Below are 72,089 nucleotides of genomic sequence, written 5' to 3' on the forward strand. Positions count from 1 at the left end.
GTCTCTGATGGTTGTAGGTCGACAACACGAGTCTTCCTTAAAGCAATTGCTTCGACAATATATTTGCGGGAGGCAGCATTGTGAAGGCTATCTCCTAGGCGTTGAAGCCTCATTTTAAGCGCGTGTGAATTTTTTGTCAAACAATGTTAAACATGTTGCTTAACACTTCACTAGGTCCTTGCATATCGAGGTTCACCTACAGAGCGTAGAGGCTGGGTAAGGTTTCAGGTTGTGTAATTGGAGGTGGAGCATGAGTCTTTATCGGAGTAACTTGAATAGATCTAGAAAAATGTGAAGCTCTAACCAGATCTAGATGCAATGAAACAACACTTTTAGGATCTACGATGTTTATGATGGAGGAAGGGGTGATTGATTGCTTGCTGCTAGAGCAACAACAACATCTTTGCGGGCATCGGAAGATCTGTTAGTCGTGAGTCCAGAGAACTGTTGGATGCACTTGCATTTGAGATTTCTTACGATCATTAGGATGATATTCTTCGTTTGTTGAAAAGATTCTGGAAAGAGTTGGACCCATCATGATGGTTGGATGGGGTCGATGTAGCTGGCCTAGAACAAATATATTTTTCACCATTAGTTTTTATTGAACATTCATTTTGTTCATAAATTTATTTTTATTTGTTTTAGCTTTTGTATATTCAAAATTTTTATGTGTGATGTATCTTCGTCAAAATGTTTTTTACATAAAACTATTTGTTGATAATATTTTTTACAAACAATTGTAACTCTTATTTATTTATTTATTATTTACTTTTTTTATGTTATCATCAACCTGAACAATACAAATCATTAGTTACCCCTTAAAATGGCCTATTATTACAAAATGTATGTTAAATATCATTCATACTCAACCATACGTGGAAATTTGAAGGGGAAGGGAGGAAAGAGTTTTGAAAAATATGAAGGATTGGATGGAAAAAATAGAAAGATTTTAGTTTGGAGGGTTTTGGAGGATTTTGTTTTCTTCATAACACCAAAAACCTCCTAGTTTGAGAAACTCAAAATTTATATTATATGAAGGTTTTGGAGGGGCTTAGACAAAATGTTCAAATATAATTTTTGTTGTTATAGTATTTCAAAAAGTAAAAATACATTAATGATAAATATTATTTTATCATTTGAAACAAAATTCTTTTTTTCAAAAAATATTTAAAAAAATTTTATATCTTTTTAAATAATCAATTTTCGAAGCTCTCCCTTCCCCTTCCTTTCAAACTCTCAAACATAACCTAAGTCAATTTAACCATTGAATAATTAAACTATTATATTTAAGTTTGGTGATAGAATAACTAATTATCAATATTTTTTTGGTTATAAGACCAATGAAAAAGAAATCCTAAATTCTTAAACAGAAGGCTCATTTTGTGTCACCTAGTAGGAAGCATCTAAGCTCTATAGATGGATAAGTGTGGACTAGGAGGTCCTCATTAGAAGAAGGTCACTGTGCCAAATTTGTCTTTTAGCAGCACCCCTACGAAAGCGCTTTTAGGAAAAAGCACTGGTATAGGTTTCGCTAAAAACAAAATTAAAAAACATGCAAAAAAAGCGCTCTTATAGGGGGTTACGAAAGCGCTTTCAAAAAGCGCTGGTAAAGGCATGGGTACGAAAGCGCTTCTCAAAAGCGCTCTTATAGGGGGGGTTATGAAAGCGCTTTCAAAAGCGCTGCTATAGGGGGTGGGGTACAAGAGCGCTTTTACCCTAAAAAGCGCTGGTATACGTCTGGTTACAAAAACGCTTTTGAAAAGCGCTCTCGTAGCTTATTTAAAATAAAAAAATTTAAAACAAAAGTAACAAAAACACGCGTTTTGCCTCTCATTCTTCCTTGTTCTTCTCTTCTCCCTCGCGCCGTCTCCGTTGTTCTTGCCCTCGCGGTCACCGTTCTTCTCCTCGCCGTCACTCCTCGCTGTTAACAACCATCTCCTCGTCGTCACTCCTCGCCGTCACCGTCACTGTTCTCCTCGCATCACGGTTGTCCTTGCCGTCGTTCTTCCTTCTTCCTTCGTCGTGTCTCCGGCCAGGTATCACTTCTTCTCTTCCATTTCTTCTATTTTAGGGTTTATTCTTGTAACACTGTGGAGAACATAACTTTGCTATGAAATGAGATTCCAGAAGTTGTTCACCTGATCTTGCTTAAGTTATGTTCGATTGTCTCTTAAATTTTGTTTATTTTCATATTCTTTTGATTTTGGTTTTCTTCCATTAGCTTAATTGATTTCATTTTGTTCTTTGAAGCTTGCTTTACTCAAGCTCGGTTAAAGATTTGTAGAATTTTTTCCAGCAGCTTAGTTTGGTGTTTCATTCCACTAACGCTTTTAAGGAATTGTAGAATTTCTTCAGGTATTCAATCTGTCTATATATTGTGTTGTTACCTTAGATATAATATTGTTAATATCTGAACAGTTAATCATGTTCTGGCCTTGTGGTTCAATCTGTATATATACTGTGGTTCAATGGTGCTCTTGTGTCTATCTTTGTGTTTCTTGAAAGCTTCTTATTCATGTTTATTAATGTTGGAGAATGAGATAGTTAAGTTAGGTTGGTTATAAGTAGAAGTAAGTAAGTACTAGAAAGAGGTAGTTAATGTATTGCTGTGAAATTTGATCTTTGTATATTCATCTAACATTCTTCATATCCCAGAGTGATTAAGGATTTTCTTCTTTCACTGGAACAAATATTTGACCATTTCGGTTTTGTAAATTCGAAAAGTCTAGAACATATGAACTACTTACTGCATTTTTCAAAAATCGAAAGTGTTTAACTAATTGACCAAAATTTATGTTTTTTACTTTATTGGTTAAAATGGTGTCTTAGTTTTTAGATGTTTGAAAGTGATTCTCTAGTTAAAAGAAGGATAATTAAACATTGTACCAATTTATGTTTGATGACAAATAAGTTATAAATAGTTATATTAGATGTATCTTTCTGGTCCCCTCATAAAATAATTCCAAGTCCCGCCACTGTGTACATGTCACATGATATTTTTCTGTTCTATAACTTTTGAAGTCAATTGAATGTGTAATGATATGAACCAAAACAACCGGAAAAAAGAATCAGAGTTTAAACAAATATTGAATCTAATATTGCAAATGAGTTGTAGTTGCGCCTGAAGCGTGATATTAAAGTCGTTTCCTATGTTAATCGTTAAGTGATGAACTTACTAACTTGGTGATAATACTTTGATTTGTGTTAATGGCTTATTTACTGTGTAAGGGAATGAAGTTTTGGCAAAGAATATTGATCTGCGCAAAAGGTTTAGATTCGGGTGTTTGTAGTTACTAGCTAATTGATAATTGATTTCATATCATTTTAAATAATTGAGTTCTAGATTGGGTTTTTTTGATATTGTGTTAGTAGTGGTGTATTTAACTGCATCGTATGTGTTTAATTTTACAGTTACTTTGAAGCCTCTGGTTTCTACTTGTACAACGCCGATTCAAACCTACCCGTCTCCCACATCAAGTCCAACTCAGGTTACTAGCCCTTTCTTATTGCTTATAGTTTGTTGTTTTCTGCTTATAGTTTATTGTTTATGGTTCTATTTAATTTCAATTTAGTGTCTCTCAATCAGTTTTTTGGTTTGTGGACTTATATTACCTTGAAACAAGGTACTGTCTTCTCTAAGAAATCTGGTGTAGGCTGAAATAAGGTACTGTCTTCTTTTAGAGACTCAAACAATCGAGACAACTGTAACTTTCTATCTTTAGCTAACTACCAACTTAACCAATATGAAAGATATAACTAATAGCAATATGACATAATGTAACCTTCCAGTTATAATCAAGGATGGCCAAGTCAGCCATAATAGTGTTTAAGTATGTTACATTTCTAGCTAATGACGTCTTGCTAGACAAGAAGTAATGAAATGAGACATTAACTTAAGTGTTGCTTATTCAAAGTAGTATATTTTTGTACTATAGTTGCATAACATTTTATTTCAAGACTTGAGTGGTTTGACAAGATTTATTTCTATTATTCACACTTTATAGGATCTCATTGAAGGATAGAAAAACACTTAGAAAGGGGGGGTTTGAATAAGTGTAGCTTTAAAAAACTTGACCGATAAAAATAAATTGCACAGTTATTTTTATCCTGGTTCGTTGTTAACTAAACTACTCCAGTCCACCCCCGCAGAGATGATTTACCTCAACTGAGGATTTAATCCACTAATCGCACGGATTACAATGGTTTTCCACTTAGTCAGCAACTAAGTCTTCCAGAGTCTTCTGATCACACACTGATCACTCCAGGAACAACTGCTTAGATACCCTCTAAGACTTTCTAGAGTATTCTGATCCACACGATCACTCTAGTTACAACCTGCTTAGATAACCTCTAAGACTTCCTAGAGTATTCTGATCCACACGATCACTCTAGTTCCTTACAACTTAATGTAATCAAATCTAAGAGTATTACAATTGCTTCTTAAAAGCTATAATCACAAACTGTGATATTTCTCTTATCGTTTAAGCTTATTCTCACTAATATATTACAACAACAATGTAGTGAGCTTTGATGAAGATGAAGATTCTGAGCTTTGAATAGAACAGAGTTTCAGCAAGTTAATATGAGTTATTTTTGTTCAGAATCGTTAACCTTGCTTCTCATCAGAACTTCATATTTATAGGCGTTGGAGAAGATGACCGTTGAGTGCATTTAATGCTTTGCGTGTTCCGTACAGCATCGCATTTAATGTTATACGCTTTTGTCAACTACCTCGAGCCTTGTTCACGCTGTGTCTACTGACGTTGCCTTTAATAGCTTCTAACGTTCCTTTTGTCAGTCAGCGTAGCCTGCCACATGTACTTCCTTCTGATCTGATGTCTGTGAATACAACGTTTGAATATCATCAGAGTCAAACAGCTTGGTGCAAAGCATCTTCTGATCTTCTGACCTTGAAGTGCTTCTGAGCGTGATACCATCAGAACTTCAGTGCTTCTGATCTCATGTTCTTCTGATGCTTCCATAGACCCATGTTCTGATTCTGCTTCGACCATCTTCTGATGTCTTGCCAGACCATGTTCTGATGTTGCATGCTGAACCCTTTGAGACAAAGCTTCTGAGCGCTGAATTATGCATACTCTTTATATATTTCCTGAAAAGGAAATTGCATTGGATTAGAGTACCATATTATCTTAAGCAAAATTCATATTATTGTTATCATCAAAACTAAGATAATTGATCAGAACAAATCTTGTTCTAACAATCTCCCCCTTTTTGATGATGACAAAAACATATATAAATGATATGAATTTGCGATCAGAAAGAGCAGACGGCAAAAGACAAATTACACAGCTATAGCATAAGCATGTGAATATGTCTCCCCCTGAGATTAACAATCTCCCCCTGAGATAAATAATCTCCCCCTGAAATAAATACTCGAAGAACTTTAATAAAAGACTTCCCTGATTATTTCGGTAGAGACGATCACATAAGCTTCTGTCTTCAGAGAATTCATAGCTTCTGACTTCTGCTTCCATTGGACAGCTTCAGAACTTGAATTTCTTTAGATCCCTAGAACACTCATAGCTTCTGATTCCTGCTTCCATTTAGGACAGCTTCAGAACTTGAATTTCTTTAATCTTCAGAACATTCACAGCTTCTGATTTCTGCTTCCATTTAGGACAGCTTCAGAACTTGAATTTCTTTGATCTTCAGAACATTCACAGCTTCTGATTTCTGCTTCCCTCGGATAGCTTCAGAGCTTTGAATTTCTACCAACATCACTTCATGCTAGATTTGTATCAGAACATTGTTGAATGTACCAGAGCATCATCAGAGCATCTCTACATCCTGAAATGTTACAGAACAAAAACTAAACGACAAAAGTCAGCATGAACGAGTCAGAACATAAAATGTATATTAGAACACATGATATGTATCAGAGCCATATAGGCTAAAATAATGTATCAGAGCAAATAGAATTTTGTCAGAGCAAATAGACAAATATGGATCAAATTCTATTATCAGTGCTTCTGATTCTGAAGCTTGACAGCACTCAGCTTGCTTCAGTTTCCATGAGCTTATTCTTTTTACAGAATAACGCTTCTTATGGTTTTGCTTCTTGTGTACTTTGAAGATTCTCTTCACTTCTTTATACCTGCAAAACACTTAAACCATATAGAACTTGCAGTTCTTGTTAGTGAAAGCAACTGATTAAATCAAATCATTTATCACATATTTCTCCCCCTTTTTGTCATATCATCAAAAAACAGAAAAGATTCAGAGACAAACAAAAAGAAACACACGGAGGAAGAAGATGATTTCATTGAAGTTCAAACATCAGGTACAGAAGTACATGAAGATAAGTAAGATCAGATGCACAAAAACAGATGCAACGAAAAGAAAGAAACCACACAGACTCAATCTAAGATGGCCCTAGCCTTGACAGGATCTTGGCCAGCATCTCTTGAACCTCATTGTTGTGTCCATCTTGCCTCACCATGAAAGCTCTAAACTCAGCATTGAGTGAGCTTTGCTCATCCTGTCTCTTCTGAATTCCTTCCAGAGTCCTTGCAAGACGAGAAGATTTATCAGAAGAAGCTTCACCGCTTTCAACCACAGGAATAGCAACTTGATCTGTAGCTTCCATGGATAGATCATTTGCAGGGATTTCCTCAACAGGATCTGATTCAGCAACATGATCTTCAACATCTTCTTCTTGCATAGAAGCATCTCCATATTCTGCAGCAAGAATTTCCGAGTCTCCATTCTCAAGTGCCTGAAGAATGGCAGCTATATTCCTGGGAGCAGAAGGACCTTCAACTTCTGGTGGGTCAACAACTTCTGGAATGACCAAGCTTGGGTCTTTCTCAGAAGGGTTTTCCCTCAGATAGTTAAAGAGAGTCTTGAAGTCTCCGAGCAGAACAGGATAATCAGGAATAAAGATAACAATATCCCTGCATGGATTTGCTTCCATTTCAGCAGCCAGTCTTAATTGTTCCATCTCATCCAAGAATGGCTTCTCTTCCAACAGATGTCTTCCTTTGAGACTAGCAAACCAGAAGTCTTCATAATTCCTCAGAATTCCACGAGGCCGTGGGGCAGCAGCTACACAGGCTTCCTGAAGTTCTAAAAACAGAGCATCTGATTCTCTGCGAAAGATCCTCCAGAAGTTCCGCATAGCAACATCATTCAATCCAGAACTTTCAGCAATTCTGAGAGTATCAAAGATACTTCTGAGATTCCTCTTTATTTTTTCAAAAACTACACCAATAGGGTATACAGGGCGGAATTTTATTTGGGTTTTTGAAAAGGCAGGGTTGGAAGTGAAGTACGGATGAGGTTCTCTATCCAACCTATAAGAAGATTCTGCTTCAGTATCAGAATCTAACACTACCACTTCAGCTTCAGGACGAGGCTTGGGAGTGTAGTTGCAATCACGGAGCAGCTGCTCATGTGATGCAGAGGTTGGAAGAGGAGAATCACAAAGGTTGTTTTGAGAGGTGGAGGGAGTATGTTCAAAGGTGGCACTGGGAGAAGGTTGAGATGGAAAGAGAGTTTGAAGGGGTGGTATATCCAGAACAGGATTGATGGTAGGTGGAGAGGAAGGAATGGTTATAGGAGAAGATGGAGGTGTAAGAACATGGACAAAAACAGGTGATTCTGATGTGGCTTTTTCTGGTTCAGGTGTAGGGACAACCTTTATTGGTGCAACTTCTGAACGAACAGCAGGAGCAGAATCAGGTTCAGAAATGCATATACCTTTGGAACCTCTCAGAAAAGCTTTGGCCACATCCTCAGTCTTCTTTTGCTTCTTACTCTTCGGCTCTTCAATAATCTTTGCTTTGCCGCTAGAGATTTCTTTCCTTCTGACATATGCCAGAACTTCTGATTGATTCTCAGCCTCTTGAGAGACATTTTCTTCATCAGACTCTTGAAGAATCATCTTCCTTTTTCTTGTTTTCTTCTTCTCAACAGCTTCTTTCCCTTTCTTCTCAAACTCATCAGAGACAGACTTAGCAACCTTTGCAATGACCTCTTTAGAAACATCTTGTTTCTTAGAGACAGCAGAAGGATAATCATGCTTTCTTTTAGTCCTTTCTTCCTTCTTCTTATTTATTTTCATTGGAGCACCCTTCTCTTGATTTTTGAGATATTTATTTTCTTCTTGTGATAACAGATACCTAGTTCTGACTACAGGTACCTCACAGTTGAAGAAAGTTTCAAACTCAGCAAGAACAGGTGCTCTTCTGATTCTTGTATCAGCAAGAGGTTGGGGAGTCTTACTGATAGCCTTAATTACTTTCATCTTCTTCAAAGTGAATGCATTCAGACAAGCCCCAGATGTGACAGCAAGGTCTTTCACAATACCTTCAGATTCCAAGCTTTCAACAATCTTTGAATGCACCAAAAGATTTGAAATAATCCTTCCAAAAGGAATGATTGTTCCACCTTTTTCTCTGAAAGCGTTTCTGGAATCCTTTACTGCTTTCCACAAATGGTTGAAGATGATGTAGATCGCATCAACCTTCTTCTTAGTGGCAATGCAATAAAGAATATACCTTTGCTCATTATTGATGAAATCCGAGGCATGTGTTCCTTTCCTGTGGTAGAAACACCCAAGAAGGATCTTTGTCCAGATTTTGTAGACATCTCTCAAATCCTTGACGCTTTTTGTTTTCTTGACATTTGGATAGAGAGTGGATAGAACATCTCCCCAATCTACCCTTTGATCAATCTCAAAAGCCCCTTCAGGGTTTTTCAGATCAAACATCACTCTTAGGATGTTTTCAGTAATAACAACAAACTTTCCATGGACGAAAGAAAGTATTGATTTTGGAGCAACCACAGCATGTGCCCAGAACTCCTTGACAAGATCCGGATAAACTGGGCCAACGAACTCAACAAACAACGAGGTCCATCCTTGAAAGATGATGTCTTCTTTAAGATGAAATTCATGTTCTTCAAGGTTGTCAAAATCAACAATAAGTTCACATAGAACTTCTAATTTGTCCTTGGGAATAGAGCATGCAACAACAGGAGTAAGTTGCAAAATTTCTTCTTGGAGATGGTGAGGAACAGATGTATCAACATTTTGGGATGAGAAGGTAGCCATGGATGCAGAATGAACAAAAGATGAACAAGAAAAGAAAACTGGGTTTTCGATTAGGGTTTTAGAAAACGGCTAAGAACTTTTCAAACGAGAGAATGCAAGAAGAAAGAGAGACAAGGGAGCGAAAAAGATATATGATATGATTTGAAAAGAATATAAGGAGACGAATGTAAAATAGAGAATGAAAAAAGAATAAATAAACAAAATGAATAGTTTCAGAATCAAAAGAAATCATTTTCATTAAATGACGAGTGACGTGAGGAGAGAGATCGTGGTAAAAGAAATGATTTAAAGCAGTTACCTAGGTCGGCGTCTTTTCAACTGCACGCTTCGTACACATCATACAGACACGTGTGCATCATCAGAGAGTAGCAGACCGCTGTAAATAGAATATACTTTACGCGTACAGATTTTGATTGCTGCTTCTGAGTTGATCAAATTTCTCTTCTGGAAACACTCCTTCTGAAGTATGCTGATGTAAATCTGAATGATCTTCTGATCCATTACTTCTGATATACACAGCTTCTGGAGATTTACTTCTTTGTTCTGCAGCTTTTGATAAGACAAAACTGTATCTGCAGAAATTCTTAAGCTGCTTTGTTTCATCAGAAACAAGTTTATCATCAAACCAGATATTTATTGATTCGTCCACAATCAATGTTTCAATATTGTATATTCTGTAGCATTTAGAGCATTCAGAATAATCAAGAACGAAACACCATTGCTTTAGAAACAAACAAAACAGATGGTTCCAAGACTAATAAACTTTCTTTTCTGATCTCCTACGAACATAGTTTCTTCAACAGATTTAAGTACCAGAACTTGGAAGACAGTCCTTCTTCCCTTCAAGTGTTGAGACCAACTTAAGTCCAGGTGACATGACATGTTGACTTTTATCTTCTTTGTCGCCAAGAGAATCTGCAAAAGAAATAGTCTTTTTCTTTGGTACCCACATCTTCTTGGGTCCTTTCTTGTTAGTTCTCCTCAAGTTCTGATTGAACTTAGGTTTAACATTGTAAGCAGAAGGAGGAACAGCATGATAATTCTTAATATGAGTTTCATGATATTTCCTAGGTTGTGTCACATGCTTTTTGGTGTGTGTTATGTGAAAACTTTGAGCATGTGAAGTGTGCCTAATATCATGGGAGTGGCCATACTTGAACTGATCATACAATGGCTTGTATGTGATTTTCATTTCATCAACAGGTTCAAGTTTGTATGGGGTTTCACCCTCAAAACCAATGCCGACTCTTTTGTTTCCAGACACAGCATATATCATAGAAGCTAGCTGACTTCTGCCAATACTTCTAGATAAGAACTTCCTGAAACTTAAATCATATTCTTTCAGAATATGGTTTAGACTAGGAGTGGATTTTTCTGAATCAGAAGGAGATCCAACATTATTGGATAATTTTAAAAGTTTTTCTTTTAATTCAGAATTCTCCAACTCAAGCTTCTTTGTTTCAAATTCAAATAGCTTTTTTAGCTTTTTGTATTTGAGACTAATCTGAGACTTGAATTCCAGAAGTTCTGTTAGACTGGAAACTAACTCACCTCTAGTAAGTTCAGAAAATACCTCTTCAGAATCTGATTCTGATGTAGATTCTGATCCGTCATCTTCTGTCGCCATCAGCGCACAGTTAGCCTGCTCATCTTCAGAGTCTGAATCATCTTCTGACTCATCCCAGGTTGCCATAAGACCTTTCTTCTTATGAAACTTCTTCTTGGGATTTTCCTTCTGAAGTTTTGGACATTCATTCTTGAAGTGTCCAGGCTCATTGCATTCATAGCACATGACCTTCTTCTTGTCAAATCTTCTGTCATCAGAAGATTCTCCACGTTCAAATTTCTTTGAACTTCTGACGCCTCTGAACTTCCTTTGCTTGTTCTTCCAGAGTTGATTTAGCCTTCTGGAGATCAAGGACAGTTCATCTTCTTCTTCAGATACTGATTCTTCAGGATCTTCTTCTCTAGCCTGAAAAGCGTTAGTGCATTTCTTGATATTGGATTTTAATGCAATAGACTTACCTTTCTTTTGAGGCTCGTTTGCATCCAGTTCAATTTCATGACTCCTCAGGGCACTGATCAGCTCTTCCAAAGAGACTTCATTTAGATTCTTCGCAATCTTAAATGCAGTCACCATAGGACCCCATCTTCTGGGTAAGCTTCTGATGATCTTCTTTACGTGATCAGCCTTGGTGTATCCCTTGTCAAGAACTCTCAATCCAGCAGTAAGAGTTTGAAATCTTGAAAACATCTTTTCAATGTCTTCATCATCCTCCATCTTGAAGGCTTCATATTTCTGGATTAGAGCAAGAGCTTTAGTCTCCTTGACTTGAGCATTTCCTTCATGAGTCATTTTCAAGGACTCATATATGTCATAGGCCGTTTCCCTGTTAGATATCTTCTCATACTCAGCATGAGAGATAGCATTCAGCAAAACAGTTCTGCATTTATGATGATTCCTGAAAAGCTTCTTCTGATCATCGCTCATTTCTTGCCTTGTCAGCTTTACGCCACTGGCATTTACCGGATGTTTGTAACCATCCATCAGAAGATCCCATAGATCACCATCTAGACCAAGAAAGTAACTTTCCAGTTTATCTTTCCAGTATTCAAAGTTTTCACCATCAAATACCGGCGGTCTAGTATAACCATTGTTACCGTTGTGTTGCTCAGCAGAGCCAGATGTAGATGTAGACTTTGCAGTTTCATCAGCCATCTTTTACTGAAGCGTTTTTCTCTTCCTGAATCTTTTCTAAACACGGTTAAGTGCTTGCACCTTAGAACCGGCGCTCTGATGCCAATTGAAGGATAGAAAAACACTTAGAAAGGGGGGGTTTGAATAAGTGTAGCTTTAAAAAACTTGACCGATAAAAATAAATTGCACAGTTATTTTTATCCTGGTTCGTTGTTAACTAAACTACTCCAGTCCACCCCCGCAGAGATGATTTACCTCAACTGAGGATTTAATCCACTAATCGCACGGATTACAATGGTTTTCCACTTAGTCAGCAACTAAGTCTTCCAGAGTCTTCTGATCACACACTGATCACTCCAGGAACAACTGCTTAGATACCCTCTAAGACTTTCTAGAGTATTCTGATCCATACGATCACTCTAGTTACAACCTGCTTAGATAACCTCTAAGACTTCCTAGAGTATTCTGATCCACACGATCACTCTAGTTCCTTACAACTTAATGTAATCAAATCTAAGAGTATTACAATTGCTTCTTAAAAGCTATAATCACAAACTGTGATATTTCTCTTATCGTTTAAGCTTATTCTCACTAATATATTACAACAGCAATGTAGTGAGCTTTGATGAAGATGAAGATTCTGAGCTTTGAATAGAACAGAGTTTCAGCAAGTTAATATGAGTTGTTTTTGTTCAGAATCGTTAACCTTGCTTCTCATCAGAACTTCATATTTATAGGCGTTGGAGAAGATGACCGTTGAGTGCATTTAATGCTTTGCGTGTTCCGTACAGCATCGCATTTAATGTTATACGCTTTTGTCAACTACCTCGAGCCTTGTTCACGCTGTGTCTACTGACGTTGCCTTTAATAGCTTCTAACGTTCCTTTTGTCAGTCAGCGTAGCCTGCCACATGTACTTCCTTCTGATCTGATGTCTGTGAATACAACGTTTGAATATCATCAGAGTCAAACAGCTTGGTGCAAAGCATCTTCTGATCTTCTGACCTTGAAGTGCTTCTGAGCGTGATACCATCAGAACTTCAGTGCTTCTGATCTCATGTTCTTCTGATGCTTCCATAGACCCATGTTCTGATTCTGCTTCGACCATCTTCTGATGTCTTGCCAGACCATGTTCTGATGTTGCATGCTGAACCCTTTGAGACAAAGCTTCTGAGCGCTGAATTATGCATACTCTTTATATATTTCCTGAAAAGGAAATTGCATTGGATTAGAGTACCATATTATCTTAAGCAAAATTCATATTATTGTTATCATCAAAACTAAGATAATTGATCAGAACAAATCTTGTTCTAACACTCATTAGGTATTCTGATCAAGACATAATGATGATAGTTATTTCTTATCTTGACAGAATTCCTTAGTACCTGATAGAGAAACCAAGAAGCAAAAGCATTTGTTTAGCTTAATTAAGACATGGATAAAACATAGATGAATTCAAACCGATTGCCAAAAGAGTACGAGAAAGGGGTATGGGAATTTGTTAAGTTTGCGGTTGCGCATGCCAAAGACCCGATTCGAATGGCGTGTCCTTGCATGGGTTGCTGTTATGGGGGTAAGGTTGACGGGAATCAGTTGGCATCGCATTTACTACAGTTTGGAATTGATAGAAGTTATACAGTTTGGAGTTTGCATGGTGAGAAAAGTAACGGGAATGTTGAGTCGAGGTGTAATACGAAGTATGCTTCAAACGACGATTGCACAGACACATATGATTGTGACCGAGTCGAAGAGATTGCAGAAGCGCTTGAAGAAGATCTTGAGGATTGTCCCAAAATGTTCGAGAGGTTGGTAAGCGATGCAGAGAAACCGTTGTATGATGGTTGTTCAAAATTCACAAGATTGTCTGTGGCGTTAAAGTTGTACAACTTAAAGGCGGACAATGGATGGTCGGATAAAAGTTTCACAGAGTTATTAGCCCTTATGAAAGATATTCTACCAGAGGATAATGTTCTTCCCAATCAAACGTATGAAGCCAAAAAGATGTTGTCCTCTATTGGCATGAGCTATGATAAGATACATGCATGTCCAAACGATTGCGTTTTGTTTCGAAACGAGTATGCAGCATTGAATGAGTGTCCTAAATGCGGTGCCCCTCGATATAAGAAAAACTTGTCTCCGGCCAAAGTCTTATGGTATTTTCCTATAATTCCGAGATTTAGACGCATGTATCGTAGTGAAACCGATTCAAGATACTTGACTTGGCATGCAGATGAAAGAATTATTGATGGAAAGTTGCGACATCCGGCAGACTCACCACAGTGGATGAAAGTTGATAGTGATTATCCTGAATTTGGAAAAGAAGCAAGAAACCTTCACTTGTCATTGTCTACTGATGGAATGAACCCGCATGGTATTCAAAGTATCTCGCATAGCACCTGGCCTGTGGTTCTTATGATTTATAACCTACCTCCGTGGCTATGTATGAAGCTTAAGTACATGATGTTATCTATGCTAATTTCTGGGCCTAAACAACCAAGGAATGACATAGACGTATACTTGGCACCCTTAATCGAAGATTTAAAGTTTTTGTGGGAGAACGGTGTGGAGGTTTATGATGGTTATAGGAAAGAAAGTTTCAACTTGAGGGCGATGTTGTTTGGAACAATTAATGATTTTCCAGCATACGGAAATCTATCCGGGTGCAGCAATAAAGGTCAAAAAGCGTGTCCTGTTTGTGAAGATGAAACCGATACGACACGATTGGATCTTTGTCAGAAGAATGTCTTTCTCGACCATCGTAGATTCTTAAATTCTAATCATCACTACCGTGGGTGGAGAAAAGCATTCAATGGAAAGGCCGATCAACGTACATCCCCGCGTATCCATACAAAAAAGGGCGTTTGGGATATGCACGCTTAGATGAAAAAATTGTAAGTAAATAGAAATGCGTTTTAATTAATTGTCTAAATGTGTTTTATTTGACGATTTTATCATTTGTGTCAATGCATAGTTAGAGGAGACGAAAAGTGAGGAAACCTCACTTACAGTACATGTGTTGTGGAAGGAAGCTCGTGTGGGCAAGAATCAAGCTGTTGATCCCGATGTTCAAAGAGTTTATGCTGAATGTGTAAGTATAACACTGTGTCTTTAATTAAATCAAATGTTTTTTAATATATAATTGATTTTTTATCTCCACTAATAATTATTGAAATGTAAATGAATTACAGGAGACCATGTCGCAATCGGTATCCACCGGTGAGGACCAGGAAGATAGGAGCGTACTTAGTAGAGCACTAGATGCTCCTGAGTATTCTGGTCGGGTGAGGGGTAAAGGTCATGGTGTGACTCCAACCTCTTTTTACAAGCATTCTAGGAGAAGAAATCCTCCCAATGAAGAAGTGTTGCAAAAATTGCAAGAATTACAAGCACAAGTCTCTGAATTGCAAAGAGATAAAGAGTTGTATATGAGAGAAAAGTGCAATACTTCATCGGTGAAAGAAACTAGTGATAAAGCTAGTATCAACTGTCAAAGAAAATTTCTTGAGGTAATTATAAAAAAAATTTCCTTACAAATTGTTCTATTTTATTAATGATAATGACTCTATATTTACTATTGGTTTAGGGCATTTCATCTTGCCAACTATACTTATCGTCACCGAATTATCGCCTAGTTGGCAAGGGAAAAGTGCACAACACTTTGGGAGATTTACTTCACCACAGACCGCTCCCGGATGGACACCTGAAAGTATCAGTTGATGTTGTATTAGATCATGATGCGGTGCTACCGGTACCTGACATGGTCTCAGAGACAACATTGCTGTGAGATGCAATAGGGTCATTTGTTGCATGGCCCTCGGAGCTCATTATCATTGGTGATAAGGTATATTGAAAACCATTATGAATCATTTAGTTTTCGAATGTCAATTCTGCACCGTTACGTTAATTATTTTTTACATTTTAATTTTAGACTGCTCCTACAAAACCCACAATTAAGGGTAAAGGGATTTTACAGGAGGAGGAGTTTGTTGCATCACTAAAAGAGGTACATTTAAAGTGTTAATATATAATCTGAATCTAAAACTGCATGATTTTATATTTTACCTAACTTATATGATTTTTAGGCATCTGCTCGGGGGTCACAACAAGTGACGCAGCAAGTTCGTAGCGTACCACCCAAGGGTCCTCCGAAGGCAGCGGCAAAAAAAGGTGGTGCTTTTGTGCCTCGATATCGGACGATGCTCGAAACACTTGTTGATACGTCCGATTTGAAGGATGGTGCTTTCCGTGAAATCAATATGGATGAAGGTATCTTTGGTATTGAATTCCTGTCAAATATTGCACTAGATGACTCGGAAGAGATTTTTACGCATGAACAACTGGGCGTCGGTAATATGCACTCATACATCCGGTAATATTCACTCATCCGATATATTATTTAATTAGTCGAACAATTTATTTACACGTTTCAATGAAAATAATCTAATGTTTATTATGTTTTTATTTAAGGTTGTTGTATGACAAAGTGTTACGCGGGACTGCATTGTCAAACAGATTCCGTTTCGTGTCTTCCGCCCATTGCAGCGGAATGACAATTGCTACGGAACCGGAATCAGTTAGACAGCGCTTAGTCGATAGATTCCTGTCCACCAGCAATACAGAAAGTCTGATTCTTTGGGCGTATAATACCCGACCAGTAGGGTTAGTTTCTCATTCTTGGTTCATCTAATCTTTGTTTCTTTTGTGTAGCAAAATTTTCATATAAACTATTGTTTTAATTTATAGAGCACACTGGTTGTTGCTTGCTATCAACCCTATAAGAGAAGTGGTATATTTTCTGAATTCGGTAGATGGTGAGTGGAGCAATTACCCGGCTATGAAGTCAATGATTGATACGTAAGTGGGATCATTCTAAATATTCGTGTATATTTATATATTTAATTATTTGTGAGATTGATCTAAACATATGCTTTTATATTTTTGTTAGATCAATACAAGTGTTCCGAAGTCAAAGAGACGCACAGGTATCCCGGACTAAATCAAACAACATTACTTGGATCAAAGTGGAGGTACATTAATTTTCACAATTTTGCTTATAATATTTATGCTACTTGATAAAACAAGACAACTATAAAATCTTATTTGTTTTTCTATGTAGTGTCCGATACAACGAAACAGTTCAGATTGCGGATATTATGTTTTGAGATTTATGAAAGAAATCATTCAAACGAATCAATTAGAGATTCCAATCACGGTATGGATTTATAACTTAAGATAATTTCTTATAATTTATTACATTTAACTAAATCATTCATATTATGTTTTTGTTATGTAGTACTTTGATGACTTCTATGCTGCTTCTTACACGAGACTTAAGTTGGAAGAAATCAAAGAGGAATTGTGTCAATTTTATATTCAGCAACTATTCATATAGGTATGAATACATTATTGGGTGAACAGTTTTATGAATACATTATTTTGATAATGACTTTGTGTTTGAGTTTCTTTGGTGGATGTTGGTTCATTTTTCTTAATATTAGTTTACGATGATGACGTTGTTATATGAATCATGTTTGTTTTTGTTGTTGTTAAGTGGTGCTGATAGTTTGATTTGAAACTGTATTGATGACACATTACATTGGTGGATTGATGACACATTGCAATATTGGTGGATTGATTTGAAACTGATAGTTTGTTTCATGTTTGTTTTTGTTATTGTTGAGCCTTTAATTGACCGTGTTGTTCTGTTCATACTTTGCAAGACCAGGCCGGGAAACGATCAAACTTTTGAAGTATAATATTATAGTACTCTAGGTGGTTACTAACTTTGTTCATACTGTTGCCAATATTTGAAGTATAATATTGTTGATGTTACTGATTTAGTTTGTTTGACATGAGTTAGTTACATGTGAATTGAACTATAATGATGTATATATATAATTTTGGATATTATAATGGTATATATATATATATATATATATATATATATATATATATATATATATATATATATATATATATATATATATATATATATATATTGTCCTACCTATGGTCGAAATTATATTACAGGTCGAAAATATATTACAGGTCGAAAATATTACAGGTTGAAAATAAATATAAATTACAGGTCGAACTCTGAGGCTTAAATTACAGGTTGCATTTTAAAATACCTCATTTAGCAACGACAGCGCTTTTAAAAAACGCTCTTAAAGGGCCACCTACTAAAGCGCTTTATTACTAAAAGCGCTTCCTAAGATTAAAAAATAAATAAAAAACAAAAAATAACGTAACCTACGAAAGCGCTTTTGGAAAAGCGCTCTTATAGGGGGCTACCAGAGCACTTTCCTGGAAAAAGCGCTCTTATAGGGGGGCTACCAGAACACTTTTCTGGAAAAGCGCTCTTATAGGGGGGCTACCAGAGCGCTTTTCTGGAAAAGCGCTGCTATAGGGGGGGATACGGGAGCGCTTTTCTGGAAAAAGCGCTCATATAGGGGGTGCTACGAGAGCGCTTTTGGAGTTTCAAAAGCGTTGTTGTTACCTACGGCAGCGCTGGCTTTGGCAGCGCTCTTAAAGCCCAAAATATGCGCTTTTAAAGCCCTTTTCCGTAATAGTGGGTGCAAGCTTGGCAAAAAATAAGTATATTGGCTACCTTCGCAGAAAATGTGAGTGGTTTTTCATTGATAATTCTCACATAACATATCTTTAATGTCTTGAATCAAAATAACTTATTTGTGATACTTGTTGGTGGGAGACTCGATAAGGTTGATATAATGGGATGAATTTGTGCAACAAACATACTAATTGAATTTCAAGTCCTCTAAAATGGAAAAGTCCTCATACTTCATGGAGCCATATATTTCTCATATATTAAGATAAAATGGACATGAGAGCCGAGAAAGCTAGTGTCAATCCTTCAGACTTATTAAAAGTTTATTTTACAAGAGGCTATACGAGTTTCCATTTTTTCAATAATGAAATTGAATTAATTTCTCTTGACTCCACCTTCTTATTGGTGCAACTTCTAAAGATCATTTGTTTTATGATAGAATTTAAAACTTACAACTTGTATCATGTTAATTATTAATAACAAATGATTTTTTTATTATATTTGTTTTTCAATGTAATAAAGTTATTAGAATAGTTAACTTTTTAATGGATTATTAAGTGTGACTTAATTATGAAACACTATTAAATTTAAAAATATGATTCTAAAGGTATTTGTAATTAAGTTTTACTGTCAAATAGGACAACAATACTGCGTAGATACTATTATGTGAGTAGATTGATGACTATATCTCATAGATCATGAATATGAGAATACATATAGATATTATGAGTAATATTTATAATTAGATTTATCCTCCATGATAATAATACTTAATGTATTATGTAAGTTTTATAAATTATTCTCACAATGATAGTGGTGTATGTCACCATTTGACATGAAACTGTTATGGTCCCTATATAAGGAGTTATCACTTTAGTATCGTGAAATATTATATGTAATCAAAAAAATTAGAAAGTCGGTTAACTTGGTACTCAATGAGTCGCGGGGAAGGACATGAATGACCTAGATTAGATTTCCCCCTTTAACCTATGAGGGAGTGATAAATTCGAGATCATTGAACAAGTATGACTGTAAAATGCACGATCATGCTAAAATAAGTCAATATGAGATATTGAATTCATTTATTGTTACTAAGTATATCAAATATCGTGGAATATACTATTGGACTATATAAGGGTGACACAAACTATATCTTGTATTAAATATATATATATATATATATATATATATAAGGGCAAAAGAGTAATTGTACATGTGATCATTATCGCATAAAGGTTATTGACATATCACATGACATTCTCGTAATTTGGACACCAGTGATGTGTTGCTAGACACCCGCTCTCTATTTGTAATATTAAATAAGTGATTTAATATTATTGTCAACGTTACTAGAACCTACAAGTCACACACATTAGAACACATAAATGAGATATTAGATAAATGAATAAGACAGACTTATGATTCGGTGGTGCATTCTTACGATGTACTAGGACGAATTAGAAAAATATGATACACTATAAGCTACGACACACATAAGTGATTCTATAAATATAACGTTTATTCTAAAGTAATAGTCATTCATTCACGTATTCTCAAAACCCTGACTGCATTAGGATTCTGAGTTCGTGAGCTCTCTAAACCTTTCCTTAGTTCACAACTAGCAATGTAGGAGGAAAACTTCCTCGTTACTAATTTTTGGTATGTGGACTAGGTAGAAGTGGCGTTGTTTGTGTTGTGTTCGCGATCAATCGGTTTTGAGGATTAAAGATTCGGCACTATAAGAGGTAATTAACTAATCTATGAATTGTGATGATTTACATAGATCCATCACAAGAGATTTTTATTTTATTTTATCTTATGTGTTTATCGTAATTTCCCTTCACTTCGAGAATAGAAAAACCCCAAATATTTATCTAGAGTGCATTTTATATGAATGCCTAAGATGTCTATGAGATAATGGATTTTGATCCACAAAATGATAGAGGAGAAAAATACACAAGAATTGGCAAGGTTGATATTTATATATGAGGCACAACTAAATTAATAAAAAATGTGGTGTACGTGTGTGTGGCCTTGTGGTGAAGCCTTGGGGCTTGAGAGTGCGCTCCTCTCAAGATTTCAAGTTCGAATCTTGCTAGGTATAAATTTCTTATAAAAAAATTGATCAAAAAGGTTGACAATATATTAGAATTTGGCCTTTTTGGTTTTGACAAACAAAAGGGCGTCATCTCCAAACATGAGACATGTGAGGCGAGGACTGTTTCTAGAGATGCATATAGGTTTCCAATAGGCACTTCGTTCAACATCTGATATGGTAATGGAGAGTTTTTACATCCAGATGATGAAAAGGTAGAGAGAATGGGTACCTTTTACGAAGGTCATGAGAAGACTTGGAAGATGTCTTTTTTTTTCTTCATATAATTAACAAGGATGAGAAAGTGAACGATGCATGATAAACTAGATAGTAATCAGGGAAATTCAAAGTTCGGAAGTCAGGATTTTAGGAGATCTTAATCAACATGATCAAATATCTTCTTCAAATCAAGTATGATATCAACATCTCTATTTTTCTTCATTAACTTCCGCATAAAATAGATAACTCATTGCAAAATAATAATATTATCAGATAAGCTAAAAAAACAACTTTAGTAAGGACCAATGAAAAAATCAACTAAAGGTAAAAGACAAATAACAAATACTTTCTTAATGATGAGAGATCAAACCTTGACGGTCAAAAGTAAAGACAATTAACAAATATACCAAAAATCGTTAAGGACCGAGGGACTCACCTTGATCAGAATAATCGATTTTAAACCTTGAAATTAAACTATTAAAATAAACAAAAATAAATATATTTAAGTAGATATAACTTTACTTTAAAAAAAATTAATTAAATTAAATTCATTTTGATAAAAAAATAAATAAAGGTGTGGGACATGTGTGTAAATTCCTGGACCTAGAGGGACATGTCTGAAGCGTAAGCTGTGAGTTAGTACAACAAACAGTCGTTGAATCGGAAGGGACTACACAAGAACACACAGACAGCACAGCACAATCATGGCATCCTCTGATCCCAACAAGTTGTTAACCAAAGCTGATAAACTGTATGTATATTCATTTCTCTATTTCATTATTATCCCCATCCAGATCGTGTTTCAACCTCAGATTTCACCCACCAATTCTAGTTACAGTATCGATTTTGATGTCATGTGATACAATTTCAATCTAACAATCAATTTTAGGAGTATATTATTTGATATCTTGTAATTTGATCTCAAATTTGTTGAACTGTTGTGTGTGGTTATGTTTTTTTATATATATAAAACCTTAAAAGTTGTGTTTTTTTTCTTCTTTTGTTTCTCTTTTCAGAACAAAACTCAGTCTCACTAGGTGGAGTGCTGATTGGAAGACTGCTACTGGTCTTTATGAGCAGGCTGGTAACTATTACTTTCTCCGTTTCTAAATGACTGTCATTTTATTAAATAAAATTTGTTTATGTAGAAATGATCGTAGAAATGATTGTTATTTTTTCAATCGTGTCATTTAATTATTGCTCTATATGCTACTTCCAACGCATTAGTAAGGTTAATTTAGGAAAAGCGTAATGTTTTATGATAATATTATTGCATTATTTAATTTGTGCGCGAAAATGTTATACGACAGTCATTTTAAAACAGGGGGAGTATTATTGAACCATTTCTATTCTTTGTGCAAGCATTCTTGTTGATTGCGGATCACGCGAAATAGCTGTTTGTTCCAATTCTGCTAAATTATAGCACTATTTGATAATTATAACATTGTGGAAAGCATGTCTAAGTTAACTTTTTTAAGGAGAATGTTGCGTGTTGATGATAAATCTAATGAACTCTTTTTGGTTTGGTGTAGCTATTGGGTTTAGAGCTTCCAAGAATCATGAGAAAGCCAAGTTGGCTTTTGAGAAAGCTTCACAAGGACAAGAGATGCTTTCTTCGTATCCTTATATTTTTCTTTTATTTTATTTATGTTGTTGTCTCCTTCATCTTCTTCCGTTATTAATGGTAAAACTTATCTTGGTCCTCTATGAGGTTATCAGATTCACTTTGGTAAACTGTTGCGTTTTGTTTGTCCTTGACGAGTTAACCAGACCTTGGGATGCAGCTAAGCTCATGGAATCTGCTGCTGCTCTGGCCAAGGAACTGAGCAACTGGAGAGAAGTTGGAGACTTCTATCAAAAGGCATCTCAGTTGTACATGGAGTGCGGTAGACCACAACCTGCATCGGACGCTCTTGCAAAGGGAGCTCGGTAATTGTAATGTTTACCCTCTCATTTTGCAGTTAAAAGTATGATAATTGTGATATGTTTGAAGTAGAGTAATCAACTAAACATTAGCATATACCAAAATACATAATGTGAATGCCCCAATAGGCTAGCATATGGTAACTCCATGACAATCAAGTTACATCTATTCTTTGGTAAATCTCTATCTTTTTTCATCGCCATTCATTTGTCATAGTGCTTTTCCCCCTATGCAGTGCTTTAGAAGATACCATGCCTGAAGAAGCTATTCAGTTATATACAGATGCTTGTACAATTCTAGAAGACGATGATAAGGATCAGATGGCGTTTGATCTATACCGTGCTGTAACTAGTGTTTATATAAAACTTGAGAAGTAAGTAATATAAAAGTCAAGACAGTGTACATTCTTATGGTTTGTAGATTATGAAGCATAACTTATCTTCGTGCACTGTATCTAACGCTAAAGGTAGCATTTGATAAATAGGTTAGAACGGATGAAACACATGTTCTGCTCTATATTTGGTGTTACTAAAAATTCAACGGAATGGAACATAAGTAATTGTATATTGATTGATATATTTGTCTTGGGCATGGTTTTGATACACAGATATACAGATGCCGCATCTTCCCTGTTGAGATTGGGCTTGGCAGCTGACAAATGCAATGCTACCAATAGTCAGTCCAAGGTTTGGAATAACATATAAACTTTTTATTCTGTATTCCGTAGGGCCGCCAAACATGTGAATACCACTAAAATCCATATTGTTTATACGCATTTTTCGTTTGTGCTTAACCTCTCCAAGACGGTCCTTTCACAAATCCAAGACTAAAGTTTGTGTTACCTATTATTCTTAACACACGCTACTCACTTATTTTATAAGCATTTTTCTATCGTGCCAAAGTACTAAAACTGTTTTTTTGATGAACTTTCTCTCGCGTATGTTATCATTTTTCTATCGTGCCAAAGTACTAAAACTATTTTTTTGATGAATGCAGGCTTATCTTAGTGCCATTATTGTCTACCTTTATGCTCACGACTTTCAGCAAGCAGAGAAATGCTATAATGACTGCTCTCAGTAAGTTTCTATCTCCTCTTTTTCTGCTGTCTTGTATCGTAACGAAGTGTAAACTCAACCAACATCAACACGTGATATATGAATCGTTATAAACACAACTCTGTAATTTATCATATGCTCCATGGTATCTGTTAATCAGATTGATTATTGATGATAAAATGTGTGAAAATTCCGTGGTGTCTGTAGGATTGAAGCTTTTCTCAAAAGTGACCACAATCGTTGTGCTAGCAAGTTTCTTGCTGCTTACACAGATGGAGACGTCGACGAAATCAAAAAAATTGCTCAGTCTAGCGCTGTTAACCATCTTGACCATGCAGTGAGTGATTTAGCATATATGTAGTTATTTAACTTTCACTTCTCACTGTTTTAAGTGTTATATATGTGTAGACTCAACTTTGTATGATATGGTGTAATTCATTTACAGATCATTCGGCTCGCGAGGAAACTTCCAACTGGCGATGTGAGTGCATTAAAGACTGCCACGGCCGAAGATGACGAGGAACCACTGGACGAAAATGACCTGACTTAAGTTCTAATAGTGTTCTATTTATACAGCATTGGTGCAGAACCTATTACTAGTTGATGAGTGAATTGAATTGTTGGTGTATATTGGTTTTTGTATAAAAATATACTGTTCTTTTTACTGGGTAGATATACATATTGAAATTGAAATGCAGGTAATAAGAGGAATTAGATTTTATGTATGTTGATCACTTGTTAGTTGCTAATTAGCTGATTGATATGTTTATGACTATTACACAAAGAGTGATATGTTGTAGAGTTTAAGCTTTTGCTGGTGATTAAAGAAAGCTTAAACTCAAGGCTCAATAAGCAATCGAACCAGCTCGAATTTGAATCGGTAATTGGTAATATCTTGTTCAGACATTGGAATGCTTAAGAGGACTCACTCTTCCGCTATTTTTCTGAACTCATCCTCCAACTCATATCATATTGAGAACACCAATGATAAATCCTTTAAAAAACTCTTTGGAATTGGCCTTAGGCCGTCTATGCGGGATCGCAAGTCAACTCGTTAACTCGTCCGATCCAACGTTCCAAATGCATGCTGGTGAACTCCGATTCAATTAAAATTGTATGCAGCAAACTCGGTGAATTCGTCCAAGTTTACTAATTTGAATTAATCTAGTTACAGTATATATATATTACAATGATGGTAGTTTTATTTACGGAGACAACAAAAAAGTTTGGACTCAAATCTTATTCTCACAACACATTCAATACAAATTATATAAAACCAAGAAACCCCCAACAAACTTCACTTTTCATCATTCTCTTCCATCCAAAACCAAGAAAACAAACCCAAGAACTCAAATCTCTCCCTCTTTCTCTCCCATCTCTCTGCCATGGAAAACACCAACCACTATCCTCATTTCCTCATCATCACACTCATCTTCTTCACAACCTTCACACCATGCACTAGCTCCACAACCACCAACAACAACACACCATCATCAACAACACCATCTCCACCAATGCCAACTCAAGAACTAAACAACATTCTTGACGCACTCATAGGCTCAGGAGACACAACCATAACCAAATGGCTAAGCATCTTATCAATGTCAAACCCATCACTAAGCCTAACACTCTTCATCCCTCAACAAACACTCTCACCATCCTCCACACTAGACCCCTTCACTTTCCCATACCATATCGTCCCACAACGTCTCTCCTTTGCCGACCTCCTCCTCCTCCCTCGCTACTCCCGTCTCCCCACTCTCCTCCCCGGTAAAAGCATCGCCATCACCGATAACTCCATCGGTAACTTCACCATCGACGATGTCCTCCTCACTCATCCTGATCTTTATAACACTTCTTCGCTCGCTGTTCATGGCATTGAGAGGCTTCTTGATTACTCTATCTTTGGTGATGATGCATCCATGATGCCTAATTCGCCTAACTTTTTGCCCGTCGGAGAAACATGGAAGTCGGACGCGTTCTCGGCCTCCGTTAGTATCTTCTTGTTGGTTATATGTTTTGTTCTTCAGCAACTCATCTTCTTTGTGTAACACATTGATCAGTGCAGGTACACCATGTGATACATGTTGAGTTTTTTTTTCCTTTTTTTGCATATGATTTTGTAGTGTATAATATTCAAGAATGTGATTGAAATTTTATTAGAATTTTACTAATGTTTTCATATTTAGTGTATATATGTTTAGTTCCAAATTTCAATTTTGAAGCAGAATTCATGACATGTTTTGATGTTTTGAATGTTAATGATTTTGTATCTGAAATTGATTTTAGTTTAATGGTAGAGTTTTGAGTTTTTATGTTTAGAATTTGATTTAGTTTTGAAGTTATTGTTTAATCTATTTTTCATAATTGTGTTTAAATACAAAACTTAGCATTCGAGTTACTTTTTTAAATTGAAACAATTTTATAAACTTTGGTAGGGAATAATCAAAATTATTTGGAAGAAAGATTTAATTATAAAGGTTGGTCTTTTATCATTACAGCACTTGCTCACGTTTGAAAGCTTTGCAATAAGAGTAGTTTGAGATTTAGTAAAACAATTTTAGGAAAAAAAAAACATATAATTAGAAATACGATGAATGCGAGTTGGGTTGGATTGAGTTTCTCCGAACTGCTATTCAATCCATTTAGATGTTAATAGATTGAGATTCATGGTCAACCGGCAATTTCACTCTCAAAATCAATCCGATCCAACATGATTATTTATGGGTTAGGTTAGATTTTCAGGTCATATATAAAATAAAAGTAAAAAAATTTATTAATTTTTTTCCATTCAAAAGAAAATTTGTGACATTATTTAATACAATTACACATTTTCAAATTTTAAATTAGACGACGAATATCATATAATGTCTAATAAATTTATCCATATACCATAACATTTAATAATAATAGCTCTACAAAAATATATAATTATTATTAAATTGATTCGGTTTAGATCGACGCATTTGCAAATAGACTTGCATCTATGAACACTTCTGATTAGAGAAACGATATTTTAAAAAAAGAAGTGACTGATTAAGCATAATAATGAATACAGAAAGAAAAAAAAATAATATAAGTCAACTTTCAGACAAAACCTAAAGACTGAATTGGAGAAATTAACAAGTAAGACTATGTACAATGGTTACATTATTCAACACCCTACTTTTTCACTTTTTATCTTCCACATCATCTTCTCTCTCTTCCACCTAATAATTCAACACATATTCAATTTTTTTTCACTACAATGGTTTTGTTTAATAAAATTCAACACCCTACCCCACATCATATTCTTATTTTCTTTTAAAGTTTTGTTTTTATGATTATATATTAATATCTATTATCAATTAAAAGTGAATTTTTTTTTATGAGTCCAAATCAAATGAACCAAGTCTCTATTTATAGAGGAAAAAAAATAATGAATTTTGATAAAAATAAAAATAAATAAAAAATTTATTTACTATGAAATAATTAATTTTAAATGATTAAAAGAAAATAAAATCTAAATAATCACAACAACCAATAAAATTGTGTAAAGTGTTGCATGTGGCCCCACTTTTTTCTCATTCAACATGTTGAATCTTTTCAACACCAATTAATCCACATCACATTAAACACCTCATTCAACAAACCATTGTAGACATTCAACTATTGAATAATTTTTTCAACACCCCCATTGTAAATGGTCTAACATGAATCGATTACGTGGCTTATGCAATTTATAAAATTGAAACACTATTAATCACTATTAATATAAGACATGTTAAATAAAATAATAAAAACTTTTATATGTCTTATATCATGGGTGTTTCAATTCTACAATCAAGTCATAATTTTGATTGATCTAAAATCTACAAAGTTGATAACTCATTATGATAGAAAAAATTTAAAAAAAAAACCTCTTTTTTAGTTCTTTTCACAAAATTCGAAGACTCGTCAACCAAATGACTTGGAAGTCTTTGCTAATCTCTTTATCATATATAAGACCACAAAACATAGATGAACAATTGTTAATGATTCTATGACGATTTAAGTTGTCTTTGCTTATCTCTTTTCATTGACTTTCGTTAATGATTCCACACCAATCCAAGTTGGTTTTTTATTGAGAGCCTATTTTAGAAAAGCCTTCATGTGAGCATGAACAATTGAAATAGAAAGAAATTATTCCAAACAAAGTCAATAGGAACTCTTGAATCATCCTTTAAATCATGGGTAAGGAAGAAATAAACATGTTTGACAAGATACTTGTCATTAGAATTAGGGCAAGTTTGTTTCAACTTTAAAAAAATAGATTTTTTCTTTGTATTTTTGAAAATAGATTTTTTAAAACTGTTTTTTAAAATATTACAAGGTTTTTTATATTCGTTTTTTCTAAAATGAAACACTTAATTTGACATCCTATAACATAAACGTACATAATTGAAGACCAAAACTTAGTCAAAATCATAATTTTTTCAAAAATTGTATTTCAAAAATGATTTTTATGAAAATCTATTTGAAATAGCTTCAAAATTAAGTGATTTTTTGAAATTTTGATATCCAAATTTTTTTTTTCCATAAATAGATGAAATACCTAAAATTACATTTTAAGAATAACTATTCAAACAAAATTTTCATTTGAAGCTTTTATAAAAAGTTTCTTTGTAAAAAATTTTTTCACAAAATTTGGTAACACTATAAAAATCATTTTTAAAAAAAGCCAAAACAAACGTGTCCTTAAGCTTCCATAACCATTTATATGCATTGATATCTTAAAAAATGTTCTCCAACATAGTTCATCGATCTAAAAGTAAATCCTTCTCTAATGCAAATATATGGTGTCTCCATCTCCTCCCACACCCATCATTCACCTTCCACCCTCATTTACGTATATCTGCCATTAACGCCTCTTTAATTAAAGAAAGTTCATATATGTTTAATTTATCTTCAACAATCCTCCATCTAACCAAAGGTTATACCATAAAGATGTATTTTTCCACTCTTCACATCTTAAAAAAAAAACTATTCAAACCACTTATCCATAGACAAACTCACCTCCTCCACAATATAAGTCAATTTTTTTTTTTTTTAAGTTTCTCATCCAACCCCATAAGTCTATTATACACCACGCAAGTTTCGTAGATGCATACACGGGAGATTTTTCTCAATTAATTGAGAATTTAGAATTTTCTCAATTAATTTGTAATTTAATTAGAGATTTTCTCAATTAATTAAGAAAAACTCAAATTAATTAAGTTGGATTACATCTACGTAATCGTTAAAACATAGTGGAATTTGGGATTTTCTCAATTAATTGAGAAAATCCCAAATTAAGTTACAAATTAATTGGGAAAATCTCAAATTAATTAAGTTAACATTTTTCATAGATGAAATTTGAGATTTTCCCAATTAATTAAGAAAATCTCAAATTAAGTTACAAATTAAATGGAAAAATCTCAAATTAGTTAAGTTAACATTTTTCATAGATATAACTACGGAAGATTTTTCCCAATTAATTGAGAATTCGAGATTTTCTCAATTAATTTGTAATTTAATTGTAGATTTTCTCAATTAATTGGGAAAATCTGAAATTAATTAAGTTTGATTAACATAGTGGAATTTGGGATTTTTCCAATTAATTAAATTCCCAATTAACACGAGGGCAGTTCTGTCAATTCGGTGGTGCGTGAGAGATGCATGAGATAGGTTAAGAAATTCTCATCTTTTTACTACCCGACGCCTTTTTCTCACCATTTGCACCCCCTCCTCTCTCACTCCCATGCTTATGAACCAACTCTTAAACTATAAGCCTCCTGATATGATTTAAGCCTCCAACACTATTTGACTACCCGAGAAATATTGAACTCCAGTATCCTTCTCATCCCAATCCCCCATAGTCTTGACCAAGATAGACTTTACCAGTGCATCTTGTGAAGTTTCCTAGGTTCCTCATTTTTCCCTAAAGAAAATATATAAAAAGAAATTCAATTTTAGAAATATTTATAGGATTGATCACTTTGTCACATTACTTGAAGACTTTAAATATTTCAATTATATATGGATAGTTTATGTATCATGAAGTTTGAAGTGGTTGAGTCAAATATGAAAAGGAGAAAAAAGTTTAATAAGAGACAAGAAGCATCTTTTGAAGTCCTCTACTTTCAAGATCAACGTAAAATGAAGATGAAGATAGTTCATATAAATCTCCTTTGAAAGAAAAAATATTGATAAAAATATAAAAAACTATAAGCTTTGAGTGGGCTAAATCGCGGTCAACGTTGATCCTTCTATTTGAGTTAGTTAAAGCCTTAGTTTAAGCAATGAAGTAGCTAATCAATGTTTTAATAGCAAGACTTAAGCAACGATGTTCTAAATGTATGCCTATTCCATTTTATTAGTATCTAGTTAAGGAGAGTTTAAGAATTTCTATCAAGACAAGTTTATCTTATTGGAAGATCCTCAAGACGAGAAAAAGAAGACGTATCCAATCATATTTTGAGCTTATTATAATTTTTCTATATAAGATTCATTGTTTACTAACTTTACTTGTGTAGCAAGTTAGATCCTAGATCATCGTAATCGACATAATCATTCCTCTTTCCACCCTTAATTTTCTTGTAGTATACCTAATTCATTGTAATTATTTATAGGGGATAGTGTATTTAAAGGAGTTCCCTGATCCCTATGGTTTTCTTGGAAAATCTCTCTGACCACCTAGTCAAAAGGTGGACAATTGAATCCCTATTTCTAAGGGAATCGTGGGTCGGTAACGACTGTGACTTTTCTTTATCCAAAGCACATCTTACCCATGTTTCTTATCTCTAGGAGCAAGGAAAACATAGGGGAGAGGCAATACCTCCCTTCATGCAACCTTGCGTCGTTGCCCTTTTCTAGGGTGGTCCCAAACGGTCGCCCTAGAGAAGGTTATCAGCATATATAATGTAACGCCCGTTTTTTAGTTTGCGTGTTTTACTTAATTATGTCGTGTTATGATATGTGTTTTGTTTTACTAAATTATGTGTTAATTGAGTGCTTGTGCGATATTGGCGTTATTTGTGGGGTTTTATCGTAAATAATATAAGTTAATAAATTAGGAGAGTTATTGGGCTTAAGGTAGCATTAGTAAGTGTAAGGTGTGATTTAAGGCCCATTAGTAATGAGAAAGATAGTAAGTTAAACAAAACAAGGGTTTTAAGGGTTTTAGACTTAGAAGCTCATTTTGACAAAGTTGTGAAAGAAGAGAAGAGAAGAGTGAAGAGAAAGAGGGGAATCTCAATATTGAAGCTAGAGTTGTCTTCAATCCAAACCTAAGGTAAGGGTGGGATTCTTTCATGCTAAAGGGATGTATGATGATGTTTTGGGTGAGATTTTGATTGTATGTTTGTATCCATGGAAGTTGTGTGTAGAGATGTTAGGGTTTATGAACAAATGCATGAATTTATGATTTGAAATGTGTTTTAATTGATGTTTGATGATGTTATGATGTTAGAAGATCCATAATATGTGTTATATTTGTGGTTATAACATGTATTCTATTGTTGTTCGTGATGTTTGGTGTTTTTTTCAACTTGATTGAGTTGAGTTTAGGGGATTTGGGATGGAATCCGTATGCTGTTTTCTGTGATTTGGGATTTCTGAAAATCGCCAGTTCGCGCCGCGAACTTTGTTGGCGCCGCGAACGGCTTGGCAGAAAATTAGGAAGATTTGGTTCACTCAGTTTGCGCCGCAAACTTTATTGGCGCCGCGAACTGCTTGGAAGAAACTCAGGAATATTTGATTCACTCAGTTCGCGCCGCAAACATTGTTGGCGCCGCGAACCCTGTTTTACAGAACTTTTTCCAAACTTTGAAATGACGTAACTTTTGAACCGTAACACCTTTTCAAGTGCCGTTTGGACCTACGTGAAGCCCTAATTGATGTTTTTCCATTGAATATGCTTGGTATAACTTTGAAAACTCTTGGAATCTTTCTTGAATTGGATTTTGTTGGCATTGGAGATCCAGAATTGATTATGTCGTTTAAGTTGATCATGTCGTTTACGTAGAATATGTTGTTCGAGTCGATTATGTCGTTAAGTGTGATTGTGAATGTGCATCATTGAGTCACATTCATTGCATTGTTTAAGACGGCCCTTGTGGCAAATGTTTGAGACGGCCCTTGTGGCGGATGTTTGAGACGGCCCAATGGCAAATGTTTGAGACGGGAGTTTTACTCCAATGGTACCACATGCATTTGCATTGTTCGAGTTGCATAAGTAAAGTCGTATGACGAGTCATAGTTGAATATTTGTGTGTGCATAACATGAATGTTATCTTGTCTCGATTTGATGGTTGTTTCGTTGATCATATGTGATAATTGGCTAGGTATGCCTTAATTGAGATTGATATTATTGTTGTCGGTAAGATGTTCAATGATGTGAATAGTAGTAAGTGATATACGTTGAGAAGTGGTGACCAATGTATGATTATTTCTCCACTTTGAATATTATCATACACTTATTTATAATGAATGATATCTCACCCCTTCTGTTTGAATGTTACCCTTCATTGGTAACGTGCAGGTAATGACGCGGAGTATTCGTGTACCTATAGCTCGAGTCGGTGTGTGTCGATGCTCTGATACGTAGCACCCGGGGAACGTTGGATTACTTGTTTACGTTTTGTTTCTTGTGTTTATCCTTGTTAAACTTTATCCTTATGATATGCTGAGACTTGTTAGATGTATTGTGCCGTGTTTTGCCATGATATTATGAGTTGTATTGTTGTTGACATATGATTTCCGCTGCGATGCAAGTATTTGATTGGCTGACAATGATTAATGATTTCGATATTGTTCTCCTACATGTGTGTTATGTATCTAAGTAATTGAGCATGATATACGTATGTGATTTTGTGGTTTAAAAATGTGACGCTCCGAATCGTTATGTTATATTCGCTTGAAATTTTGTACTCTGATATTCCTGTTGATTGCGGGGTAGATTTGGGGTGTTACATATAACACTACACTTGCTAATAATTATTTCACAATACTTTTACGATACACTTATTGATATTTTATTTAAATTATTTTCAAGCATAGATCCTCCATCATTTTCCAAGTATCGCGGACTAGAACGTGTTGACGACTACACTGAGGATTTGCCTCGTGTGTGACTAAGTCTTACAATTTTATTGACCATATCCTAAAAAGATGATATATATTTCACAATGTACGGTGAGCACCGTCAAACGCGGTTGTTGGAAGCGATATTCTGGTACTCTTGATGGTTGTCTTATGGGTCTCGACTTATGTACCTACATCTAATTGAGCGAGTAATTAAACAGTTTTGATATTTGCATGGTATGCCTAGGGACTCCATAATTTTTTCTCCATGTCCTCCATAGAAAAGTCGATGCAATATTTGCATACTACAATGAACATCTGGTGTCAGATGATGTGTGCAGTGTGTTAGTTCCTCGTCTATGGAGTACGATATACACTTACATTCGATGATTTTATAAAGTGTCTCGTCCTTACATGACACAAGGGTTAAAAGGAGATCCCCTAGGGCAGCTTAATTAGGAGTTACTATAAAAGGATTAGGCAAGGACGGGCCATGTCATGGATGTACTGCCGATATGTCACCATATTATTTCTATTGAGAGAGAGGTCATAGCTAGATGAGAGTTTTAAGAAGACACTCATGAGAAGACAATCTTAGCTGAGGCATGACATGTATTGCAAGTATAGAAGGTAGAGGAGGAACAACAGTACTAGATATACACAGTAGTAGTTAGTAGTAGTTGTATTTTTATTTATATTATATAAACAATTTAAAAATTTGTATGGTTAATTATTTTTTATGAATAACAGATGTATAATTTTTGAATGAGTTTATGAAATTTTGATTTTAGTTATGTCTTATTTAAGTGTATGGTCTATAGTGTGAATAATGAATGAACTTATGTCTTACGTAAGTGTATGGTCTATTGTGCGAATAATGAAAGCACTATTAAATGGTATGAAAATTTCTTCCTAAATACTGTCTAAAAGGTTCATAATTCTATCCAAGATGTGTTCAAATTTTGAAATCCAGATGCACCCTATTGTTCTAAATAAATACTCAAACCAAGCGTAAAATTATGCACCCGATTGTTCTAAATAAATACTGAAATCATACGTAAAATTATGTCCAATGGTGTGTCTAAAAGCAAAACACATACAATATTACTTTAGGAGTGAAACAGGAGATTAAAATCCAGAAAATTAAAATCCAGACTAATATTTTTGCCTGGATGAGTGTCTTTCTGAAGAATAGAATTCTTGTATAATTGGTGTGTCCAAATTATAAAATCTAAATAGTGGGAAGGGCATACTTGAGATTTCATAGGGTTAGTGATCCTTACATAGAGTGTAGTGCACACAACACTCAAATTTTCCATCACATTTGAAGGCAGATAGAATTGGGTCAAAATGATAATCTCAAGTGACTAGAGGACTATTTTATATAAATTTTAAAATTTTGTATAAGTAAAATAAATAGAGAAATACTTATTAAAATAAAATTATCATACACAGGTATATTCAAGTAAAATATATTGAATTGTGAGTAAGCAAATAGTATTCATTAAATATTACATCTGGAAAAAAAAATGTATTGAGTAGGAGTTCTTTTATTGTAACAGTTGCATTTTGTTTATGTGTATATACATAATTTAAAGAGAAAGGAAACAAAATGTAAAACCTAAATCCACTAAAAGCTTCAAGACTTGACCTTTAAAAGTCAAATCCAAAAGGAAAATTTAACAGGGTCAATGGCAAAATGCATCTGTAATTGGGTCAATGATAATTGTAAGCAAGTACCAAAATTTTATCCAGGCTTTCACCCAGAAACTTCACCGGTTCAATTTATCGCTAAAAGAATGAACCTAACTTGTGACTAAATTGAAAGTCAGAAAGAATTGAGATCTTATTCTTGTTCTATCTACAAACTTTTCTGGATCTCATCCATCAGTGACATCAATGTCGTTTTCCACTCAGAGCACTGTGAGTCCGAGATAAGTAACTTGCGCAACAAGTTTAGCTCGTCAAGACTTGCCTTTTGTAGAATTGATTTTGTCTCTTCAAGAGAATGACAACTTCCTCCTATGTTGTTGTCCTTTGAATGATCAATCAAATTGATACCGAAAACTTTGATGTTGACGTTATTATCTAAAGGGCTACTTGAACAACATAGGATGTTACAGTTATCGATGACACTGCCTGGAGATGTGGGGAAAACCTTGTGATTCCAATACTCTGCACACTGATGACCGGGATCTTGACCTTCAATGGCCTGAAAATGTTTGTTGGAACATAAGTGAGCATATTCAAGAAGCTGCGCAAAAACATTAATAAGATTCATGTGTTTACATTACCTGAATAATGGACGGCGAAAGGAAGCCGAACATTCTAAGACCGTTAATGCTGTTCAGAAGCTCTAAGGAAGGAAGTTCACGTTCACCTCGATTCCTTCGCTCAATAATTTCATTATGAAGTCGTTTTAGAACTGATTCCCAACACTTATCTGCTGAGGTGTCTGTAAAAGTGTCGCTCGGACATTCTTCCATTGTAACCTGAAACATTTAATGGAAGTAAGAAAGAAATATACTTGAACTTGAAATAGGGTGCGTTCAAAAATAGCGCTACTTTAATTTATTTTCACTTTATAAGACTCCTAATCCAAAACAAATAGGGAAACAAGGTCAACAAGTATGATACCTTGAAAAGAGGGCCAAGAAGTCCAGCATCAATGACTTCAGAAACATAGCTACATATTCTTGTTGGATGGAGTATATTAAAGAAATTAACTCGACTCTTGAATCCTTCAAAAGTAAAACAATTTGAAGTTAAACTTCCATGTATCTAATCAATGGTAAAATCTAAGATCGGAAAAAGATCTTACTACAGCATACCTTTTGGATATATTGCATTCTTACTCGACCATGGCTTTCCATGAACAACAGATCCTAAACTTATAGGCTTGACAGAAGCACCAAAAATTTGCATTAGGCAGCTCTCTTGCGTCAAAGATATACTCATATTTTCACACGCAATTTTGGGTTTCTTTCTTGATTCTGAATCAATTTGCAGATCCATCTCATACTTTCCACCATCAGATGTACAAGAATTGTGAATATCCCTTGAACATGATGAAACTTCTGTCTTCACAACAGAAAATGAACGTGATAGGTCACCGATACCAACAAGTTCCATGTCGTTTTGTTCCTTTTTGCTCTCTAAACAGCTTACTTTTTCCTCTGCTGAATCACCCTTGTCGTGATAGTTCTCGGTAATATGCAGCAAATGCTTTTCATTTCCACCAGATATAAGATCAAGGTTCAAATCTAGAGAAGCTGCGTGGTCCACCGAATCTTTGTCTACAATAATTTTATTGTCATTATCACTATCTATACTTTCATTTGGTGCACTAAGAGATACAGGGTGAGATTCACACTGCATTGGCTCTGAAGAAACATGACGACTATTTGAACTATCCTTGGTTTCTCCGAGACCTTTTTCTACCTCCACCTCATTGGCCTCAGCAGAAACCATTCCGAAGTTTCTATTTTCCCATAATTCTAGAGCACATGAATCTCCTTCTAGTGCTTCAAGCAATTTGTTTAGCTCATTCATATTATGCCGAAGTAGAACAAATCTCTTGTCCATTTCGCATGAGCAGAGCGAACTTGCGTGCTTAAGACAGGAATATCTATCAGGAGAGCACTCACATCCTACAGCTGATAGGTATAAGTCATAGAAACAAGAGAAGCATTCTTTTTCTGTATGCAAATCAAAGTCATTGGCCATCTTCCGCAAATTAATATGAGTTGGAAGACAGGCTAGCCTCTCTTCTTCCATCTTTATCCTTGCCTGTCACAAAATTGGGTAACCGTAAATAAGAAATCCGATTTCTGCGAAGTATCTAAAACAATTATTCTAAAAAATAAATAGAAACTAAATCATTCTAAAAACACTACCTTAAATGCATTAGTAAGAACTCCATCTTTCCCACATACGCTTTTCCATTTCAAATTTTTTGCACTTTCCTTTCCGTGAAGAGTTAACTCTGCAAGGGCTCGTATAGCTTCTAATGATGATCCAAATAACAGCTTATCGTGTGACAATGAAGTCTTACGACGTTGTAAACTGTAAAGCTCCACAGCATTCAGGCCATGCATTAACCAATCAACAGGAGCTACATTCACTGCTTCTGCACAGTTGAAACCACAATTGAACCCAGAGTGGTACCCCCTTGGAAAGGTAATGACAAACTCCCCAGAATGCTGAACAGTGCGATAAACAGGAACTCCCTCAGATTGAAGAATTGATGGCGATAACTGAGTAACCTGTGCAAAGATGAAAATCAAAATTTTGTTAAAACAAACTTTACCGATAAAATATACATTTTACACATGGAACCAATAAAGTTTCGCTAAAGCACCCAACAACTAAAAGTACTAGCCAATAACTGAAACGATAATGATTAAGGAAAGTACAAGTCATAGCATTATACCAGATCATTGAGTAGATTAGGTTGTTCTTCAAACAAATCAGGCAAGTGCTTCTTCATTGCATCTTCAAAAGGAGAAGCATGGCTTCCAGGTACTCCATACCATATTTTGGGGTCACCCCAGTGTAGATAATTAAGCGAATAGAGGTGATGATCCTCAACATGCTGTTAGAAGCAGGATATGAAGACAATGTGTTATCTTTCTAGGAAACTATTTAGGTTAGAAACTAAAGAAATGTAAAGTTCATAAAGACACGCTATTTTCTATTTTGAATGGCAAAGACACGCTATTATAAAGGTAAATAAAATATGATAATATTCCATGCCGTGTCTTACCCAGCAAAATGATGAAAAACACATGCCAACATACAGCCATGGAACTAGTACTCCTGAGATGTCACTTCCTTCAAAACTTAGTACAGAACCTGGTAGTCGTGGGAAGTTATTTAAATTCCAACCAGAAAGAGCATACTGATCCGGATAACCCTTAGTTAAGGATGATGATGCCTTAGGAAAACCACTTCCAAATACTCCAGTTTCCAAGTCGGCTCCATAAAACACCTACAATATAAGAGTGTGTCATTTATTTTGTTTGCTCAATTACGAAACAACAAAGAATGAAAAGAAATAATACCTCAACTTCATCAGTTGGTTGCTCAACTATCCGCCAGTATTCACCTTCAATTTCCTCCTCGGAGGGCTCCGGTCTCTTTTGGCGGTTACTATCACTGAGTTTGTCGCCATCGTTGGCATCTTTCAACCCAAAGTAGCATTCCTTAAAGTAACTAGCATATTGCTGAAAGTCTTTAAACGTGAAGTCCGACCCTGATTGGAATCCGTATTTCTCTTCAGCTTCACAAGCTTTATTAGCCTCGGAAGCAGAATTGGAAACTCTCCTACATGTTCCTGTTTTGGAGTTCTTTCTACGTTTTCGTTTCCTTCCCCTACTTTTTTTCCTCATAGGTTCTCTATTTTGAAGTAAATCAATTTGCTGAATTCGGGTCGAAAATTCAGCATTTTCCCATATATGTTTCTCCTTAAGAAGACAAGGTGGAACCCAGCAAGCCGGAGGGACAATCCTACATATCCCATAAGGTTCAGCTAAGGGGCGTATCTTCGCAATATAACTCAGAGTATCTTCAAACTCCTACATAAAAAAGAGTAAATATAAGAAACCATAGTCATTACATAAAGCACAATAGTACTGCCATATAAACAATATGAAGATGGCTAAAAAAATCAAAAAAAAAGTACTTCGATAGTCGGATGAAACACAGGTGCTTCGTCTATTATTGGCCGACATGGTTCTGCTGGATCCCATCTAGCAGATATCTGCAACACAACAACAATAATCCAACATAAGAATAGCGAGAAAAATACAAACTTTTGTTGTTCACGCGTGCTCAACATATTAGACCTAACAACGTACCTTTTTATTTCTCAGATTTTCAGAAGCCTCGAGTGCATTGTTCTTTTTCGGCTTATGCCGAAGAGGACCATCCTGAAAAATATGTAAAAACTCTAAATTAACGGTTGCTAATTGCTATGCTACTCAAATCACTTTGCATAAGATCCCAACTCCATTAAAAGAAATAGCTATGGATGCCAATCAAACACAACAAAATAACGATTTCGATTAAAAAACAACAAAGAGATGACCAAATGATTAAGAGACACCAATATCACACATATATAGGTTATTCCAAAAAGCTAATCAAGGGCATTACATGAAAAATATCTAAAATTTTCAAACCCTATGAGAGAAAAAAAACTCATATGCCTATAGAAAAAGATAAGGGTTTAGGAAGAGGCTCATCAATTAAACAAGAAACATAGATACAATGTTATAAACAGAACAAAACAAAACAAAACAAAAAACAACATAAAATTTTCCAAATACCCTAAACAAGTATAACAAGATCATCAACAATTGTGATCCACAAAATCAAGGATAAGAGATTCATTATAACATAGAATCTATAGATATATACAAATTCAAAACAGATCATACATTATTAGGGTTTGAAAATCAAACCTCTTTAGCATCAGAATTTGCATCCAATTTCAACTGTTCCATTCAATGAAAGATTTTGATAAAAAAGAACCAAATTGAATATAAATTATCTATCCCTGCAACAACAAAAAAATCCAATACCCTTTAAAAAACAATCATCATCATAATCATCAAAGTTTCACAAATGATCAAAAAAACAAAACCCAGAAACGGTTTTCAACTTCTCTTATGGCAAAATAACTGTCCACAGAAAAACTTTCAAGGAAAAAAACAAAAAGATTAAATTTTTACAAAAAAAGAAAAAAAATGAAGAAATTATGATACGCACCCAATGTAGCAAAAGAGAGTTTTGGGTTACTTGGAGGTTGTGATTTGCGTATAAATTGAATAAAGGGAAAATTTTCATGAGGGAAATTAACAGAGTGAAGAAAACCTAAATGCAAATTGAATTTGCATGTGTGTGGAAATTTGTGTGAGAAGTTCTAACAAATTACCTAAAAATTGGCAATAAAATACTATAAAGTATGAAAAATATATCTTATGAGTTTTGGAATCTAATGCTCATATATTGTACCTGAAAATTAAAACTGAAAATTAGAAATAGGAATTGACTAAGTAAAAGAATTTTATTTATTTTAAATTTTAATAGGTGATAAAGGAAATACATTAAAGTTGTTAAATAGAAAATATGGAATATATAATTTGTAGGGTGGAGAATAGGATAGTTTATAAAAAAATTAAAAATACAGAACCTAACCATATTAAATAACTTAAATATTTTTCTTTGTTTTTAAATTGAATTAATGTTTTTTAAATATTTAAAATCAAATCAAATTGTAATTAATCGAACTAAAGTTGAAATACTTGAATCAAAGTTAATTAATCAAAAGAGAAAATTTACCTACAATTTTAGTTGTAATTTTTACTATTTTTAAGTGTATAATTTCTTCAAACACATATGCAATTTTCTTCTATTTTTATTTTATAAGCGATATTTAAATATACTTGTCATATTTTTATTGAAAAATAGTAAAAAAAAATACATTTAAAAAATTGTATCTAAATTTTCTCCTTAATCAAATATACATATTCATGGTTCTAACAAGAAACCGAATTGCATTGAATTAAATCATACTAACAATTTAATTAAAAAAAATATACGTAGATATTGAGGTGTTAAGAAGAGGGCGTCAACTGAAGGAATCTAATAAAGACAACTTGATCATGCCTGTAACTGAGAAATAAGTTTGGAATGCTCTCAATAGCATTGGTGACACAAAGGCTCCAGGTTTAGATGGGTTTAATTCCAAATTCTTTAAGGTCGCTTGGAACATCATCAAAGTGAATTTGATGGCAGCTATCCAAGAGTTCTTTGTGCACAAACAACTCTATGCAACTGTGAATTATGTTATTGTCACACTCATCCCCCAAAACCCCATAGGCAAAGAGTATGAAATGTTAAGACCTATTGCATGTTGTACGACTATTTACAAAATCATTTCTAAGGTGCTGACAACTAGGCTCGGCAGAGTGATTAATGAGATTGTGGGTAATAATCACTCAGCATTTCTTCTTGGAAGAGTAATTCACGTCAACATCTTAATGGCACATGAGCTGTTGAGAGGATACAACCGAAAGTACATATCCCCTAGATGTCCCATTCAAATGGACACCCATAAAGCGTATGAAACGGTGGAATGGCCTGCATTGGAAATCCAAAGGTGTCTGAATACTTTGAAGAAAAAGCCTGACTTCAATTTCCACCCAAGATGTGAAAAGTTCCACATCACTAATATCAGTTTCCTAGACGATCTCATCCTGTTCAATAGAGGATACATCACTTCTATCAACATCTTATTGGGTGAGTTCAAGAAATTTTCACAAGCCACTGGTTTGGTAGCCCACCCTACAAAATGTAAGTTGTACTTTGGTGGAGTTCAGGTTAAGGACAAACAAGATATTATGCTAGTTATAAGATTTCTGGAAGGCGATTACCTTTCAAATACTTGGGAGTTCCCCTCTCAAGCAGGAAACTCACCATACAAAAATGTCGACCATTGATTGAGAGAATAGTTTCTAAAATAAAGCACTGGTCAGCAAAGCTTCTAAGCTAAGCAGGTCGTTGCCAACTGATTAAAAGCGTGCTTTTTGCTATAATAACCTATTGGATGCAGATCTTTCCACTTCCACAAAAAGTGATCAAACAAATTGAAGCGACTTGTCGTAGCTATCTTTGGAGTGGAACAGACGAGATCAGTAGGAAATCAACCATTTCATGGGAAAAAGCGTGCGAACCGAAAATTGTTGGAGGCTTAAACGTCACCTCTTTGCAATGTTGGAACAAGGCAACAATAGAAAAATTACTATGGAATATTCATATTAAGTCTGACAAGCTGTGGATTCGCGGCTCGATACGTACTACCTTAAGGGTTGCGATATCTTGCAATGTCAGGTAACCTCTAACTGCTCATGGATACTGAAAAAAATTGTCAAAAGTAGAGATTACTTGGTTAGTACTGGTTATTGGTCTGATGCTGTTGAAAAGAAAAAATATAAAACAGGTCTAATGTAGAAAGCTTTGTGTGTTGTGTATGAACAAGTTGCATGGAAAAGAGATCTTGTTCAACAATCATGCAAGACCAGGAGCCATATTCACTTTGTGGATGGCGCTTATGGAACGATTACCAACAAAATAGAGATTGGCAAAGTTTGGAATCATCACGGATCGCAAATGTTGCTAATGTGATCATGATGAGACCATGAACCATATTTTTTTTAATGCAATGAGACTAACACAATCTAGAGAGCTATTCTACATTGGCTGCAAATCAATAGACAACCAAAGGTATGGACACAGGAGATTAAGTGGATCATTAAGGAAACAAAGAAGAAAGGTGTTCATAGACAACTTCTAAAGATTGCATTGGCAGAAACAATTTATGAGGTATGGCATAGAAGGAACAATAGTATTTTTGCACAAAATGACTTGGAACCGAAAGTTACAGATAGAATTATACACAACATTAGAGTGAGATGTAGTATGTATAGAAAATTAAGCATACTTTTTAATCTATATGCTTAATTAGGTTTTATTAGAATCCTGGATCCAATTAGATCGGTATGTACTTCATTGTTTTTTGGTTAATAAGAATTAATGCTTTGATTCGGAAAAAAAACTACTAACAATTCAATACATTTTAGTTAGAAGTAACTAAACTATTTTGGTTTATTTTTTTAAAATTTTTGTTAGGATTTAATTCAGTTTGATATGATTTGTTTGTCTTAATTATACTATGAACCACACTAGTTGAGAAATTATTCTCACCTCAATTCTTGAAAATAAGGGTGAAAATCTTATTTTGTATTAATAATTATTTTTGTTAGATCTTAAAAATTAATGAGACAAAAATTAATAAAAATCAAATTTATTTACACATATGTTTATGCTTGTTCACACTTTATACAAAGAGAATGTTAGTACTGATTGACTTGTTAAATTAGAAGTTTTACTTATTCAAAAACTGAGTGTTTTTTATTTGTCTCTCTCCTTTGTTTAATATATGTTTAGTAGACTCTACAGAATTCAATTCTCAAAAACTGTTTGGCCATTTGAGATTTTTTTTTTTAAATAATCATATTTTTCAACAAAATTTTTCAAATAACCATCTTTTTTCATTAATTATGAAAATACTCATTTTTCAACAAAAACAAAATATTACAACGTAGAGCACTAGTCAATTCAATTGACAATTGCATGAACAAATCAGAGTCCTAATCAATTGAATTGACGACTGCACTATGCCTAAATAATTTGATCGGCGACTATGTATAAGTCTTAAGAACAGTCGTCAATTTAACTAGCTCTTATGTGTTGCATTTTTTTTAATTTAATTAATTAATAAAAAATTTAATAAAAATTAATAATATTTAATTTAAATTGGATTATATACGAGAATATTTTTTACACAAACAACAACAACCTTCTTGATCATACATGACACCAATTCCACACCTCTATGTACCCTTTCTCATACCAGTTTATGTTGATTCATCTCAGGTGTTCAATACAAGGTCCCTGGAACATCATCATCACTAGATTTTCTAATAAATTCTTATAATTCTACGTAGTCTTGTGTATGTATTGATGTGTTGCTGTAAGTGAGTTCATTGTCCATGTCATTATAGTTGGGTTGTGCTATTTGGATTGATGGAGTTATTGGTGAGCAGCTTGGTCGATTGAATGACGATATTGACGTGAATGCTTCGTTGGGAGAAAGGAAAAATGGTTGTTGTGGTGTTTTGTTATAAAAGTCTTAAAAATTAAAAAACTCATTTGGTGTCTAATTTTTATAAAATTATTTTTACAAATTATTAATTTAATAGTTTTAAAAATTAAAAAAGATTTAAGAAATTTTGGTTTTTAATTTTGAAAATTAAAAAGAAAAAAAAAACAAAATAAAATGGTACTTTTTTTATTAATGGCAAATTTAAATTATTGTTCAACTTTAAAATAGTTTTTAAAAGTAAGAATTAAAAACTAAAACTCATTCAAATAAATTCTTAATTTTTCAATTTTTTTTTTCATTAATAAAAAAATAATTATAGTATAACTAGAACAAAAAGTGACTTCCTCCTCAAATCCTTACTTTGCATTCATCAAATTTAATTATTTAAATTTAAAAAATTAAATTTGTATCTACTCATATTTAATATTATGAGATATATATTTATGAAGTCATTAAGAAACTAACCTAAAAATATGTATAATAATATGTACGTGATTCAATTTTAAAAAAATTTACACCGGAATCATTCACAAATTTAAAATGTAGAAATATCTTTTTAAAATAATTATATGGAGATTAAAAAAATAAATTGTGAATCTTTGCTATGGCAGATTTCAACGTTAAAAGATGTGTAAATATTCTGCTTGAACTTTTTTTAGGACTAAAATATGTTGAACTTTTCTCTTATATTGTTGTAATTGATTTTTCTATTATTTTGAAACCATAATGTTACGGCATTCGAATTAAATTATTTTATTTCATATTATTTTATTATGGATCAAATCTTTTTCAACAGAATAAGATAGGTCAAATCAATGTTAACATATGCTAAATAAAGTAATCATTAAAAGAAATATTAAAAAGATAAGAAGAAAATAAAAAAGAAAGGTCGGATGTAACCCAAAAAAGAGAAAGAGAGTAACCCGCTTTAACGCACGCAGTATTAATGGAAAAGTGGTGATACAAACAAAACCAACCAACCAACCAAAGTTGAATCATCATGTAGCTTCAATACATAAGCACCCTAAAAGATAATCCCATGATGTTTGTTGATCAAATTTTCATCTTATGTTCGATTAAAAAATAAGGGAATTGCTTCTCTCACACTCACTAATAGAAAAGTTCGAAAATGTCTTTATAAATTTAGAAGTGTCTTTTTAAACGCATTTTACATTAAATATATGCTAAATAAGTCGCATCTCTTTTTTTTATATGAAAATAGTTTGGAGACGCACTTTCGTATTCATCTTATATATAACTCATGCTTTTATAATTGAGACACTCATTTTGTCAAAAATTGATCGGGAGATGCATCTATGTAGCAGATTACGAATATACACTTATGTATTCACTCTAGACAATAAAATTTGACTTTTTTAGAAAGACGCTGATGTAATAGACCATGTGATATAACTATACTATCATAATAAAAAATTTATAAATAAAATCATACACTTAATGCACAAGATGAAAATGCCATGCATGAATGAATCAAATCCATAATACACTAAAAATAACAAAGTAACAAACGATAATAATATCCATAATCCCTAATACAAATACTATATTAATGCGTATGCTGGACCTCTTGTTCCTTCGCTGCATCTTGTATTGCAGTGTCGTTTGTGCCCGAGTAATAATGACATCTACAATGTTCCTCCCAGGAAAGCCTTCAAAAAAGTCTCCTTTGTTTATCCCCGCTTGCGCAAGATTCATAATAAGATGACATGAACACAACACATCAGTGACATGATCTGAACTATCATGTTCCTCCTCTAATATCTCGTGATGAGATAGACTAGGAGGATCACCAAGAGCACATGGTATCATATAAGGATGTGACACTATGTAATACCACTGAACATAGGCGTATGCATAACTTCATTTGTTAGGCACTATGATACCCCGTGATTCGCCTGGTACTATATGATTAAAGATTTAATCATACATGACATCTACATCTCTGCGGGCCACAATGAGAGGAGCAAAATCAGAAAGGTCTCTTGGAATAAATTGCATATACCCGAATTGGTGCATGATTCAATCAAGCAGATTTGGATACATTAGTCGTAACATACAAGCCAACCATCTAGATTCTAAGGCTATGTCATCCAAGGGACACATTTTACAGTGATCGTGGTACGGCTATAAGTGTATATCATCTGCTATTGTGCGGTCAAGATACACTTTGAAGGGCTCGGTCGCCTGATTCCCTTTGAGTGAGACTAATGCACAAGCATATGGCATATCCTCAGTGTAGGTTACATATGACCATCCAGATATGTGTGGAAAATGCTAGAGGATCCATACCTGAAAAATGGTACATATGAATTATTAGTAATGGCATAGCACAATTGTTATAAAAATAGAGCATAAATATTAAAGGATGCAAACATATTACCGTCAATAGTGTGTAACTAGCTATCATTTGTTTGGTCTTCCACATATAACCTTCAGCTAACTCAGAGTACAAGTAGACCTAACAAGCGGCCCCCAGTTGTACTCATGAATCCACTCCAAGTAAGTGAAGTATTTGGGGTAAACCACGTCCATGTAATATGCACTCTTGTCCACAAATATGAACATGCCAACAAAGTAAAACACGCACGCTCTCAATGAATATGCTTTATGTTGTATAATATACTCATCATCACCATCTGAATGTTCTTCCACGGTCACCTGTTGTGCATACAGCCTCTCCAAGAATCCAAATCTAGCATGACCCCCTCGGGTGTTTTCTATCTCCTTCAAAGCATCCCCTGGGTCAGCTTTCAAATAGGTCACCATCATCTCTAGTGCCTTGTCTCTAATAATCCTCGAGTGGTCCCTTGATCGGAAGATGGAGTAGGCATGACACATCGTCTAGTGTGCCAAACATCTCACCGCATGGAAGATGAAAACACGAAATCTCAAATCTCCATCTCTCAACAAACGCTGACAGCATACCATGGTTAATAATATAATAACCGGTCTTGCATAAGTCTTGTAATGCCCCAAACTGTTTCAGGATTACCAAATGACCCCACAAACCAATAAGGGTCTTTTATTTATTTATTTAGTTTAGTAGGCGATTAATAATATTATATAGGAAATACATTGAAGTTGTTAAATTGAAAATATGGAATATATAATTTGTAGGGTTGAAAATAGGATAGTTTATAAAAAAATTATAAAAAAAAGAACCTAACCATATTAAATAACTTAACTATTTTTCTTTGTTTTTTAAATTGAATTAATGTTTTTTAAATATTTAAAATCATTGTAATTAATGGAACTAAAATTGAAATATTTGTACCCAAGTTAATTAATCAAAGGAGAAAACATATATATAATTTTTTAAATGAAATTTTTATTATTTTTCAATTAAAATATAACAAATGTATAATTTTCTACTACACATATATAATTTTTTTTACTCTCTAAATGCTATTGATATATACTTGTCATATTTTAATTAAAAAATTAAAAACCACAATTAAAAAAAATTATCTAAATTTTTTCTTTAATCATATATAGATATATATTCATAATATGGTTCTAACAAGAAACCGAATTGCGTTAGAATTAAACCATGACAACAATTTAATTAAAGAAATGCTACTAACAAATCAATTTGTTTTAGCTAGAAGTAACTAAAATAGTTCGGTTTAACTTTTTAGTTAGAATTTAATTAAGTTCGATTTGATTTGTTTGTCTTAATCATATTATGAACCACTCTAGTTGAGAAATTATTCTCACCTTAATTCTTGAAAATAAGACTTAAATCTTATTTTGTATTAATAATTGTTTTTGTTAAATTTTAAAAAATTAATAATAAAAAATATAAATCAACAATAAATTATTTTACAAATAAGTTTGTGCTTGTTCACACTTTATACTTTATGCGATGAAAATGTTAGTTGAGATTGACTTAAATGGGAAGTCTTGCTTGTTTAAAAATCGAGAGTGTTTTTTTATTTGTCTCTCTTTAGTTTAGTATTTGTTTAGTATACTTTATAAGAATTCAATTCCCTAGAACTTATGAACCATTTGAGATTTTTTTTTCAAAATAACCATGTTTTCCAACAAAATTTTCTAATAACCATTTTTTTATTAATTTCTAAAGTACTCATGTTTTAAACAAATGTTTTTTCAACATAGTGCACTAGTCAACCCAATTGACGTTTGTGTTGAACAAATAAGAACCCTAGTCAATTGAATTGACGACTGTACTATGCCTGACCAATTGAATTGACGCGGCTATGTACATGTCTTAAGAACAATCGTCAATTTAACTAGCTCCTATGTATTGCATTTTTTATCCAATTAATTAATAACAAATCGATTAAAAACTAATAATATTTCATTTAAATTAAATTACATACAAAAATATTTTTTACACACACGACGATGACCTGCTTGATCATACGTGTCATTGATTCCACATTCCTAGGTACCCTTTCTCGTACCGGTTTTTGTTGATTCATCCCACGTGGTCGATACAAGGTCCCTGAAATATGACCATCACTAAATTCTCTGATAAATTCTTATAATCCTACGTAGTCTTGTGTATGCATTAACGCAAAAAAAAAAAAGGTTTTTGAGGTGTTTTGTTATAAAAGTGTTTTTTAGTTTTTAAAATTTGAAAATTAAAAAACTTATTTGGTGTCTAGCTTTACAAAATTATGTTTAAAAATTATTTTCTATTTAATAGTTTTAAAAACTATAAAACTAAAATAGATTTTTGAGGTTTTAGTTTTTAGTTTTTATTTTTAAAAATTAAAAAGAGGAAAAGATAAAGTGGTATGCATTTTATTAATGACAATTTTATAATAATGTTTAACTTTAAAATAATTTTTAAAAGTAAGATTATTAAATATTTTATTTCCAAAATTATTTTATAAAATAATTTTAAGGGTTAAGTATGTTTTTAGTACTTATAAATATCTCAAAATTCATTTTTAGTCTATATTTAAAAAATAATATATTTTGGTCCTTTCGAAATTTGTATGTATACAATTTTAGCCCCTACTATTTTATAAAACTTTTAAAATTTCATTCGTATTTAAAATACTATAGAATATTTCTTTATCAAATTATAGAATTTTTTAAACCAAGAAGAATTAAATATAAATTTTTAAAATTTTAAACGTTAATGATAAAAGTAATGCAAATCCCGACTTAGAAATCAAATTTTGAGTTTTTTTTAGATGAATTTTTATAATATTTTAAACATATTTGTAAAATATTCATTCAAAAATACACACCGGTTTAACAGTAAGGACTAAAACTGCGTGCATAATAATTTCGTGCGTACCAAAATATATATTTTTTAATAGAAACTAAAAATAAAATTTGATAATTTTATAGGAACCAAAAGTATATTTAACCCTAATTTTAAAAACTAAAACTAAAACTCATTTTAACAAATCTTTAATTTTTTATTTTTTTCATGAATACAAAATAGTTATAATATAACTAGTACAAGAGGTGACTTCCTCCTAAATCCTTACTTTCATTCATTAAGTTTAATTATTTAAATTTAAAGAATTTAATTTGTATCTAATCATATTTACTCGTACTATGGGATATATATTTATAAAGTCATTAAGAAACTAACCTAAAAATATATATGTGATCCAATTTTAAAAAATTTACACCAGAATCATTCACAAATTTAAAATGTATAAACATTATCTTAAAATAATAAAAAATAATATAATTATATGGAGATTAAAAAACAGAAATTGTGCATCTTTTGTTGTGGCAGATTTCTACGTTAAAAGACGTGTGAATGTGCTGCTTGAACTTTTTTTTAGGACTAAAATATGTTGAACTCTTCTCTTATATATTTGTAATTGATTTTTCTATTATTTTGTTATGGGGTCAAATATTTTTCAGCGGAATAAGATAGGTCAAATCAATATTAACAAATGCTCAATAAAGAAATCAACAAAAAAAATATTAAAAAGATAAGAAGAAAATAAAAAGGAAAGGTTGGATGTAACCCAAAAAAAAGAGAGAGAGTAATCCGCTTTAACGCACGCATATTAATGGAAAAGTGGTGAAACTACCAAAACTAACAAACCAACCAAACAAACTTGAACCATCATGTAGCTTCACAACATAAGCACACTAAAAGGCAATCACACTCAGTAATAGAAAGGCACAAAAATGTCTTTACGAATTTAGAAGTGTCTTTTTATAAGCCGCATTAATTTCACACTAAATATATGCGTAAATATGTCACATCTCTTTTTTTACATGAAAATAATTTAGATATGTACTTCCGTAATATGCACCTCATGCATTTATAATTGAGGCACACTCATTTTGTTACAATTGATCGGGAGATGCATCTTCGTAGTAGATTACGGATATGCACTTATGTATTAACTCTAAACAATAAAGTTTGACTTTTTTTTAGAAATACACTGATGAAATGTATTCACTCTAGACAATAAAGTTTGTATTTTTTTAGAAATACACTGATGAAATAGACCGTGTATCATAACTATACTATCATGATAAATTTTTTATAGATAAAATCATACACTTAATACACAAGATGAAAATGTCATGTATCAATGAATCAAGTTCATAATACAGACAAAATAACAAAGTAACAAACGAGAATAATATCCATAAATCGCCTAATACAAATAATATACTACTGCATATGTTGGACCCCCTTGTTCCTTCGTTGCTTCTTGTACTGCGGTGTCGTTTGTGCCTCAGTAAGAATGACATATACAATGTTCCTTCTAGGAAAGCCTTCCAAAAAGACTCCTTTGTCTATCCCCACTCACGCAAGATTCATAATACGACGACATGCACACAACACATTAGTAACATGATATAAACTATCACGTTCCTCCTCTAATATCTCGTGATGAGCTGGCCTAGGAGGATCACCAAGAGCATATGGTGTCATATTCGAATGTAACACTATGTAATACCACTGAACGTAGGCATATGCATAACTACATCTCTGCGGGCCACAACGAGAAGAGAAGAATCAGAAAGGTCTCTTGGAACAAACTGCATATACCCAAATTTGTGCATGACTCACTCAGGCAAATGTGATACATCAGACGTAACCCACAAGTCAGCCATCTACAGTAATGTCAACCAAGGGGCGCATTTTACGGTGATCGTGGTACGGCTAGAAGTGTATATCATCTACTATTGTACGATCAAGATACACTTTGAAGGGCTCGGTCGCCTGATTCCCTTTGAGTGAAACAAATGCATAGGCATGTGGCATATCCTTAGTGTAGATATTAACATATGACCATCCATATATGCGACGAAAATGCTAGAGGATTCATACCTGAAAATGATACATATGAACTATTAGTAATGGCGTAGCACAGTTGTTATGAAAATGGAGCATAAATAGTAAAGGATGCAAATATATTACCGTCAACAGTGTGTAAATAGCTATCATTTGTTCGGTCTTCCACATACAATCTTCAGCTAACTCAGAGTACAAGTAGACCAACCAAGTGTCTTCCATTTGTACTCATGAATCCACTCCAAGTCAATGAAGTATTTGCGGTAAACCACATTCATGTAATATGCACTCTTGTCCACAAATATGAACGTCCCAACCAAGTAAAACATGTATGATCTCATTGAAATTGCTTTAGTTGTATAATCTACTCATCATCACCATCTGCATGCTCTTCCACGGTTACCTGTTGTGCATACAACCTTTCTAGGAATCCAAATCTAGCATGACCCCATAGAGTGTCTTCTATCTCCTTCAAGGCATCCCCTGAGCCAACTTCTAAATAGGTCATCATCATCTCTAGTGCCTCGTCTTTGATAATCTTAGAGTTGTCTAATAGTTTTCCCTTGATCGAAAGATGGAGCAGGCATGACACATCATCTAGTGTGACAAACATCTCACCGCGTGGAAGATGAAAAAATGGCGTCTCAAATCGCCATATCTCAACGAACACTGACAGTATACCATGGTTAATAATATAAAAATTGGTCTTGTATAGGTCTTGTAACACCCTAGACTACATTCAGGATTACTGACTAACCCCACAAACTAACATAAATATTTTCAACATGTTTTGTCCTCACTCACATGCATTCCAAGAAACTTCCCAGAAGGTGTTTACAGTGATTTCCGGTAAACAACCGCCAGTCTTCCAAATTCTTATGTATATTTTGTTAACTTACATGATCGACTAGATTGATCCTAGGACATGTGCCTAAGTGATTCTGTCTTAATGATTAAATTCATCTTCTTGACTCTATTCTAAAAAGGATACTCGAATTCATAATTGGTGTAAAGACAATGGAATATGTAACAACGAAATTTAAAGAAAGACTTAAAGGATTTCGACTGTAAATATAAAAGACATAACTTGGCAAAAAGTATGTAAATAACTTGCACTAATAAAACGAAGAACAATATTAGAATGGCAATGGTGTTGCACGTACATTCTCAGCAAACTCTTTCTCTCACACTTGATACTTGAGTAATTTTGATTAACTTTGTACAAAATGAACACCCCTTTTAACATAAAAAACTCCTATTTATACTAATTCGACCCTAACGGTCTTTTTCTAACGAAATGCCACGTTGCTTCCACGCGCCCTTTCGGCTAAACGAATTACTTCGAAATTCAAATATTCCCGCTCGAAACCTTCAAAACTCTATCCACATGACTTATTTAAAATGTGTATACTCTTCGAAATATCTTGCAAATATCTTCAATCCTCGCTTAAAACATTTAGAAGACTTTCCAGTAAAAAACTCCAACTCAATACAAAGAAGAAGCTCTTCATTCAAAGGAGCTCTAAGCAAAATCTTTGCTGACTCTTTCTTATTTTCTCTTCGAACACATACAGTCTAACAACTTTGTTTTGGTCGTTGAAATCTCCAGCTAACAAATTGTCCCCAATGAATGTCTATTTCGAATGAGATGCAGAAATAGGCATTTCTTGCCACTATAGATTTCGATTGTTTTAACCTTTGATCTTCTGAAACTTAATGGCGTCATTATAATTATGACGTTTCTTTTCAAACGTCTCTTAAAGACGTGCACCATCAAGGTAATCATTACTCCTAATAAGTAGGAGTGAGCCTACAAACTGCACAACCGCCTAGACAATCAATCAGCATCGAACGCGTGTCCCACTAACTCTAAACCATAAATTTTCATAATTGTAAGGGGTTAACTTCCGTCCCTATAAATAGTGATCCTTGTCACTTTCAAAACCTTTCTTCTTGCTCTTTCCATAAAAAATGCTAATAACTTCTCTTTTGAAAATCTATTCAAAGTCTTCAAATCTTCTTCAACAAAACTCAGCTTCAATGGCTCCTGTTAACCAAAAACTCAAACAAACACAAACTGAAGATGCTTCTCAACCAATTCTAAATATCTCAAAGCCATTGCAAGTGAGAAATCAGGAATACGTTCCAGAACCTCCCTATCTTGAAGAAAAACGCAGAATCTATGTGTAATACGGTGAACTGACTTTTTATAATCGAAAAATGTCGCGGTAAGCAAGAGTCGCCACCGACTTTTATTTTCTCCAAATATTGGAAAGGCTAAAAGAACAGGAAAAACCTTTTAAATAAAATAGGGTTCGAGGGGTAATTATGCAAAGGGAAGGTGTAAGGCACCCTTTGCATCCATGGTTTTCCATGGGCTCTTAATTGCTTTGCTCTTTTTTCGTTCAGAAATGTAGAAAAAGTGAATATGGACTTTAGCTCGTAAATGAGCGTAGCCTTATTGAAGGTTTATGAGAAAGAATATATGAAAAAAGTTTTAGAGCCAGGAAAAGCAATTAGGGGCAATTACCTTATAGTTTGAAAAAGAAGTTCTTTTAGCCTTTCAGGGTGAAAGGGTCTTTCCATGCCATGAGAGGGCAGGAAGCCTTTCATTTTGAGGTTGAAGGGTCATCGAGAGTTCGTTCGCCATAAGACTGTCCCATGCCATAGAGAGGCAGGTAGTCTAAGGGAAGAACCAGAATAGCCTTTTCGTAGGCAGCCAGAGGATACCTCAGCCTTTTCGTAGGCAACTTCCGAGGGTCGAGATCATGTTTAGTGTATCGAAGGCAGCATCATTAGGGACCCATGATCTTAATCGAGGCAACATGGCTGAGGTATCCTCGTATTCGAGGGACTGACTATTCTGCAAAAAACACAAGGCAACAAGGCAACAAGGCAACAGGCAAGAGGCAACAGAGAGGTTACCCCAAAAGTGTGCGTGTGTGCAACAATCACGTGATTATATTCGGTTATATTATCTTGTAAATTAGTGATTCTAAGTTAATTACAATCTTGCACTCCCTACAATTACTAACCACAATAATCAATATTAACAATAATAATAGGGGAAGGGAAATTGTAACCAACGGAGGAGAGGGGAATTGAAACCAGCGGGATAATAAGTTTGACATAAATAATAATTTAGAGCCAAGTTTTAGGGTTACCGATATTCGAAGCTTTGACAATTGGCAAACCCTGAAAAGGTGGGAAAAATGGCAAACAAAAATAGGGTGAGTGCATTATCGGTTCGGAGGCGAACATTGCTAACCCTAAAAATAAAAGATAAAGAAATTTAAAATAAATAAACAATAAGTACTTAGCTTTGAATTTGATCTGACATGGTTGGCGGTCGGAGCGTATTTGAAGAGTCAACCCTGAAAAGGCATAGAAACAGAAATATTCAGTGTATGGACTGATCTTTGTAAACCCTGATTAGGGTACGAATTAAATAAGAAAACACGAACGATTTAATTAATTATTGGTCTCACGACCTAATTAATTAAATCAGGATAAGAAAATTAAATCGAGTGTAAAAATAATTTTTAGGAATTTTTTGGAGTTAAAATGCAATAAATATTGATTTTTAAAGATATATACATAATTAAATATAATTTAAATGAGAAAAAGAAAATAAATATATGGAATAAATATTAAATATATAAATAAATAATTAAGAAAATAAAATTATTATAAATAAAATATAATAAATATAATAAAAAAACATATATGAAATTAATAAATAAAGTGAATAAATAAATATTTATTATGAAAAGAAAAAAGTTTTTAAAAATAAAATATATTATAGTTTTATTTAATAAAGAAAAATAATAAAAAAAAACAATTAAGAATAATATCTATTAATATATAATAATATAGTTAATAAAAATAAAATAAAACTATACTTAGCTTAGGATTGTATGTGGCGCAGCGCTGAGGGAGTATGATGGTCACACAGGCTCATATGCGTTGGATCGTGAACATGTGAGATCTGATGGGAGAGCGTTGAGGGTGCACGGTATCTGGGTGAGTCATGATGCGCTGAATCACTCTGGCCTTCAAACCAAAACGCGCGCGCGTTTTTGAATTGGGCCAATAGCTGGCCGCCACGCAATCGTCTTCCTCCCAGAAATTCTGCAACTCAGCCTTTTACACCGCTTGTTACAAAACGCGCTGTAAAAGTGCTTCTTTTCATACCTGTAAAATAACGAATAGGATCTAGAGGGAAGATAAATTTTTCGCGATACCATGGTCAAATTCGTCTTGACCTCGCGAATCTATCCATGGTAACCACATGTCCCAATTTTACCTTGAGCATAAACCCCCAAATCGAAGGTATGAACCCTAACATGGTGGTATGTGCATAACACCATTATAATGCACCAAATTATCCAGAAACAATAATCACATGATAATAAGCATGAATATATGAACAAAACTCATTAATGATGCATGAATTATTGCAATCGAAGAGGATTAGAAAGACACCAACCGAGAGCGTTTTGAGATGATTCTGGAGGTGTTTCTTGCGTGCACCAATTGGAAAAGCTTCAGTGAGCTTCAAGGAATGTATTGAGAGCAATGGAAAATTTGAATCGGCCTGCCACCAAGAATTGGTATTTGAAATTTTCTTGAGTTTTTGTGCTCGGATTTTGTTCTCTTGAGGCTGCAAAAACGTGAACCCTAACCTCTGGCTCTGTTTATGTACTTATAGAGGTTGTATTAGGTCAATAATCTTGAAGAAAATCTCTTTGGATCTTTGATTGCCAATTAAGAAAATTTGATTGGAAATTTGTAGTTTTAAGTTTCTAAATTTGTCCAATTATGATCCAATTCCTCTCAATTAGTATTTGCACGAAATTTGATTGACTTGGAGGAATATATTGATTGATTTCTTGGCTTAAAATCAAAGCAAGATCATATCTTTCATTATTTTACTATTTTATATGATTTAAATTATGATTTTAATAAATAAAAAACCATAAAATATCCATAAAATAATATAAAATGAAGGGATATATTTTTGGGACGTGCTTGGGCCTAAGATGAAGGTTGGATGGAAAGAATATAGGCCCACTTGGAAATATTTGAAGTTTTGGACTTTTTTCTTTCACATATGTCCTTGAAAATAGTCCAACTTTGACAAGGCCTATCTCTCTCAATTTTTGAGGTATGGAAATGTTCTAGGACTTTTTAGAAACCTTAGAGAGTCCTCTAACCAATGTCTTTGGTCTCATATCAAAATTATTTTCCATGCTCCTTATATATCCTTTTGAAAAAAGTGTCTTCTTGTTGACTTTTGAAAAGGACCTATAATGTTTTAGTCCATATCTCTCAAATGAAGCATTTCTAGACTTGGCATGTGAGAGACAAATTTGTAGAGAATCAAATTTCCTTCAAAATGAGCATTGGATGGAAAATTTCTGATGTTCCATGTAGGAGTTATGGCTGGTCAAAGTTCAGTTGACTTTTCCTATACAAAACCCTAATTTAGAAACCTTTTGATTTGTTATTTTTGATCTTTCCTTGATGAACCATGATCAATTCTTGATCAAATGGTGAATGATACTTCAATATGAGGATCTTGACAAAAAAATCAGGAGTTTTGACTTTATTTTGACCACAGTTGACTTTTAGGTTAACTTAGTCGACTGTTGACTTTCTAAACAATTGAGTGACCAATCCTTTGAGATGAGACTTGATACTTGTCACGAGGATGATGTGAGATATATTGAGACATATGAGATGCCTTGGGGCCATTGATTCACTGATTTTCCTTTGAATAAACCAAACCCTAATTTATGAGCCTTGTATAGGAGGATGTGTCTAGGAGCTTTAGGTATTGATTTGAATTTGTATAAGAGAAATAGCATGGGCAAATTTTGGGGTATGACAGCTGCCCCTGTTCAATTATCTTAAACCTGGAGATGTAGAGTGGTTTGTATGCCAGTCGGTATCTTAAGGTGGGAGATGATTGAACACTAGAATACCAAGAAATTTGCCCTAGCTGAAGTAGGGACCTTTGTCGGAGATGGGCTTGAAGATGCCATCCAGTAAATCATGCATTAGATTATGTTTGGAGTGTTTGAGAAGTAGTTGTTTGAGTGTTGATCGTTACGGAACCGCCCGAGGTTACCGCTTTTAGATTTTGAAAAGTTGATTGTTTAAGGAATCGTCTGAGGTATCGACTTAAATCTGAAGGTAGATTGTTAAGGAACCGTCCAAGGTATCGTCTTAAATCTGAAGGTAGATTGTTAAGGAACCGTCCAAGGTATCGACTTAAATCTGAAGGTAGATCATTAAGGAACCGTCCAAGGTATCGACTTAAATCCAAAGGTAGATCATTAAGGAACCGTCCAAGGTATCGACTTAGATCCAAAGGTAGATCATTAAGGAACCGTCCAAGGTATCGACTTAGATCCAAAGGTAGATCATTAAGGAACCGTCCAAGGTATCGACTTAGATCCAAAGGTTTTGAAAATGTTTATTTGACTGCAGCAGTAACCTGAAAAAGGTAAAGTTAGTTTTTTATGCCATGTCATGATGCATGTAATGCGTTTATGTGACGGGATTCTCAAAATAAATGAGAACCTTGCCTGTTATGTACGCACTTGTCGCGATGCATTATGTATTATGTATGAACATGTATGCAATTGTATGAATATGTTTATGATTTATGACGTATGACTATGATTTGCGCTATTTGACACATATCCATGTCATTGTAACTTTGATGTTTGATCCTATCTTGAAGATGCTCAGCTGGGGATTTATGATTTCTGCTTGGGGATGATCAGTGACTTGATGTTCCCTGATTGGGGATAAAGACCTTAATAAACCATGTTGGCGAAGAGCAAAGTGTTGGAGAAATGACGGTGTTGAAGATGTAAACTCTGTTGGGGATCCATATCTGTGTCGGGACGAGAACTTTTGAAGATATCTTCTTAATGATTTCTCTGAGGGGATATGATCTTATGAACCTGGCTCTGTGGGGAGATGTGGGTGTCTTGAAAGTTGCCCCCAGTATCATAGTAACTTACTACTTGATTCAGGACACGCCACTGAGTATTGATCAAGATGTTGAACTAGACTTGCATAGATTTGCCCCAGTTAGCAGGAACTTTGGAAAGATTCGCCTCGCGAGGACTTTATGAAATGTTCACTATGGGCGATATGCCCCCAGTAATCATAGGCTCATGACAATGTCTCACGTTGATTGGGGAGTAGCTTTAGATATACTTGGATGCAGCCCGATATACTCGGAATCTTGACTTGATTGCCCCAGATTGATTGGACAAAACATGTCATGCCCCTTATATACGTAAGAGACATGGCTTGTTGGAGTAATTTTGTTTGTCGGGATAACTTCCAGTCATTAGTTGTACCCTGCGCAAGTTCTTTCTGATGCTAACATTTGAAATTATGTAGCAGAATATGTTTAATAATGAATTCATGAGATGCAATGCATACGTTTGTCTTGAGTTTTTTGAAAAACGTTTAAAACAAGAGATGTAAAGGCGTGATATTTGTAAAAACATGATATTTGTAACAATGAGATGTTTGTAAAAACGTGATATCAACTTGGCATTTGTGGTAAACCTTAAGGAGTCAGGATACCCTTTTGGTGACAGTATGCCTTCGAACTAACCATGCTTCAATTAGGACTTTCAAGGGTTGTAACGTGGCTTGGTTTACGGTTTAAGAAACAAAGGATAAAGGCTCAAAATTTGATTGTACCCACCCCTCTTCGTGATGATCTTCAGTCCTAAGCTCAGTTAATTCAACTTATGCATTCAGGTTTCATGAGACTTTTGATAATGACGATGGTTCACAAGCAAAGAAAACTTTTGAGATGGCAGTCACTTATTCCTTTTGGTAGTCATAACATTGCGTTGTTCAGGAATTTATTGACTTCTCTTTTTTCAACTTTTTGGTATCCCTAACTTTTGCCTGAACTGTCTATTTTGAGCTTACAGTCAGCGGGATGCCCTGATTTTTGCCTAAGTCATCTTTTGATTTTTGACTTAGCAGGCTTTTCTTTGTATATATTTTTTTTTTCATTTTTTTCCTTTTTGAAAGATATTGACTGCCTTGTTTGATGATTGATGAATCATCATTGTCTTTTGATTGGTCTCCTCAACACTTCTTTGATGTGTGCGGTTAAACGTTTGTGATTGAAACCTTTGTTGAAAGGTGTACTGAATGATTCTCTTAAAATAGAATGCACAACCAAATTAACTGAGAACTACCCTGCCCCAGGTTATGATCAAGGGTTTTAATTAGTACAAGAAAGAAACTTCTACTTCTTAGGCTCAAAGGGGTTAACGAGGGATTAACATCCTTATATCTCCACTGTTTAGGAATTGAAACAATGCCTGTACATCATCAGCATAGTCCGTTCAAAAGCATACTGTATGAGGTTGCGGTATCGTTTTCGTCATCCTCCCTCAAAAGGCTTACAGCTTAGCAAGAGTTGAATAAACACAAAACATATGCAAAGTAAATACGCAGTTTAAAATGAGTGATAATGAAATAATGTATTCAAGACAAACATATGCAATGCACTGATGACGATTATTAAAATATATAATGTCTATCATAATTCGAATGTTTAAACAAACAGAATAAAATTTGCGCATGAAAGTAAATCTAATGATTAAAAGTTCATCCACTTAGACATTAATCAGTCTTGTCGTGACTAGGCATAGGAACAGTGATCACCACAGGAGTTCTCGGATGGTTGAATTCAATTTCTCCAGCATCGATCATGTCTTGAATCTTGTTTTTCAATGACCAGCAGCTATTTGTATCATGACCAGGACTATCAGAGTGATATGCACACCTCACATTAGGATTATAGCTACGAGCAGAAGTACTAGGATTCTTAGGGGGATCCTTTAAAGTGATCAACTCCGACTTCAGTAGGTGTTGTAATGCTTGAGCCAATGACATATTGATCTTTGTGAATTGACGCTTAGGTACATCTGACTTGCATCTTTGTTGTGGAACTGGTGTAGAGATCAAAATTGTCCCCACAGATTGGTTGTGTTCATTGCGACCTTTCCGATTGTGCTCAGCATTAGTCAGGTGAGGTTCTTCAGATGAGTTGAAGTCAATGATCCTTTCATCAATTAAGTCTTGAATCTTGTGCTTCAATTGCCAACAATCCTTTATATCATGACCAGGACTATTCGAATGATAAGCACATCTCGCATGGTACTTATACCCAGGAGTGGGGTTGGTAGGAAATGAATATGGAGGCAATAGAGTTATCAAGTTCTGATTGAGCAGTTGTTGCAGAACTTGAGACAGCGGCATGGGTAACAGAGAAAATGATCGCTTAGGCTTGGATCTTTGATTATCTTGACCACCTTGGTGCTTATGTTGATTCTTCTCTTTCTCGATCAGAAGTGCCTTCAATTCTTCTTGCCCTTTGGCCAAGTGAAAGATTATTTTTTGGAACTGGTTATTCTGAGCCTGAAGATTTTTGACAGTTTGTTCGAGATCCATCTTTCTTACTGAAATAAACAGCGGAAAGATGAGGCATTTGTTTTTATAAAACCTGTGATGCGATGTTTATGAATGATATGATTATGCGTATGCAATGTTTTCAAGGAATTGGGAGCATTTTAACACATATTGAAAATAAAAAGAAGAAGAAATATTATTACTAAATAAATTATGATCTTAGAGTTATAATCTCTTGGTTACATTAAAACGAAAAGAAATAAATAATAATAAATAATAATAAAAGTCTAAACTCCGGTAATCTTGTCTTCTTGACGACGTCTCTTTTTTAGAACTCTAACTTCTTCTTTGTGCGCTTTGATCATTTCCTCTCTTTCTTGAACAAGCCTTGAAATTTCATTTTCCCATGAATTAATCTGATCGGGGTAAACAAAATCTTCAATCTTCCATTTACGAGAAAAGTAATCAAGTAAAGTTTCTCGCTCTTTAGCCTCTTGTGTCAACATCTCCTTTTCAGCTTCCGCTTTTAGTAAGCGTCTCTCAAAGTCATCCCTTTCTCTCTTTAGTCGGTTAGCGGTTGCAACAAGATCTTCATTCGGAATAGGAACATAGGGCTCAAATGCAACTGGGACAGCAGGAGGAGCTACTCTCGGGACTATGGGCGTATCAGAAGGGTAAGGCATTCCAAACTCCATAACTCGATCATAAACCCATTGGAAGTACGGGTCCCATGGCATGTAGTTTCTTCTTCCTATATCTTTTGCACCAACTTTCTTTACTTTCGACCAAGCTTTGATGAAAAGATCTCTTTTCTTTGATTTATCTGAATCATAGCTGAAATATTCTGAATTGAGATACAAGGAACGTGGCTTATCCTTCAAAGCAAAACCAAACTGATGTCGAGCTAGAATAGGATTATAAGTTATTCCTCCACGAACACCAAGAAGAGGTATATTAGGGAATTCTCCACAACTTTCAAATAGCAAAGTTCTCTCAAACTCTTTTTGGTACCAAGTGACGTCGTCAAAAGAAAGCTTCATAATTCTTTGAGCCCAAGTTAAACCTTCTTCATTTTTTCTTACGGAGAGAGGTAAGTGCGAAATAAACCACTTGTGCAATAGCGGAGCACATCCAAGGACACAACCTTTCCTTTTCGATACTCGGAAGTGAATAGAATGTAACAAATCACCAAGTAAAGTAGGAACGGGATTCTTACTGAGAAATATCTTGATGGCAGCCACATCCACAATTTTGTCATAATGAAAGAATAGGACTTGTCCATAAATTAAAAGAGACAAAACAGCTTCCAAAGCATCCATACTTGAAGCTTTAGCAAAAATCTCCGCTTTTTCATAAAGGAAATCAAGGGGTAATCCAGAATATTCTTTCTTGCTAATCCAAACCTTCTCAATCTCTGATCTTGGCAAGTGTAGGGCAGCAGCTATAGCTTCCCATTTAGGATCTTCTTCTTTACCAGTATAAGGAATTTGATTGAGCACAGGGAGCCCCAGCTGTAACAACCCGATTTTATTAGATATTTTATTTATTAGCTTATTTGTGTGTTTTATTAAGGGTTTTGGGATGAAATTCGCATGCTGTTTTCTGAGATTTGGGATTTTCTGAAATCGCCAGTTCGTGCCGCAAACTATTGTTCGAGCCGCGAACTACTTGGCAGAAACTTGGGGATTATTTGATTCACTCAGTTCGCGCCGCGAACTTTGTTCGAGCCGCAAACCCTGTTTTACAGAACTTTTTCCAAACTTTGAAAGGCCATAACTTTTGATCCGTAACTCCGTTTTATGCGCCGTTCGAAGCGTTGGGAAGCTAATGAGATTGTCTATATGATAGGATAGAATGGATTGACACCTGTTTTATAAATTATGATGATAATTGAGAATAACATTTACCTATATGTGTATGTTATGGATGAATTGTGCATGATCAATGTTCATGGATGTATTATGTGATATGATAACCGCGATTTATGTAATTGAATTCTAAATGCTAGTTGATGTGGAATAGTTTAAATTGGATGTTAATATATGGATAACATGTGATTACTTATGTGTGTATTATGAAATAAGACTTGTGGTTAATATTCATATATGTGTTAAGTGATGTGATATCCATGATATGTTATAATGAATATAAATATACATTTATATGTACTATTTGAATGTGTCTTGTTGATAATGATCATTTAAAGGTGTATGTATTGAGATGTGGATTGTATACTTGTAAATGCTTTTATGTGTGTTACGTTTTGGTATGTAATGAATAACAACTATTGGTAAGATGTGTGGTAATATATGCATGATGATTGTGATTGGATATGTGATGGTTGTTATGCCTTGTTGTAATTGTTAATTGTGTTGTGAATGTTGTGTACAATTGGCGGATAATTCATAGAGTTGGATTATTGTGGTATGCGGTAAGTTAAGATTGATGAGATAATCTTAATTGCATAAATTGTTGGTAATTGTACATACATTCATAGCATGGTCGGCTTTATGGTGGAAGCAGTGAAACTTGGGTTCACATGGTAAGAGACGTTGATCCTTGAATGGAAACAGGCGTAGCAGACGTGATCCTTAATTGGAAATAGGCGTGTTGGCTTTGATCTTGTCCGGATCGGGAGCGTGGCTTGGATTCTAAACATTGAATCGGAAAGCGGTGAAACATTGGATTCACATTGGGTACCACATGCATAGAGTCACATGTCTTGCATTGAGTCACATTGGTGTTATGTGATGTTTGAATGTATGCAATTATGTGATTGTTATGTGTGTATAAGATGTGATAAGTGAATTTGGTGACTCATTTTATATGAATTGTTGTTGTGTTATGAATGTGATATATGTGATTTGGAGCACATGTGATACATATGTGAACTTATATGTATTAATGATATATGTATATATATGTGAATATGTGAATCATGTTTGATCACTTAGAATTGAATGAGCTATGTTGTATGACATGAACATGTGAATCTTGATTAATTGCATATGATGCATGTTTATGGGGAGAGTGATGAATTCTTGAAATGTATTCTTATTGTATTTTACATTTCCCATTATTATGTTTTCTATAAGAAGTTGAATTCTCACCCTTCTGTTTGAATGTTATCCTTTGTTGGTAACGTGCAGGTTTCATGGATAGTGATGCTTCGAAGGAGGATTAGCGTCGAGATTTAGATCTCTAGTAGGGTGTCGTGACTAAGTAGTCACTTGTGCTCTGGTCATATGTAACACATGGGAGTTGGGTTTTATGTTTTTATGACTCGATGTTATGAGATATTTGTTTACTCATATTGTATTCGTATTTGAATATGTTATTCTGGTTAATGTGTGGCCTTGAGCCAAGATGTTGAGACATGGTGGATGATGTATGGGAATCATCCTATTTTGCCATTTATTTGATGAGATGATTATTCCGCTGTGGTTTGCATGTTGTTTTAAATTCCCGTGTTATTTGGAAATGACCATTGCATGTTTAAAGATAAAATATTTGTTCTATTTTGCAATATGTGTAACGCCCTCGTGAGATGCATGCTTTCTTTACTCTGATTTACGCAAATATATGCCTTATTTGTTTAGTATAGAATTGGGGGTGTTACACCAGCAAATATGAGAATTCTTCCAAAGATGGTACCAACTGAAAATCTCTATAAGTGAAGCAATGTAGTAATGGGTCATAGAATTGAACCATGGTGTTGAGGAGAACTTCATCCACATTAGTTCGTACTAAACTGATAAGCACGTTGAGAGACTCACTGAATCTGAGGGAACCAGAAATGTTGTCGCAGAACACCTTTAATGGTGTAGGCACTTTCTTGAAATTGAGGAAGAATGGTTTACGGCCTTTGGTTTCCATATTTCAAACAACCTACAAAACAATATATGGTTAAAAAATCCCCAATTCCTTAAAATGGGTTAGTCATGCCATGTATGAATGATGCATGTACGCATGATGCACAAACACAAATAAGTCCACACAGATCACACAATTTCTTTAGGCTTGGCTTGCATGGAGTTTAGAACATGTGAAGTACCATTCCCAAAGGTATTTCTAAGGATAAAGATGATATCAGCAACGGGTTCTACCAAGTGACCCAGAATTGTCAGCCCTCCTAAAGCACCCTCGAACATGATACATACATACCATGCAATGATACTTTGAGAAAGAACCTATCTGAGCTGTAGTATCGGGTAGCGACTATGCTCTCAACATACATCAAGAGTAGTCCCCCCACTACATTCCTAAAAGTCAAGATGGGTTAAAGGTAACTAAAGGTCCTTAAGCTCTGACTCACCCACGGACATCCGCACGAACCTCCCTCATTCAAGAGAAGCATGCAAACACCCATAGAGGCCTAACTTAAGCGTGAACTCTCATATTGACCAATCCTCCACATACATGAAGGAGGTCGCCATGACTATGCCACTTTCTATCTTAGATGTACTTGAATCCGGGAATAGGATTCGTCCTTCAATTTTCCCAAAACAGCCCTGAAAAATAAAACAAGCAAAGCAAGCAATAGAAAACATTCAAGTGATTCCTAAACTTTTAAGGTAACCCCTCTTTTATCGAATTTTAGTCCCCAACAGAGTCGCCAGTTCTGTAATACGGTGAACTGACTTTTTATAATCGAAAAATGTCGCGGTAAGCAGGAGTCGCCACCGACTTTTATTTTCTCCAAATATTGGAAAGGCTAAAAGAACAGGAAAAACCTTTTAAATAAAATAGGGTTCGGGGGGTAATTATGCAAAGGGAAGGTGTAAGGCACCCTTTGCATCCATGGTTTTCCATGGGCTCTTAATTGCTTTGCTCTTTTTTCGTTCAGAAATGTAGAAGAAGTGAATATGGACTTTAGCTCGTAAATGAGCGTAGCCTTATTGAAGGTTTATGAGAAAGAATATATGAAAAAAGTTTTAGAGCAAGGCAAAGCAATTAGGGGCAATTACCTTATAGTTTGAAAAAGAAGTTCTTTTAGCCTTTCAGGGTGAAAGGGTCTTTCCATGCCATGAGAGGGCAGGAAGCCTTTCATTTGGAGGTTGAAGGGTCATCGAGAGTTCGTTCGCCATAAGACTGTCCCATGCCATAGAGAGGCAGGTAGTCTAAGGGAAGAACCAGAATAGCCTTTTCGTAGGCAGCCAGAGGATACCTCAGCCTTTTCGTAGGCAACTTCCGAGGGTCGAGATCATGTTTAGTGTATCGAAGGCAGCATCATTAGGGACCCATGATCTTAATCGAGGCAACATGGCTGAGGTATCCTCGTATTCGAGGGATTGGCTATTCTGCAAAAAACACAAGGCAACAAGGCAACAGGCAACAGGCAACAGGCAACAGGCAACAGAGAGGTTACCCCAAAAGTGTGTGTGTGTGCAACAATCACGTGATTATATTCGGTTATATTATCTTGTAAATTAGTGATTCTAAGTTAATTACAATCTTGCACTTCCTACAATTACTAACCACAATAATCAATATTAACAAATAATAATAGGGGAAGGGAAATTGTAACCAGCGGAGGAGAGGGGAATTGAAACCAGCGGGATAATAAGTTTGACATAAATAATAATTTAGAGCTAAGTTTTAGGGTTACCGATATTCGAAGCTTTGACAATTGGCAAACCCTGAAAAGATGGGAAAAATGGCAAACAAAAATAGGGTGAGTGCATTATCGGTTCGGAGGCGAACATTGCTAACCCTAAAAATAAAAGATAAAGAAATTTAAAATAAATAAACAATAAGTACTTAGCTTTGAATTTGATCTGACATGGTTGGCGGTCGGAGCGTATTTGAAGAGTCAACCCTGAAAAGGCATAGAAACAGAAATATTCAGTGTATGGACTGATCTTCGTAAACCCTGATTAGGATACGAATTAAATAAGAAAACACGAACGATTTAATTAATTATTGGTCTCACGACCTAATCAATTAAATCGGGATAAGAAAATTAAATCGAGTGTAAAAATAATTTTTAGGAATTTTTTGGAGTTAAAATGCAATAAATATTGATTTTTAAAGATATATACATAATTAAATATAATTTAAATGAGAAAAAGAAAATAAATATAATTAAATAAATATATGGAATAAATATTAAATATATAAATAAATAATTAAGAAAATAAAATTATTATAAATAAAATATAATAAATATAATAAAAAAACATATATGAAATTAATAAATAAAGTGAATAAATAAAAATTTATTATAAAAAGAAAAAAGTTTTTAAAAATAAAATATATTATAGTTTTATTTAATAAAGAAAAATAATAAAAAAAACAATTAAGAATAATATCTATTAATATATAATAATATAGTTAATAAAAAAAAATAAAACTATACTTAGCTTAGGATTGTATGTGGCGCAGCGCTGAGGGAGTATGATGGTCACACAGGCTCATATGCGTTAGATCGTGAACATGTGAGATCTGATGGGAGAGCGTTGAGGGTGCACGGTATCTGGGTGAGTCATCATGCGCTGAATCACTCTGGCCTTCAAACCAAAACGCGCGCGCGTTTTTGAATTGGGCCAATAGCTGGCCGCCACGCAATCGTCTTCCTCCCAGAAATTCTGCAACTCAGCCTTTTACACCGCTTGTTACAAAACGCGCTGTAAAAGTGCTTCGTTTCATACCTGTAAAATAACGAATAGGATCTAGAGGGAAGATAAATTTTTCGCGATACCATGGTCAAATTCGTCTTGACCTCGCGAATCTATCCATGGTAACCACATGTCCCAATTTTACCTTGAGCATAAACCCCCAAATCGAAGGTATGAACCCTAACATGGTGGTATGTGCATAACACCATTATAATGCACCAAATTATCCAGAAACAATAATCACATGATAATAAGCATGAATATATGAACAAAACTCATTAATGATGCATGAATTATTGCAATCGAAGAGGATTAGAAAGACACCAACCGAGAGCGTTTTGAGATGATTCTGGAGGTGTTTCTTGCGTGCACCAATTGGAAAAGCTTCAGTGAGCTTCAAGGAATGTATTGAGAGCAATGGAAAACCTTGAATCGGCCTGCCACCAAGAATTGGTATTTGAAATTTTCTTGAGTTTTTGTGCTCGGATTTTGTTCTCTTGAGGCTGCAAAAACGTGAACCCTAACCTCTGGCTCTGTTTATGTACTTATAGAGGTTGTATTAGGTCAATAATCTTGAAGAAAATCTCTTTGGATCTTTGATTGCCAATTAAGAAAATTTGATTGGAAATTTGTAGTTTTAAGTTTCTAAATTTGTCCAATTATGATCCAATTCCTCTCAATTAGTATTTGCACGAAATTTGATTGACTTGGAGGAATATATTGATTGATTTCTTGGCTTAAAATCAAAGCAAGATCATATCTTTCATTATTTTACTATTTTATATGATTTAAATTATGATTTTAATAAATAAAAAACCATAAAATATCCATAAAATAATATAAAATGAAGGGATATATTTTTGGGACGTGCTTGGGCCTAAGATGAAGGTTGGATGGAAAGAATATAGGCCCACTTGGAAATATTTGAAGTTTTGGACATTTTCTTTCACATATGTCCTTGAAAATAGTCCAACTTTGACAAGGCCTATCTCTCAATTTTTGAGGTATGGAAATGTTCTAGGACTTTTTAGAAACCTTAGAGAGTCCTCTAACCAGTGTCTTTGGTCTCATATCAAAATTATTTTCCATGCTCCTTATATATCCTTTTGAAAAAAGTGTCTTCTTGTTGACTTTTGAAAAGGACCTATAATGTTTTAGTCCATATCTCTCAAATGAAGCATTTCTAGACTTGGCATATGAGAGACAAATTTGTAGAGAATCAAATTTCCTTCAAAATGAGCTTTGGATGGAAAATTTCTGATGTTCCATGTAGGAGTTATGGCTGGTCAAAGTTCAGTTGACTTTTCCTATACAAAACCCTAATTTAGAAACCTTTTGATTTGTTGATTTTTGATCTTTCCTTGATGAACCATGATCAATTCTTGATCAAATGGTGAATTATACTTCAATATGAGGATCTTGACAAAAAAATCAGGAGTTTTGACTTTATTTTGACCACAGTTGACTTTTAGGTTAACTTAGTCGACTGTTGACTTTCTGAACAATTGAGTGACCAATCCTTTGAGATGAGACTTGATACTTGTCATGAGGATGATGTGAGATATATTGAGCCATATGAGATGCCTTGGGGCCATTGATTCACTGATTTTCCTTTGAATAAACCAAACCCTAATTTATGAGCCTTGTATAGGAGGATGTGTCTAGGAGCTTTAGGTATTGATTTGAATTTGTATAAGAGAAATAGCATGGGCAAATTTTGGGGTATGACACTATGCTTCCCAAGTATTGATTCCTCTTGACATCTCTAGTGAAACACACACATTCATGGGTCCACTCCCTGACCCTAATGTGAATATTCATTCTGAATTCTTTCCTAGTTATCATAGGTCTAGACCTCTGGTTAGTAAGAACAAAGTAGATGATAAGGGAAAACCCATTCTGATTGAAACTGTAGAAACTCCCCAAAACCAAGCTACGTCTTCGACGAAAGTTGTAGTAGCCCAAGAGACCATTCGACTAGAGTATATGACGAACACTTGGCTAGAGAAAGTTGAGGCAAAAAAATCTCAATTCTGGAAAGAATTAGGGATCTATGATTTAATCTAACTGTCAAAGACTTGACTCGAATATAATCAACCAATGTTAGTAGCATCCTTGTATTTCTGGGACACGTCTCACAATACTTTCCACCTTGCATGTGGAATGGTCACACCCACACTTTTCAATGTGGCTTCCATTACTGGGCTTCACCCGATTGGAGAAGATTTCAACCCCAACTATATGGACGTAGATACCATTAAGTTTGGTGAAAGTAAGGCCACCTACACCCTATTTACTGAGAAACACCATAACAAAGATAGCGTTGATGTCTCCGCCGAAGAACACATCGCCATCTTGGCGCTCTGACTGTCGAGATCCGCCTTCTGTTCGAGATTGCTACAAGTGGTGAAAAGATACCTAGCCATGGCGAATCAACTCAACTCTGGTCGGAAACTTGACTTAATCCAGATGATTCTTGGGTATCTCTATGAGAGTCTTGACGAACCTGCAGACCTCTTGAAAGCTTAAGAAGCTGGAACCTCTCTAGTATTCGCTAGAACCTTTTGGATACTGCAATTGTGGTTAAATGCCACTTTCGAATCTGATTTACCAAAGAAAGGCCTGGTTGATGAAAATGATGATGCTATCAAGGACAGAACAGTCGAAGGAACAAGACTGACATACTTGACCCCTAAAGATGAAGGAGGACAAGTGCCTGAAGCCTTTCGAGCTTATATGATGATGTTTGCAAAATGTTATCATTTTAGCCCTTCGATGGCCCCTTTTGCTGAAAGGAAGATAGGCCTAAAATGGTTTACTCGAGAGTTCCCTACTCCTCCGCTAGATCAGCAAGCTGAATCCCCGGCTATTTGGGAGGCATTCTTGACCCCGAAGATGTTATATCATAGGCCGAGGACTTCGAAGAGCCATTATGGTTTCCTTATCTATCAACCTAATTTGGTTTCGAGACAATTTGGTGTTATTCAAATCAAGCCAAAATCTATGTATGAGAAGAAGAGCCATTTGTGCCTTCATTCTATGTTTTCGACTGAAGAAAGCTTCGAGTCAAGGACTTCCAGATACATTAGGATCACCTCTCTTACACCTATATCTTTCAGAACCTCTTTCTACTGTACCCAAGAGTTATCTTCATGGTGGTCTGGTTATTACAACAAAGAGATTTTTGATGTTCCTACTCTCTCGAAAGAACTAACTGCATCCTTCACTTCTATGCAGGAACGCTTCAAGAAAGGTACTACAACACATATCAAGGAAATTCAAGCGTTCCAGGAATTCTTCGAAACTCCTTACAGGCCAGATGATCTTAGTCGAACCATTCGCGAGGCAGCTTTTTCCACGAAAAGTTTTCTAAAAAACTGGAGAGTCTAAAATTTCCTTTATACGTTCGCTGTGAACAATGTTATGAAACGGATTTTAATATGTACCCTCCGAAATTCCCTCGACTGCCCAGTGCTGAGTTTGGTGTGGCTTTAAGCCCTCCATTCCCAATCTGGTTCGTTTGTGGGGATGTCACAAAGATCCTTCGCGAAGAATCTAAAAAACACGATGAACGAGTAGTTTCGACTAAGCATACCCTGGATAGTTTCCAAGGACATCTTCATATTGGCCTCGAACACGTTCGTGTTCTAACTCCGATACCTGAAGGTGTGGAACGGGAGAATATTTTGATTTTGCTTGTCTTTTTGTCTCTATAGGGTATATTATACTAACTTGTTTTTTTGTTTGATTTCAGCTATTGGTCGAAGGCAAAACATTAAAGACACAGCGACTACTGCAGGAAAACCTGCAGATTTTTTAAAGACGAGAAATCTAGTGAAGACACCAACACCAGCAAATCTAAATATGTGGTAATCATTCGAATCTTTGTCTGCACGTCTTAGCTCATTATTGCGAACTACTGACATCCCTTATTTTAGAATGCTCGAAAACCCCCTTCGACTCCAAAAGTAAAAGTCGTCCAAGAAAGCATATGAATCGATTCTGATGCTGAAGACAACTCTCCTCCACACTCCAAGATGATTGTCAGGAAAAAACCTAAGACCGTAATTCCTATGGCTCAAGAAAAGGCCTTTGAGACGTCGAAGCTTAAGGTTTCGAATGACCAGAAAACATCAGAAGAGCAACCTCTGAAGACTGTTGGGGCTGCGACAGTTGTTGCAAGTCATAATTCTAGTCTAGACAACGTTACTCCCAAGGTAAACCACGATTATTATTTACATAAGTTTTTTACTTGCTTTTGTTTAGACTAGTTCATGTTATTTACTTGCGTAGGATGATGTTATTGGCACTGCCACTTCTAACCTTAAATATGAAAAACCTACAAGTACGAACTCCCGCTCGATCCCTGTTTTATCTACCAAAGGGTCTCTCGAAGGATTAAATAGTGACCCTAGTGATTTCTTCTTTGCAACTCCCTCTCAAGGAGCAATACTTCAATCTAATCCTCTAGTACAACCTTTGGTCGATTCAGATACTGAAAGTGACGACATACTGAAAAATACTCAAAAGCTTGAGTTTGTCGAACTGATAGTCCAAGATGACTCGTCACCTAAAATCCCACCTCAAGGGCAAGACGTCGAAATGGAAGAAGACCAACAGATGTCAATCATTGATGACGGTGATGAATAATCTAAAGAGGATGAAGGAGCCGAGTAAATAGTCGAAGATGAACCCATCAATAAGGCTTCGAGCAAACCAGAGGGAAGGGACAAATTGAACTAACCTTTTGGGACGATTAGACACCCTACGACTACCTCAACCACAACCCCCTCGAAACGTTTCTCAGGCTGAACTAGATAATCTCAAAGAAACAGACCCTGCAGGTTTTCTTAAGGCCAAGATGAATGCAAGAAGTAGTTCGTCTGAGAAAGGTGGAACATCTTCGACCAATTCCAGGGAAAAGCCCATGGAGCAAACTAATTGTCGCTACCGCGAAAAATGGACCAAAGTCGCCACTAATATATTTATCCCATCGAGGGAAAGGAATATGATAACACGTAAATGTATTGCATTTGTAGCTTGATTTACTTAAATTATTTTCCATTTTTAATCTAAATTTAATTGCTTTGTATTGGTATTACACTGGTATCTGTTTTATCTTGCAGGTATCTATTTAATTGAAGACTTTGTGAGGAAATGAAGAAATGGGGGTATAAAAGTAGCAAAAAGGCCAAATGAAAAGAACAAAATAAAATCATCCCAGCCCACTACGAAGTGAGCATGTGGCCCACTAGTTCAACAAGCCCGTGACGATCGTCAAGGAGGCCAT

At 34.7% G+C, this 72,089-nt stretch overlaps 4 protein-coding genes across 5 annotated transcripts; 3 read left to right on the forward strand and 1 right to left on the reverse strand.

The window, feature by feature from the left end:
• Positions 1 to 21,247: 21,247 nt before the first annotated feature.
• On the forward strand, positions 21,248 to 24,356 carry LOC131599049 (gamma-soluble NSF attachment protein-like). Its single transcript, XM_058871553.1, has 9 exons — positions 21,248 to 21,403; positions 21,669 to 21,736; positions 22,185 to 22,269; positions 22,423 to 22,581; positions 22,812 to 22,949; positions 23,184 to 23,262; positions 23,573 to 23,652; positions 23,839 to 23,968; positions 24,077 to 24,356. Exons 1-9 carry the CDS (start codon positions 21,357 to 21,359, stop codon positions 24,179 to 24,181), a joined length of 891 nt encoding a protein of 296 aa, XP_058727536.1. The 5' UTR covers positions 21,248 to 21,356; the 3' UTR covers positions 24,182 to 24,356.
• Positions 24,357 to 24,491: 135 nt separating this feature from the next.
• LOC131597032 (FAS1 domain-containing protein SELMODRAFT_448915-like) lies at positions 24,492 to 25,682 on the forward strand. The gene has a single exon (XM_058869754.1). It carries the CDS (start codon positions 25,017 to 25,019, stop codon positions 25,680 to 25,682), a length of 666 nt encoding a protein of 221 aa, XP_058725737.1. The 5' UTR covers positions 24,492 to 25,016.
• An 8,481-nt stretch (positions 25,683 to 34,163) lies between these two features.
• Positions 34,164 to 39,674, reverse strand: LOC131594703 (lysine-specific demethylase JMJ15-like). Of its 2 annotated transcripts, none has more exons than XM_058866895.1 (12): positions 39,650 to 39,674; positions 39,177 to 39,271; positions 38,571 to 38,642; positions 38,396 to 38,473; positions 37,776 to 38,288; positions 37,478 to 37,702; positions 37,145 to 37,306; positions 36,609 to 36,977; positions 35,544 to 36,501; positions 35,350 to 35,453; positions 35,007 to 35,204; positions 34,164 to 34,924 (listed from the first exon to the last, which is right to left on the reverse strand). In XM_058866895.1, exons 2-12 carry the CDS (start codon positions 39,216 to 39,218, stop codon positions 34,574 to 34,576), a joined length of 3,072 nt encoding a protein of 1,023 aa, XP_058722878.1. In that variant the 5' UTR covers positions 39,219 to 39,271; positions 39,650 to 39,674; the 3' UTR covers positions 34,164 to 34,573. The 2 variants fall into 2 exon arrangements, with proteins under 2 accessions (XP_058722878.1, XP_058722877.1); XM_058866894.1 differs by lacking the exon at positions 39,650 to 39,674 and adding an exon at positions 39,484 to 39,643.
• Positions 39,675 to 40,505: 831 nt separating this feature from the next.
• On the forward strand, positions 40,506 to 41,216 carry LOC131597033 (uncharacterized). The gene has a single exon (XM_058869755.1). The coding sequence runs from the start codon at positions 40,506 to 40,508 to the stop codon at positions 41,214 to 41,216; it is 711 nt and encodes a 236-aa protein (XP_058725738.1).
• The last annotated feature ends 30,873 nt before the right edge of the window (positions 41,217 to 72,089 follow it).

This window comes from Vicia villosa, linkage group LG4 (genome assembly GCF_029867415.1).
Source record: "Vicia villosa cultivar HV-30 ecotype Madison, WI linkage group LG4, Vvil1.0, whole genome shotgun sequence".
Lineage (NCBI taxonomy): Eukaryota > Viridiplantae > Streptophyta > Magnoliopsida > Fabales > Fabaceae > Vicia > Vicia villosa.

Bases quoted from the DNA above. Each gene is read 5' to 3' on its own strand.
- LOC131599049 (XM_058871553.1), top strand. From the start codon at position 21,357: ATGGCATCCTCTGATCCCAACAAGTTGTTAACCAAAGCTGATAAACT. The intron at 22,270-22,422 runs GTATCCTTATAT...CGAGTTAACCAG, and splicing joins GGACAAGAGATGCTTTCTTC to ACCTTGGGATGCAGCTAAGC. The intron at 22,950-23,183 runs GTAAGTAATATA...TTTGATACACAG, and splicing joins GTTTATATAAAACTTGAGAA to ATATACAGATGCCGCATCTT.
- LOC131597032 (XM_058869754.1), top strand. From the start codon at position 25,017: ATGGAAAACACCAACCACTATCCTCATTTCCTCATCATCACACTCATC.
- LOC131594703 (XM_058866895.1), bottom strand. From the start codon at position 39,218: ATGGAACAGTTGAAATTGGATGCAAATTCTGATGCTAAAGAG. The intron at 38,289-38,395 runs GTACTTTTTTTT...TTTTTTATGTAG, and splicing joins TGTTTCATCCGACTATCGAA to GAGTTTGAAGATACTCTGAG. The intron at 36,502-36,608 runs GTAGTGTTTTTA...ATTTTGTGACAG, and splicing joins TTCTTACTAATGCATTTAAG to GCAAGGATAAAGATGGAAGA.
- LOC131597033 (XM_058869755.1), top strand. From the start codon at position 40,506: ATGGCAGCTATCCAAGAGTTCTTTGTGCACAAACAACTCTATGCAACT.